This window comes from Nicotiana tomentosiformis, chromosome 11 (assembly GCF_000390325.3).
Source record: "Nicotiana tomentosiformis chromosome 11, ASM39032v3, whole genome shotgun sequence".
Taxonomy (NCBI): domain Eukaryota; kingdom Viridiplantae; phylum Streptophyta; class Magnoliopsida; order Solanales; family Solanaceae; genus Nicotiana; species Nicotiana tomentosiformis.
Genome location: NC_090822.1, coordinates 1,756,157 through 1,828,245, shown reverse-complemented (window position 1 = coordinate 1,828,245; position 72,089 = coordinate 1,756,157). Strand labels below are relative to the sequence as shown.

Below are 72,089 nucleotides of genomic sequence, written 5' to 3'. Positions count from 1 at the left end.
AAATCTAGGAATGGTGCAGAATTCCCGTTTTATGGCACTAAAACACCAAAAACGAGGAATGGTCATGGAAAAGCGATGACTATTGTTCCTTAAATTATTTTTGATGGGCCGATAAATTTTTAGGCTATTCGGGTCCGGTTGCCCGGATGCATGTAGAGGGCGTAGGTTATAGCACACGAAAATCTAGGAATAATGCAGAATTCCTAGTTTATGACCCTCAAAAGCCAAAAAGTGAGCACCGGTCATGACGAAGTGATGATTATTATTCCTTAGGTTATTTTTTATGGGATGAAAATATTTTAGGTGACTCGGGTCTGGTCGCCCCAATGCATACAGATGGCCTAGACTGTAGCACACGAAAATCTAGGAATGGTGTAGAATTACTTTTTTATGGCCCAAAAATACCAAAAACGAGAAACGGTTATGGAAATACAATGACTATTGCTTTGGTCATTTTTATGGACCGATAAAATGTTAGACGATTAGGGTCCGGTCGCTCGGATGCATGCAAATGACGTGGGATATAGCCCACAAAAATCTAGGAATCATGCGTAATTCCTGTTTTATGTCCCTTAAACGTCAAAAAATGAGAAACGATTATAACAAAGCGATGACTATTATATCTTAGGTCGTTGTTATGGGCCGACAAATCTTTAGGCGATTCAGGTCCAATCGCTCGGATGCATGCAGATGGAGTGGGCTATGGCACATGAAAATATGGGAATGATGCGGAATTTATATTTTATGGCCCTAAAACGCCAACAAATGAGGAACGGTCATGGAGAAGCAATGCTTATTTTTCCTTAGGTCGTTATTTTTGGACCAAAATAATTTTAGTCGATTCGGATCCTGTCGCTCGAATGCATGCATATTGCGTGAGCTACCACACGAAATATGGGAAAGGTACGGAATTCCGATTTTATCACCCTAAAATACCAAAAAATGAGGAAATGTCATGGCGAATCGATGATTATTGTTCCATAGATCGTGTGTCATGGACCGACACAGTTTAAGGCGACTCGATTTCGGCCGCCTGGATGTATGCAGATGGCGTGGGCATAACACACGAAAATATTGGAATGGTGCAGAATTCCTGTTTTATGGCCCTAAAATGCCAAAAATGAGGAACGGTCATGGCGAAGCAACGAATATTATTCCTCGGTTCATTTTTGATGAGCCAAAAAAATTTGAGGTGCTTCGGGTCCGGTCTCCCGGATGCATCCAGATAGCGTGAGCCATAGCACACGAAAATTTGGGAATAATGCAGAATTGTTGTTTTGACTCTAAAATGCTAAAAATGAGCAACGGTAATGGCGAAGCAATGACTATTGTTTCTTATGTTGTGTTTGATGGGTCGAAGAATTTTAGGCGGTTCGGGTCCAGTCGCTCTGATGCATGCAGATAGCGTGGGCTATAACACACGAAAATCTTGGAATTGTCACGACCCAAAACCACGTGACCGGCACCCGGCACACTACCTGACCCGAGCGAACCAAATCATGTTATGCACCCAAATCGTATGCATGAAAACCAATTTAACTGCGGAAGCTCCTTGAAAATCATAAATATTTTCAAGTTAAATGATAAAATATTTTCCAATCCAAAAGAACACATGACGTTTTTCATGATAATAACAATGAGACTAAGTAAAATAAATATACTTTCATGTATGTCGTGTACAACCCCGATACTACAACCTTTCACAACTATCTGTGGAGCCTTTATAACAAAGAATAAAACTAACGATTGGAGTAATTCCAACAAAATAAAATAAGAAATAACATGATAGCTACCACGAAATAAAAGTGGTGCTTCATAATACCTCGTAAAGAGAGTCATCCTAGCCTGACCGCATGCCACATATCATACATCATCCTGAAATATGTAAAATAATCAGGGCCCTCGAGGGGCCCCCTAAGAGCTGAGTACACCACAACGGTACTTAATAAGTGTCATAGATTCTCTCTAACTTAAGTTCTTGGGACCAACTTTATAAAAACAATGCACCAATATTTGATTCAAAACAATAATTTTTTTTTATCAATTCATGACCCTTGTTATTTTAAATAACAATTAAGTAAAATATTACCCACAATATCAACTTTTAAAATATTTACATCAATCCAAGATTTTGGATAGAAATCATGCAAAATCATTCCATTTGCTTTAAGTCATCAAAATCACTTTCGGCTCCTTAGGCCTAAACATAAGAAAACCATCCTTACCTTTCACTGGGAGTACTATACCACCATCGACATAAGAAGGTCAATTGGGTTATGTACCTAGCAGAAAGTATCATATACCCTACTTGCTCAGGTCATCTCATCATAGTGTCGTACGAATATAGACTCAGCCATGCTAATAATAGCACAAAATAGTACTCTCTCGAGGGAGAGCACTCTGTCGTATTCTATACCATAAAGTGGCCATCTACGCCTACACCAACACGTGTAGTTTCATGACAATGAACCCAATATACCCGAAGTCAATCTTGGTGAACACAAGTAACTTCCAAAATATTTGATACTTCAAAAATAGATTCATAGGATAGTAGCTTAAAATGATCTATTTTTATCAACTCATAACATTTATAGAAAATCTAAATCATTTGAACAAAAATTAAATAAACAACCTTTTATATGCTAAAGCCTTTAGCAATTTAACATCAATCTTTAAAAGATACCACAAGTACTATTCTTTTGATGCTATTCTGTTCGTCAATTTCCAAAAGAAATACTTTTCACGAAAACTTATCTTTAGCACTCAAATATGTATACTCTTGTAAATACGTAAGTTTTGATAAAAACTTATAACATTTACCTTGAGTGTCATTTTGCCAACAAGATTTAAAATAAAATTTTGTAAATCAGCATGACACTACATATACAATATAATATTTTAATACATGGAGACATCCGTACTTGTTTGTCCTCACAAGCACGAAAGTACATTTGCAAACAGCTTAAGTATTAACTCGAAACATGCTTTTATAGAAAGTCCCTCAAGAAGAGTAAGTTTTAATCAACTTACCTCACTTTCACTTTATTAACATTCACAAGTTTTCAATCCTCCTCCATCATTCCAATGTTGATTAAAATGCTCAACATCACCAACAAGTCGATATACAATTAAATATCCGAATTATATCGAAATATGACCTAAGATATTGATCAACATCTATATATGGCTCATAAGTTGGATACAAGCCTCCAACAACTCAAATCACCAAATAGCTTTACATGCTAGACCATTCAACTTCATTCTAATGTTTTAATACCCATTCGAAGTCATTAATGATACTACATCAGTTGTCCATTGCCATCAAGTTACTATTCATCATCTTCCATAATCAACACTTGCAAAATATACAATCCGGGTGATTATTTAGTTGATCACTTCCATCTTTTCCTAACAAATAATTCCATAGGTTCATTGTATTCATAAATTTCATCGCCAAGATTACCATTCATCTTCTCTCTTATTTTTTTAAAAGTATTATTCATGCCATGAATTAGAGTTTTATAATCCAATCTTTCAACCATTAAAACTTGTAACAAATGCTTCAAATACTTCTAACTACTCATAATAAATGACTTTGAAGCATTGAAATTACCTCTAGTAGCTCAATCTTGAAAAATCACAACTTTGGTGATTTTAGTGTTCTTGAGGATTTGATGATGATATCTAGCATTTGGATGCAAGAATGATGTTAGAACTCATGTATATTGAGTAAGAATCAACCCAAAACAACATTAACAACTTATCTTCGTTGGTTGGACTTGATTTGAGCTTAAAATCGCCCCTCCACCTCAAGAACCCTAACCCCCGATACTCTCTCCCCCAACTTGGTATTTATAGGCCCAGATTTCTGGGTTTCGGATGCGGCGTTGGATACTATGGCAGCACTTTACTGGAGAAGTGATGACTATTGTTCCTTAGATAATTTTTATGGGCCGGCAATATTTAAGGCGATTCAGGTCAGGCCCCCGGATGCATGGAGATGACGTGTGCTACAACACACGAAAATCTAGGAATGGTGCGGAATTCCTGTTTTATGGTCCTAAAAAGCCATAAAATGAAGAACGATCATGACAAACCGATTTCTATTGTTCTTTAGGTCATTTTTATGGGCAGGCAAAATTTTAGATGATTCGAGTCTGCCCGCCCTGATACATGCAGATGGCATGGGTTGTAGGACACGAAAATATGAAAATGGTGTAGAATTTCTATTTTATGGCCCTACAACGCCAAAAATTAAGGAACAGACATGGCAAACCAAAAATATAAGGAACGGACATGGCGAAGCGATGAATATTGTTCCTTAAGTCATTTTTTATGAGCCAACAAAATTTTAGCGATTTGAGTACGATCGCCTGGATGCATGCAGATGGCGTGGGCTATATAGCATACAGAAATCTAGGAATTGTGCGAAATCCTGTTTTATGGAGCTAAAACGCCAAGATATGAGGAACGATTATAGCGAAGCAATGACTATTGTTCCACGGGTCGTTTATTATTGGCCGACAATATTTTAGGCGATTCGAGTCTGCTCTCCCGGATGCATGCTGATAGCATGGGATATAACACACACAAATCTAGGAATGGTGTAGAATTTCTATTTTATGTCCCTAAATAACCCTATAAAGAAAGAGGAGCGGTCATTGCAAAGCGATAAATATTGTTCGTCAGGTCATTTTTGATGGGCCGACAAAATTATAGGCGATTCGGATCTGGTCACCTTAATGCATCCCGATGGCGTAAGCTATAACATACGAAAATCTAAGAATGGTGCGAAATTCCTATTTAATGGCCCTAAAATGCCAAAACGTAGAAAGGTCATGGAAAAGCAATGACTATTATTTCTTAGGTTATTTTTAATGGGCCGACAAAATTTTAGGCTATTCAGGTCTGGTTGCCTCGATGCATGCATAAGGCACGGGCTATAGCAAAGACTAAATTTTGTGAATCATGCGGAATTCCTGTTTTATGGACCTAAAATACTAAAAAAAATGATTAACGATAATAGAGAAGCGATGAGGATTATTCCTCAGGTCATTTTTTATTGGCCGGCAAAATTTTAGGCGATCCGGGTTCGGTTGCCCGAATGCATACATTTGGCGTGACTATAACACATGAAAATCTAGAAATGGTACGGAATTCCTGGTTTATGGTTTTAAAATACCAAAAAATGAGGAACGTTCATGGCAAAGCAATGACTTGTTCCTTAGGTCATTTTTGATGGGTTGACAAAATTTTAGGCGATTCGGGTCTGGTCGCCTAGATGCATGCAGATGACGTGGACATTTGCATACAAAAAATCAGAAATCGTGCTTAATTCCTATTTTATGGACTTAAAATGCCAAAAATTAAGGAACGTTCATGGAGAAATAATGACTATTATTCATTAGGTTGATTGTGATGGGAGCACAAAATATCAGGCGATTCGGGACGGTCGTCCAAATTCATGAAGATGGCGTGGACATCAGAAATTGCGTTGAATTCCTGTTTTATGGACCTAAAACGCCATAAAATGAGGAACAGTCATGAAGAAGAAATCATTATTGTCATTAGGTCATTTTTGATGGACCCACAAAATTTTAGGTGATTCAGGGACGGTTGTCCAAATTTTTTGAAAATGTTATGGATATTAGCATATGAAAAATCAGAAATCATTTTGAATTCCTGTTTCATGGCACTAAAATGCCAAAAAATGAGGAATGTTCATGGAGAAGCAATGTCTCTTTTTCATTAGGTCGTTTTTACAAAATTTAATGCGATTCTGGGCCGGTCTCTCGAATTCATAAAAAATGCGTGGACATTAGCACAAGAAAAATCAAAAGTCATGCCGAATTCCTATATTATGGCCCTAAAACGCCAAAAATCGAGGAACGGTCATGAAAAAATAATCACTATTGTTCATTAGATCATTCTTTACCGGCCCACAAAATTTTAGGCGATTCGGGGCGGTCGCCCGAATCCATGAAGATGGGCTAGACATCTGCATACAAAAAAAATCAAAAATCATGCTGAATTCCTGTTCATTTGGTCGTTTATGATGGGCCCACAAATATTTAGGTGATTTGCGGTCGGTCGCCCGAATTCATGAAGATGGAGTGAACATTAGCACAAGAAAAATCGAAAATCGTGCTGATTTCCTGTTTTATGACCCTTAAACACCAAAAAATGAGTAACAATTATGGAGAAGCAATCACTATTGTTCATTAGATCATTTTGGATAGGCCCACAAATGTTTAGGCGATTCGAGGCTGATCGCCCGAATTCATAAAGATGACGTGGACATTAGCACATGAAAAATTGAAAATCATGTTGAGCTCTTGTTTTATGGCCTTAAAACGCCAAAACACGAGGGATGGTCTTGGTGAATCAATCAGTACTATTCATTAGGTCATTTCTGATGGGTCCACAAAATATTAGGCGATTCGGGGCCAGTCGCCCGATTTCATGAAGGTGGTGTGGATGGTACACGAGAAATCGAAAATCATATTGAATTCCAGTTTTATTGCCTTAATTCGCCAAAAAACGATAAACATTCATGGAGAAGCAATGACTTTTGTTGTGTGGTAAAAATGGAGAAGCTAGGTGCTAGAGTTGTGAGGAAAGTGAAGGGGTGACAAAGAAGGTTGCAGTGAGTGAAAAAGATAAGTGTGGGGTGTACCCCAAGAAGGCTGAGACGAAGCTATCTGCATGGATGAGTGCACTAGTTCGGGCGCGAGGGATGGAGCCCAACTTCGACTCAAACCCCGACTAGATGTTCAGGGAAGTTGTCCTTACCTCTTTCTTTTTATTTGTGTGTTATAGGGGCATGACACAATTTAAAGTGTGGGGTAGGGATGTATATATGTATAGAATGTATAAATGTCTATGTGTGTTTTTGTGATTCATTTGATTGAAAATTTTAAAATTTTTGATTTTTTCTGAAAATGGATGTCATTCGATAGGTGTCTTGAGGGATTAAGTCGAAAAATAATTATATATTATTTTCTTTAAGTAGTATAATAATTCCCCCTTGGTTTTTCTTTATGCCGCGGTTCTTTTTCAAGGATGGTTTTGTTTGAACCGGGTGTGGTTAATCTTTTTTTTTTTTTAAGTAGAAAATCTTGTACTGTGATTTTAAATGAAAGCAATATCTCTTAACTTTATTATGCCTAGAGAATAATAAGTGCTTTAGTTGTGACACTTAGCCTAAGTTTTTGAGTGAATTTTGTGCTGTGTGTGTGAGGTTTTGGGTATTCCGTGCATTGCAATTGATGCTAGAACTTGCCTCGTGTGTTTGTAAAGTGAAATAGTAATTTTATTCAGTCTTGGAAGTGATATATGTATTTCTTTGTTGAGCCAGTTATATGTGTACCCACCTAATTGTTATGTATCTTAGTTAACCCCTTTAAGCTTGTAATCATATTTTTTTGGCAATCACATTACAAGCCTTACCCATTTTACCTCTTGCGAGCACTTGAAATTATTATGAACTTTGTAAAAGTTAAAGTGTGGGGTGTTGGTTGGTTTTTGAGTGGAACTAATGAAATTAGGAGAAAGGTGCACGATTTTGAAGAAAAAGGTAAGAGCCACTTAAATTGAAAGAGAAAATAAAAAAATATAGTTGTATTATTGTAAAAAAAACATATTCATTGATAGTGGTAACTCTTGATGTATTTGTGCTTAAAGAAGTTGGGAGTTGACGTATATTGATGTAAAGGTGGAGTTATGGTTTGACATAAGTGTGGGGTATTGAACGGTCAATTGTATTTATTAAAGTGCTTAGGGAGGTATAGTCATTATATCCAAATGTATCTTACCCGTCCCGCGGCCTACATTACAACCAAATAAAGTCATACTTGATCCTTGACTGAATAAGCTCAATTAGTAGAGTAGTACACTACGGGCAAGCTTATGGTACATTCTTTGTGGCGCATGAATTTCATTTCTCAGAGTGAGTTAATTCTTTCTATCTTGAGTTTCTATCTGTTCTTGAATTTTATTGTGTGTGGAACTACTCTCTATTATTTGTGTGAGGCCACATAATTTATGAAGGAAAGGTAATGTCATTGACCTCTGTGTTAGAGTAAGTGAGCAGGTTGTGAAATATGCGGGGTGTTGTTGAGTCAACTGTTGAGGCGAGGATGTTACGGTATTGTGCTTAATCTGTTCTAGTTTTCTTAGTGTGATGAGTTAGGAGAGTTGTTTAAAAAGGTCATGTCTATGTGAATTGTAATTTTATTGCTCGAGGACGAGCAATGGTTTAAGTGTGGGGTATTGATGGTAGGCTAGAAACCCGTATTTTAGTCCCTTATTGCACTCTAATTCACTACACTTTACTTATGTTGAGCTTTAATTAGTAGTGCTTTGTATTTATTATGTGTTTTATGTCGTGTAGGAGTGATTCCGAGTTATTTAGATATTGCGGAGCAAATTTGAGCTAATTGGAGCTTTGAAGTCTGAGTAGAAGCCCAAGGGATTAAATCGGGATCGCGTTCGGGGGTCGAGGACCAAGTCCGGATGTCAAAAATTGGAGAAACGAATTACTCTGAGAAAAATGCACAGCCGCGCCGCTTGGGACACTGTGGTAGTGCAAATTGTGCCCAGAATCCATTTTGCAAAGTGTTCTGGAAATTGCCACAAGCACGGAGCGGCATGCGGCGTTGTAGTACAAACTACTACAGTATCTTCCCATTTCTGCTAAAAATGGTATTTTCGTCCGGAGTTTATTGGGGACATCTTAAATACACGGAAAAAGCACAATATCTGGGACTTTTGGACGGATTTTGACTTAAGGAGGCTAAGGAGGAGTTGGAAAAACATAAGCACAAGGATTTCATCATTCCTTCCTCACTCAAGATCCGAGTTTGGATTGTATTTATGTTTTTCTATACTTTTGTTACATTTGTGAAAAATATCTCCATGTCTATGGAATAGATCTTTTTGGGCTTTGATAGATTTGGTGTATTGATGATTGTTTGTGGATTATAACTCCATTTTTATGTATTTGAATTATTTTTGGAAGATTTAATTGTGGTATCTATATTCACTTGTTCTTGTAATCGAAAGAGGCATAACTTGTGATATCTTTGCATTATATTGGTGGTTGAGTTCATAGATTCTTCGAAGTAATCGAAAGAGGCTAGTTGAATCATTGATTAAATCTAGTTAGGAGAATAATCGAAAGAGATTTTCCTAAAGACCGATCCACTACGCATTCTTGCATATCTTCACAGAGCTTAAATTGGTTCATATTGTGAGGTTGAGACTTAATCGAGAGAGGAGTTTCTACTAAATATTTATACTGATAATTAAGTGAATTCGAGAGACTCGCTTGAACATTGGAAGTGAATTATCTAGAGTTAGATCCCGAACAATTATCTTGCACTTATTCCATCAAAATCCTATCCTCTCCCACTGATAAACTTCCTTGCTTACCTTTGTTGCGATTGTCATTAGTCAATAGCTGTAGATTTTAGATTATTAATTATATAAAATCTCAATTGTTGATCCTCCTAGATAGAAATCTAGCTATAAACTACGATAATACTGTTTAAATCCAATCCCTGTGGATACGATAATTATACTATACTATCTTTGACTAGCGAGCATAATTTAAGTGTGTGTTTTGCACTCATCAATGGTCCCACAAAATTTTAGGCGATTTAGGGCCGGTCGCCCGAATTCATGAAGATGACGAGAACATTAGCATACGAAAAATCGAAAATCATGCTAAATTCCTATTTTATGGCCTTAAAACACCACAAAATGAGAAACATTTATGGAGAAGAATTTTTTTAATTAGGCTGTTTCTTATGGACTCACCAAATTTTAGGCGATTTGGTGCCGGTCGCCCGAATTAATGAGGAAATCATAGATATTAGCACACGAAAAATTAGAAATAGTGCTAAATTCGTATTTTATGGCTGTGAAACGCCAAAAAAGAGGAGTGGTCATAAAGTAGCAATGACTATTTCTCATTAGATTTCCTGATGGGCCCATTAAAATTTAGGAGATTTTGTGTCGGTCGCCCGAATTCATGAAGGTGGCATGGATATGAGCACATGAAAAATCGGAAATCATGCGAAATTTTATTTATATGACCATAAATGCCAAAATATGAGGAACGATCATGGAGAGGCAATGGATATTATTCATTAGGTCATTTCTGATGGGCACATAAAATTATTGGCGATTCGGGGCCGGTCGCCCGAATTCATGAAGATGGCATGGACATTAGCACACGAAAAATTAAAAATCGTACTGAATTCCTGTTTTATGGCCTTAATTCGCCAAAAGAATGATAATTGATCATGGAGAAATATTGGCTATTATTCTTTAGGTTGTTTCTGAAGTGTCCACAATTTTAGGCGATTCGGGGTTGGTTGCTCGAATTTATATTGGTGGAGTGGAATTAGCACACGCAAAATTAAAAATCATGCTGAATTCCTGTTTTATGACCCAAAAATACCAAAAAATGAGAAACGATCATGGAAAAATAATGATTATTATTCATTAGGATGTTTATTATGGTCCCAATATAATATAGGCGATTGGGGCTGGTCACCAGTATTCATAAAGATGGCGTGGAGATTAGCACACGAAAAATCAGAAATCGTACAAAATTCTTGTTTTGTGGCCTTAAAACGCCAAAAAACGAGGAACAGTTCATGGAAAATCATTGACTATTATTCACTAGGTCGTTTCTGATAGTCCCACAAAAGTTTAGGCAATTCGTAGCTGGTCGCCCGAATTCATGAAGATTGAGTGGACATTAACACACGAAAAACCGAAAATCGTGCGAAATTCTTATTTTATGGCTCTAACTGCCAAAATATGAGGAACAGTCATGGAGAGACAATGAATATTATTCATTAGGTAGTTTTTGATGGGCCCACAAAAGTTTAGGCAATTTGGGGCCGGTCACCCGAATTCATAAAGATAGCGTGGACAAAATTCTTGTTTATGGCCCTAAAATGCCAAAAAATGAGGAACAATTCATGGAAAAGCAATGACTATTGTTCATTAGGTTGTTTCTGATGGTCTCACATAATTTTAGGCGATGCAGGACCGGTCGCCCGAATTCATGAAGATAGCGTGAACATTAGCACACGAAAAATCAAAAATAATGTTGAATTCCTATTTTATAGGCCTAAAACACCAAAAAATGATGAACGATCATTGAGAAGCAATCACTATTGTTCATTAGGTTGTTTATGATGAGCCCACAAAATTTTAGGCGATTCGAGGCTGGTCACCCAAATTCCTGAAGATGGTGTTGATATTAGTACACGAAAAAATTGTAAATTGTGCTGAATTCTATTTTTATGGTCCTAAAACGCCAAAAAATGAGAAGCGGTCATAGAGAAGCAATGATTATTGTTCTTTAGGCCATTTCTGATGGGCCGACAAAATTTTAGGTGATTCAGGGCCGTCCACCCGAATTAATAAAGATGACGTGAACATTAGCATACGGAAAATCAAAAATCATAATGAATTCCTGTTTTTTGGCCCTGAAATGCAAAAATAAAAAATGAGGAACGGTCATTGAGAAGCAATGACTATTGTTCATTAAGTCATTTTTTATGGCTCCGCCAAAATTTAAGCGATTAGGGGTCGGTCGCCCGAATTCATCAAAAGGGCGTGGACATTAGCACATGATAAATCGAAAATCGTCATGAATTCTTATTTTATGATCCTAAAATGCCAAAAAATGAGGAACGATCATGGAGAAGCAGTGATTATTGTTCAATCATTTGTGACGGGCTCACAAAATTTTAGGTGATTCGGGGCCGGTCGTCCGAATTCATGAAGATGGCATGGATATTAGGACACGTAAAGTTCAAAATCGTGCTTAATTCTTGTTTTCTGACCCTAAAACGCCAAAAAAATGAGGAACAATCATGAAGATGTAATGACTATTGATCATTTGTCGTTTCTGATGGGCCCACAAAATTTTAGACGATTCGGAGTCGGTCTCCCAAATTCATTGTGAGGCATAATAAGTATTTCTCACAAGGCCATATCTGATAGATTAGTCAGAATCCGTCAACCAAATTTAGGAAATTTTATGTATACAAACACATAAAAAAAAAGGAAAAACTCATGAATTCCTATTTCATGGACCTGATATGGCAAAACGTAACATTAGTTATAGTGAGTATTGCTAACAAGGTCATATCTGATGGATTCACTAATATTTAGGCCAATTGGAGTCCGTCAATCAAATTCAGAAAAATCTTCATGTATATAAAGATATGAAAAAAGTGGACATAATCATTATTTTTGTTTTGTGACCCCAAAATACTAAAAAGTTATGTTAGTCATGGTAAGTATTGCTCATAAGGTCATATCCGATGTTTCATTTTAGGTCAATCGAAGTCCGTCAACCAATTTAAAAAGTCATCATGCATATAAACACACAAAAAATATACATAATCATTAATTGTTGTTTTATGATCCCAAAATATCAACAAAAAAAAAAATGTTAGTCACAAAGAAGTAATGAGTATTAGTCACTATGGACCCACCAAATTCCATGTCAATTGGAGTGCGTCAACTTTTGTTTCGATTCTTTTCCTAATAATTTAACAATTGATGAATTCAACATATTAGAGGTATCATCGAACTAATAGAATAGTGCTAATTCAAGCATAAAGGAATTATAGACCTAAGCGATAATCCACAAGTAAGAAAAATAATGTTTCTCACAAAGCCATGAAACAAAAATTACACATAAAGCGTCATCAAATTATCACGAAAACAAAAATACTGATTTTTTTAAAAGAATAATAGACCTGTCTACTGTTAATATTCTTATATATATATGATTATCTAACATAAGTAAGATTTTATTAAGATCCAATAGTAAATACGTTAGTTAATTTCAGAATTGTTTGACCAAAAAATATAACTTTCTGCTAAAACAGTTGAGTGTAAATAATAATGGATTAAACTTAGTTAAAAATAATATCTCTAGATGTGAGTTCCGAAAACATGAATAACGTTAGACAGATCTGATAGTGGGTTGACTCAACATACATTAATTGTTCTAAAACGTGTGACCAATAATGGAGGAAGAACTAACAATAAATGACATTTAAGTAAATAGGAGATGTGGTTCACCCAATAAGGGATGAACTACATGATTGTCTCTCCTGACAATGATGAGTGACAGATAAATCCTACAATGTTCGAATTATTCTCGGATCTGATGGAAAGATGTGGAATAATATGAACAATAATCTTGATGAAAGATAGTGTTTGTATCTTTATAAAAGAGAGAGAATCTTTTCTCAAAAGTATATTCTTATCAAATGAATGTCACGTGCCCCCCTCATTGTCTTTTTTGTGTATTTATATGAGACATATCCCTAACAAACCCTAATAGTACTAGAATATTCTCTTTAATAATGTCCTATTCTAAAAAGTAGCCGTTACAACTCTATCTGCGGTGCTCGACCTCGATCATTGTTGAAATCTCGACCACGAGTCTCGCTGCTTCCTGGTCGACCTCTACTGACTCTTTCTTCAATGCTACCTTTGCCTAAATATTTTGGGGCAAATTTTGATCTATACAACAATATTAGGCAAAGCAACATAGAAGGTATTATAAATGTCACATAATGAAAATTATATAAGGTAAAATCTTAATTGATTTTAAAGTCCAAAATCAAATATTAGAACTTCCTACATAGCTCAAATTAGGAAAAATTTAATTTAATTTTAAAGTCCTAAATATTAAAAAAAAATCAAATAATAATTTTGTCTAGTATAAACTTGATTTTAAAAAGTAAAAAGACAAATAATATTTTCTCTAAGAACATTCGTACTTTTAATATAATATATAGATATAAATACAGATATATAAAGTTAGACGCAAAATTCAAAAGCATATTGTATACGGTCGAAATAGATTTCGGCCTTCCTACGTTCGATCGAGTTCGAATGGTAAGCAACCGAAGTGGAATTTTAGTATGAGTTCCGAAGACAGTACAAACGAGCCCGAGTCTGAAGGCTGATCGAGGAGTCGGATCGATACTATTATCGAGCCCATAACCAAATCGACCCGCAGGGGTAACATGAGGATGGTCGAAAATGGGCTACACCCACCCCGAAGGTCGAACTCAAGCCACAGCCGAGGGCTCGACCCAATAACGAGTTCGAGCCAGTATTGAGCTCGCAGATAAGAGTCGTTACAATCGCACTAAGGGAGAGAATCTAAGCGGGAATCGAGGAAGAGACAATTCATCATGGGACCTTCACTATATGTTTTGTTTTATTATAAATAAAGTAGGATACCTCTACTATAAGATGAGGGAATCCTTGTAAGCATACAGGCAACTCATACACTGTAACAAAAAGATCACTTCTCATATTGAAAGATATCCCCTTGTGCTTGTTTTACTTTATCTTATTCATTCTTTTTGCTCACTATTCTCATTCTCATAGTCAAGAATACACATATTTCTATTTCTCTATACGATTTATATCAAATTGTATCGCATATCCTTAGAACCATACACAAATTTAACGTTATCCGATTTCTATTTCTCATAGGCGAACCAACGTTCCGAACTGGAAAGAAAGGTTCAGGGCGGAACTCGATCCGTAGCTCGAGACACCCATAACGTGGGGGAAATCGGAGTCAGCTTACGTATGATCTTCGAGATGTTACAAGCCCAACAAGTAGCAATAGCTCAGTTGCAGATCCAAACTCATATACAAAGCAGGACGGATCCCAATCCGCTTCGAGAAATCACCCCCAGAACAGAGCCCGCCATAGTGAAGTCAAACGAGCAAGAATCGGGGACCACTCCCGAGATTACTAAATTGCTCGAGGAAATCACAAAACGAGTGAAAGCCAACGGCAAGAGAGTGAAAACATACAATGCCTTGGTCGATCAGATCCCGGGAGCTCCCCCAATGATAAAAGGGCTGGATTCGAAAAAATTCATACAAAAGCCTTTCCCTCGAGTGCGGCCCCAAAATCAATCCCCAAAACATTTAGTATGCCCGAAATTCCCAAATATAATGGCACGATTGATCCTAACGAACACGTCACCTCTTACACATGTGCCATCAAGGGTAACGATTTGGAGGACGATGAGATCGAATCTGTGTTGTTGAAAAAGTTCGGGGAGACCCTCTCGAAGGGAGTGATGATTTGATATCACAATCTGCCGCCAAATTTCATCGATTCTTTTGCCATGTTAGCAGATTCGTTCATAAAGGCATATGTTGGTATCATAAAGGTTGCAACAAGGAAATCAGACCTCTTCAAAGTAAAGCAAAGGAGTAATGAAATGCTGAGGGAATTTGTATCCCGATTTCAAATAGAACGCATGGAATTACCACCGGTCACAGACGATTGGGCCGTCCAAGCTTTCACCCAAGGGTTGAACTAGCAAAGTTCGATAGCATCATATCGATTGAAGCAAAATTTGATCGAGTGACCATCAATAACTTGGGCAGATATACACAACCGATATCACTCAAAAATTAGGGTCGAAGATGACTAGTTGGGAGCTCTGTCTGGATCCATGCATCAGAACAAGACAACTACTAAAAACCAAAGGGAGATCGACAGAGAACAAATGTCGAACAGAGACCGATATCAACCATACGTCACAGATTGGATGAACAACGGTTCAACACGCAATACCTCTCGGAACAATCGAAGAAGTGATCGAGGGCATAATTCTCGGGGACTTATGAGCAAGAGTGGCTTTGATAAATATGTTGATCCTATAGAAGCACCTTGGTTATCGGAATATAACTTCAGCGTTGATGCATCCGCCATCGTATCGGCTATCGGGCGTATCAAAGACACTAAATGGCCTCGACCCATGCAGACCAATCATGTCCAAAGGAATCCCAATCAAATGTGTGAATATCATGGCACCCATGGCCACAGAACGGAAGATTGAAGGCAACTAAGAGAGGAAGTAGCCTGGTTATTTAACAAAGGCCACCTTCGGGAATTTTTGAGCGATAGGGCAAGGAACCATTTTAAAAACAAGAATTTCGGCAAGCAAAACAAGCAGGAAGAACCATAGCACGTTATTCACATGATCATCGGCGGTGCCGATACCCCTCAGGGACCAGTTCTTAAACGCACTAAAACATCGATTGTGAGAGAAAAGTGATCTCGAACTCAGGATTACACACACATAGGAACGTTGTCCTTCAATGATGAAGCTGAAGAAGAGGCCATACAACCTCATAACGATGCACTAGTAATATCCGTACTCATGAATAAAACTAAAGTTAAGCGTGTGTTGATTGATCTAGGTAGCTCGGCCAACATCATCAGATTGAAAGTCGTAGAACAGCTCGTCCTGCGGGACCTGATCGTACCCGTAACCCTGGTTTTAAACAGATTCAATATGGCATGTGAAACCACCAAAGGCGAGATAATTCTACCAATAAATATGGCCGGAACCATCCAGGAAACGAAGTTTCACGTGATCGAAGGCGACATGAGATACAACGCCCTTTTCGGAAGGCCATAGATCCACAACATGAGAGCTGTACCTTAGACCCTACACCAGGTCCTCAAATTTCCAACATCGAGAGGAGTTAAAGCAGTGTACAGAGAACAACCAGCCACAAAAGAAATGTTCGCCATCAATAAAGGGATCGGGCTCAAAAGGAGAACGAGACACCAAATAGCAATCACATACATCGGCTTTGACCCAACCAGATAACAAGATGATCGAAGAAGATGATAATCAGAGGCTCCCTCGATCCTTCGTGATTCCCGATGATTCTGAAGCCACCAAATCAACAATTGAGGAACTGGAGCAAGTCATACTAATCGAACACTGGCCCGAACGGAAGGTATACCTGGGAACAGGGTTGAGCCCCGAACTCAGGAAGAAACTTATTCAATTTCTTATCGATAACATTGATTGCTTTGCCTGGTCCCATTTAGATATAACAGGTATCCTACCAGACATAACGACGCATCGGCTAAGCTTGGACCCTAGGTTCAGACCGGTAAAACAAAAGAGAAGACCCAGTCCGAGGTAAAACATGCATTCATAAAGCACGAGGTAACCAAACTCCTCAAGATAGGATCCCAAATGGCTAGCCAATGTAGTTGTAGTGCCTAAAAAGGGGAACAAACTTAGAATGTGTGTGGACTATAAGGATTTGAACAAAGCATGCCCCAAAGATTCTTTTTCACTGCCTGACATCGGTCGCATGATCGATACCACGGCCGGCCACGAGATCCTCACTTTTATCGGTGCCTACTCTGGGTATAATCAAATCCAGATGAGCCCGGAAGACCAGGAAAAAACTTCATTTGTCACCAAACATGGAACATATTGTTATAATGTGATGCCCTTCGGGCTAAATAATGCAGGGGTTACTTAGCAACGCCTAGTGAATAAAATGTTCGAAGAATAAATAGGTAAATCAATGGAAGTTTATATTGATGACATGTTAGTTAAGTCCCTTCGCGCAGAGGACCATTTGACCCATTTGCAGGAAATGTTCGAGATTTTTAGGAAATACAACATGAAGCTCAACCCCAAAAAATGTGCTTTCGGGGTCGGTTCAGGCAAGTTCCTCGGCTTCATGGTGTCAAATCGGGGAATCAAGATTAACCCCGATAAAATCAAGGCTATCGAAGACATCACCATCGTTGAAAGCATAAAAGCTGTACAAAGGCTAACATGACGAATTGCGGCCTTAGGCCGATTCATTTCGAGATCATCAGATCGAAGTCACAAATTTTTCTCCCTACTCAAAAAGAAGAACAATTTCTATTGGGCCCTGGAATGCCAACATGCATTAAAGGAACTAAAACAATATTTGTCGAGCCCACCACTACTTCACACTCCAAAAACAGACGAAAAACCTTTCGTATACTTAGCAGTATCAGAAATCGCCATAAGAGGTGTCCTAGTTCAGGAAGATCAAGGTACACAATTTCCCATTTATTATATAAGTCGAACCTTAGGAGAAGCAGAAGCTAGATATCCGCACATAGAAAAATTGGCACTTGCACTGATAAGCGCCTCTAGAAAGTTACGACCGTACTATCAATGTCACCCCATATGCGTATTAACAACTTACCCACTTCGTAATATTTTGCACAATCCCGAACTATCAGGCCGGTTGGCCAAATGGGTCATCGAACTCAGCGGGTACGATATCGAATATCAACCCCGTACGGCCATCAAGTCTCAAATTTTAGCAGACTTCGTGGCCGATTTCACGCCAACCCTCGTACCCGAAATCGAAAAAGAAATCCTGCTGAAATCGGGTACGTCCTCGAGGGTATGGACCCTTTTTATGGACGGGGCTTCGAACGTAAAGGGGTCCGGTTTAGGCATAGTTTTAAATCCACCCATAGGTAACACTATTAGGCAATCTATTAAAACTACCAGGTTGACTAACAACGAGGCCGAGTATAAGGTCATGATTGCAGGTCTCGAGCTAGCTAAAAACTTAGGAGCAGAAGTCATTGAAGCCAATTGTGACTCTTTGCTAGTGGTAAGTCAAGTTAACAAAACCTTCGAAGTTCGAGAAGATAGAATGTAACGGTATTTGGACAAACTACATGTCACTTCAAACTACAAGCCAATTGTGACTCGTTACAGCATGTTCCACGAGAGCAAAACAGTGAGGCTGATGCACTTGCGAATTTGGGATCGTCGGTCGAGGAAGGTGACTTGACCTCGGGGACTCTCGTTCAACTCTCAAGATCCGTGATCGAAGAAGGTCATGCCGAGATAAATTCTACAAGCTTAACCTGGGATTGGAGAAATAAGTATATTGAATACTTAAAGAGCGAAAAGCTCCCATCGGACCCTAAAGATTCAAGGGCCCTACGGACTAAAGCTGCTCGATTTACGTTGGCTTCAGATGGAATGCTATACCAAAGGACATTCGATGGACCATTGGCAGTATGCTTGGGTCCGGGAGATACCGATTACATCCTACACGAAGTGCACGAGGGCACCTGTGGGAATCACTCCGGCGCCGATCCATTAGTCCGAAAAATAATCAGAGTAGGGTATTATTGGATCGATATGGACAAAGATGCAAACGAATTTGTTCGAAAATGTGACAAATGTCAAAGGTTTGCGCCAATGATCCATCAACCCGGAGAGCAACTTCACTCAGTCCTATCCCCATGGCCGTTCATGAAATGGGGAATGGATATCGTCGGCCCTCTGCCATCGATCCCAGGTAAAGCCAAATTTATTTTATTTATGACTGACTATTTCTCTAAATGGGTTGAAGCGCAGGCGTTCGAGAAAATAAGAGAGAGAAAAGTTATAGACTTTATCTGGGATCATATCGTATGTCGATTCGGGATATCCGCCGAAATAGTATGTGACAATGGGAAACAATTCGTTGGTAGCAAAGTGACAAAATTCTTCGAAGATCACAAAATAAGAAGGATATTATCAACACCGTACCACCCCAGAGGGAACAGACAGGCCGAATCAACGAACAAAACTATCATTCAAAACCTAAAGAAGAGGCTGAACGACGCTAAAGGAAAGTGGAGAGAAATCCTACCCGAAGTTCTTAGGGTATATCGAATAACGTCAAAATCTAGTACAGGGGCAACCCCGTTCTCCTTAGTATATGGGTCCGAAGTATTAATACCAGTCGAAGTCGGCGAACCCAGTGCCAGATTTCGATACACGACAGAAGAATCAAATAACGAGGCTATGAACACTAGCCTCGAATTATCGGACGAAAAACGAGAAGTTTCTCTCGTCCAATTGGCTGCCCAAAAGCAACGAATCGAAAGATACTATAATTGAAGAACCAAGCTTTGCCATTTTAAGCCCGGGGGCTTAGTACTAAGGAAAGTCACCATGAATACCCGAAATCCGAACGAAGAAAAACTAGGACCGAACTGGGAAGAACCATACTAGGTTCTCGAGAACGTCGGAAAAGGATCATACAAGCTTGGCATTATAAACGGCAAACAGCTATCAAGCAATTGGAATGTGTCACATCTAAAACGATACTACTGCTAAGGTACGACCCTTCCATATTCATTTACATTTCAAAACTGACCCCTGCAGAAGTCTGAGCAGGAGCTAAGATAGATCCTTCACCATAGATCCGAAAGCACGCGTTGCACTCTTTTTCCCTTAGACCGGTTTTATCCCAAATGGGTTTTTCGGCAAGATTTTTAACGAGGCAACCAATGATCGTGCTGCACTTACAACAGTATCCGCGACCTCTTTACAATCGACCTCGAATACTGGGGGGCATTAGCCCTCAAATATATCAAGTTCTGATGCAAGAAAGTTATTTCGCAACAACAGGGTTCCAATAGGAAAAGTTGTAAGAGCCAAATGGTCAAAACGAACCATGCTCATATAGTTGGCCCGAACCCAGGCGCGAAACATGAACACATGTATAGTGACTTGCAAAGAAAGTTTTCCTCTTTACCGACATCTTATATCCAAGAAAAATTCCTCTATTTGGAGATTTATTACACAAACAGAGTTAAGATAAATTTGATCACTAAGCCTACGGGCTACTTTCATTTCGAGTTCGAGCAAGCACTCACTCGACCATTACGCCTACAGGCCATATTATCTCGAGTTCGAATCATTCACTCGACTACTAAGCCCACAGGCTACTTTATTTCGAGTTTGAGCAAGCACTTACTCGACCATTATGCCTACGGGCTACATTACTTCGAGTTCGAATCATTCACTCGACTACTAAGCCCACAATCTACTTTATTTCGAGTTCGAGCAAGCACTCACTCGACCATTACGCCTACGAGCTACATTACTTCGAGTTCGAATCATTCACTCGACTACTAAGTCCACGGGCTACTTTATTTCGAGTTCGAGCAAGCACTCACTCGACCATTACACCTACGGGCTACATTACTTCGAGTTCGAATCATTCACTCGACTACTAAGCCCACGGGCTACTTTATTTCAAGTTCGAGCAAGCACTCACTCGACCATTACGCCTACGGGCTACATTACTTCGAGTTCGAATCATTCACTCGACTACTAAGCCCACAATCTACTTTATTTCGAGTTCGAGCAAGGACTCACTCGACCATTACACCTACAGGCTATATTACTTCGAGTTCGAATCATTCACTCGACTACTAAGCCCACGGGCTACTTTATTTCTAGTTCGAGCAAGCACTCACTCGACCATTAATCCTATGGGTTACATTACTTTGAGTTCGAATCATTCACTCGACTACTAAGCCCACGTGCTACTTTATTTCGAGTTCAAACAAGCACTCACTCGACCATTATGCCTACGGGCTATATTACTTTGAGTTCGAATCATTGACTCGACTAATAAGCCTAAGGGCTACATCACTTCAAATTTGAATAAGTACTCGCTCGATTATAGAGGCTACGAAGTCCAAAATTTGATTAAGTTGTTTAAATCCTTGTGAAAACATTTATAAGGCATGTATAAAGTCTTCACAAAACAGAAGCAAGTCGGCAAAGTTGTCTATATACAAAATTGTCTACATGGTTGATTACAAACATAATAATTGAGGACTAAGCTTCCTGGTCATCCTCAGGAGCGGTCTCTTCTCTATCGGGCTCCCCCCATTCTCTGATCCGCTCTTGCTACCATCATCATCATCATCATCGCCATCAGAAGCCAATGCTTCAGCTTCAGCTTCGAGCTCTTTAGCCTTTTTTATCTCTTCAGCAAGGTCAAAACCTCGAGCGTGTATCTCCTCGAGGGTCTCCCTCCGAGAACGACACTTAGCAAGTTCGGCGACCCAATATGCTCGAGTGTCAGCAGTATCTGCCGCTTCTCGTGCCTCCATTTGAGCAGCCTCGGCATCATCCCGATACATGTCAATGGACTTGTCCGCCATGAATTTCGATGACTCAACCTCCGCCTTGGCCTTAGAAGCCATGTTTCAAGCTCCTCGATCCTCTTAGCCTGAGCCGAACCCTTTTTCTTGATGCTTCGAAACTGAACATCGGCGGATAATAATTTGGCCAAGATGGTTTCTTTTTTCGCAGCCAGGCGGTCGATAGTCCCCTTCCACCGGTTACATTGAGCCTTGATTTGATCGACTTTTTCCCGAAGTAACCCGATCTTCTCAACCTTTTGCTGCAGCTGAGATAACGAAGGGTTAACTTCCACAGTTGGGTCAAACCCATACTCTAACAGAACGAGGCTCACCTGCTTATCTAGTTCGGCCTCTTCTTCACGAGCCTTAGACAAATCTTCTTGGAGGTCATTTATAGCCTCGTCCTTTTGGCTGCAAAGAAGCCGCAGGGCATCTCTCTCCCCCGAGACCTTCTGAAGCTCAACCTCACACTGGCTGAGATCGACTCAAAACCTGCTAATGGCCTACACAATGGGGAAAAAACACAGGTCAAGTTTGGAAAAGAACGAAGAAACCAAGTACAGTAAAAACATTACCCGAGAAATGAAATGTTGGGCCTCTTCTAGGAGAAGAGAAGCATCACCAATGTCGGAGGAATCATCGACTCCGGTAAAGCAATCCCGAAAAGGGTCCCCTACACTACAGCGTTCGCCCATATCGGGGGTCTTCAATTCTCGAGCATCCTTTAACGCCTCCTCAGAAAAGGTTGGAAGAGAAGGCAAATAACCCACTGTCATAGTCCCAAGCGAATCACTCGGGACGCTCTGATCGATACTCGGGGTATCGGAACTGACCCCGATTGGTATAGCCGCCATCGGCTCAGAAGGTCTGGCGACCTCGATAGCTTTCACAGATCAGATCACCAAAGCCAAGGCATCATCTTTTTCTTCTTCTTCTTCTTCTTCTTCTTCTTCTCTCAGTCGTTGGACCAAGTCCGTCGAAAGAGCGATTGCCTTCCTTCTCACCCTTCGAGTTTTGGGCTTGGGGTCCTCTAACCGAGAGACAACTTTTCGCTTCTTATCTTTCCTCGGTTCCGGGACCGGGGACTTGGTTCCTTCCTCACCATTCGAAGGCCTTAAAATGGCATCCTTGATTACACCTGCATGAAAGGAAATCGGTAACGAATGAAGCATAAAAAACATTTTGAAGAACAAGAGAAGTAACCCTTACCATGATTCTTGGCCACCCATCTACCTTTTGCCAAATCACGCCAAGCGCGTTCGGCATAAGAGGAAGTCGAGGCTAACTTCCAAACCCAATCCTCGAGGTCGGGTATCGCTTATGGCATCCAAGGGGCAGCTGTATATGGGAGAAAGACATTAGATAAAATCGAAAAAATACGAAAAGCAACGTCTTATGAAAACCACTTACGGTCGAAATTCCATTCCTCGGGGAACAACATCTTCTCTTCCGGAATGAGGTCATGGGTCCTCACCCGGATATAACGGCCCATCAAACCTTGATCCTTGTCTTCGTTGATGCTTGACATCAAAGCCTTCGATGCCCGACGATGAAGCCTGATTAGTCCTCGAAAGATTTGAGGTCGATACAATCGTATGAGGTGATTCAGGGAAAAATCCAGCCCCCCGGCCTTATTGGAGAAGAAGCGAAGTAAGGTTACTATACGCCATAGAGAAGGATGAATTTGACCAAGGGTGACCCAATATATTTTGCAAAAATCAATGATCACAGGGTCGACGGGACCCAACGTAAAGGGATAAGTGTAAACACTTAAAAACCCCTCCATATGAGTGATGACGCTCTCTTCGGGAGAGGAAATTTGCAACACAACCTCGGAACCCCAGTTGCAATCTTTCCTTACAGCCTCGAGATGACCCTCCGTTATCGAGTACATGTATATCGATACATGGTCACATCGACCCGGAACAAATGAAGGATTCTCAACCTTAAAATCGATCTTCAGAGTACATGGGCCGGAAACATACTCATAGGTAGGCGGCTCCACCGGCGCCTTGTCACCGGACGGCCGTGAAGAAGAAGCTTTCTCTTTCTGAGGTACAATTTTTGAAGTTTTGGCCATTGATATGAGAGAAAGAAAGGCAAAGGAAGATGAAAAGTTGATGACACCAAACGCTGGTGTAGATGGCTCTGCAAGCGGCGAAATAGAGAGAGAGGGTAAGAAAATTTGGAAGAGTGAAGACGTAAAAGTAGTAAATGTTAGATGGAGGGGTTATTTATAGGCTTGCATCGTGGCGGTTCAATATCAGAGGTGGTCGACCACCGTCTGACATGCATTTAATACCTTGAAAGACTAAATCGATGGGACAGCTATCACATACATCATGATTGAGCCCTGTGAAGACGTCAGCTTATAACCCGATCGAACCGTCGAAAATCATATCGATTCTCACCACATCCTTCCTGAGAAACGAGGGGACTATCTGTATACGGTCAAAATAGATTTTGGCCTTCCTACGTTCGATCGAGTTCGAATGGTAAGCAACTGGAGTGAAATTTTGGGATGAGTTCCGAAGATAGTACAAACGAGCCTCGAGTCCGAAGGTTGATCGAGGAGTCGGCTCGATACTATTATCGAGCCCATAACCAAATCGACCCGCAGGGTAACATGAGGATGGTCGGAAATGCGCTACACCCACCCAGAAGGTCGAACTCAAGCCAAAGCCGAGGACTCGACCCAATAACGAGTTCGAGCCAGTATCTAACTAGTAGACAAGAGCCGTTACAACCACACTAAGGGAGAGAATCTTGGCGGGAATCGAGGAAGAGACAATTCATCATGGGACCTCCACTATATGTTTTATTTTATTATAAATAAAGTAGGATCCCTCTACTATAAAAAGAGGAAATTCTTCTAAGCATACACGCAACTCATACACTGTAACATAAAGATCACTTCTTATATTGAAAGATATCCTCTTGTGCTTGTTTTACTTTATCTTATTCATTCTTTTTACTCACTATTCTCATTCTCATAGTCAAGAATACACATATTTCTATTTCTCTATATGATTTATATCAAATTGTATCGCGTATACTTAGAACCATACACAAATTTAACGTTATCCGATTTTTCGGGTAAACACATACGAAAGAGTTTATTAATGTCTTTGGCCATTTAATCTGTTGAGATTTTCAGTTGGATATGAAGAGAAGATTGAGTTACACAAAATTTCACATTGAATATACAAGAGCATTTAAAGTAACTCATAAAAAGTCGGGACATTTCTCCTATTATTTTAAGATTTTAGATTGAATATTCAAAATAATTTGTTACCTCTAATAAAAGAACATAACAAGACAAGCATTTATGTATGATTTTTAGAGAAATGATGTTCAAATTTATATCTCATGTAACATTGATAATTTTTCACCTTTAATCAGATATTTCATGTTTAAGTCTTGAAAATAAATTTTTATTGGTAGATAGCGTTTTTTTCTTTAAATATAGGCTTTATACGGTGCGAATCCAAATTAGTCAAGGCTCAAATACTGATACCAAATACCGGACGAAAAATCAAAAAAAAAAAAGTACAACATTTGACTATACGTTTGACTTAAACCAGTCCCAAACTCCCAATTAAGATAGGAATTGGTGGTTTAATCATACTACAAACGAAGGTGGTGGGTCAAGCAATTCCTCAATCAATACCTATCAAGTTCTAAAAATTATTTAATCAGGATAACTTATTTTACTTTTTTCTTTATATAATTATCTTGTTCCTTTTAACATTAATTTGACTTATCACAGTGGTGTCTACTTCATCCTCATTAGTATTTCTCTAGTGCTTTCAAGAAGAGAGTCCGCTGAATGCATACTAAAGCCAATTCTGAAAAATAATGCTATCTATCTGTTTCCTACTCCTTCCTGTCCTAATATGCGTCCGTGTTTGACTAGGTACGGAATTTTAAAAAAAATAATTTTTAAAATTTGTAAATTAAAACAAAGCATAAACATTTATGGTTAATATAATATTTCATTAGGGGTAGAATAAAAGTTTAAGTTACATTATTTTTAAACTTTGGGACAAATTAAAAAGAAATATAAGCCACATAAATTGGGATGGAGGAAGTAATATATATGTGTCTCACTTTTTTAGTGAGATATTAAAATGTTTGACCATAGTTTTCTGATAATAATATTTTGTGTCTCCTTTCTTCCATTGTTAAAAGAATCGATTTTAAATAAAAAATGTATTGTTTGACACATCATAATATTGTTCAACTATTATTTGAAAAATGATATTGTTTGAAGATATACTAATTTGACTTATTATAAAATTAGTAGTAGTAGCAGTAGCAGCAACAACTAGAATAAATGTTAAAATATTTAAAAAGATAGTTTGACAAAATATACGAAGTATTATTTTAAATTTAAGTCCTTTCCTTTTCGTAGCAAAAACAAAAAGAGGGAGAGAAAGAATGTAAGATCAGCTACTGAAATGTATAATTTTTTAAAATTTAAAATTTAAATAAATATTTGCATGTGCAAAAGTTATAAATGTTCTTTAGATTTTTCAATCATGTTTGCTTGTGCTCGTGCTCCAACTCGTTAGAAACATTTCATATATTAAATTACTTAGAAATATTCTTTTAGTTATGTGGTCCTTTTATTGGAGATTCATTTATGGCATATTATATATGTTCATAAAAATTAATATCAGATATCGATCGATATATAGAACAAATAAGATTTTTGTAGAATTTTCGTTTATTCTAATTGTAATTGATTGTAGGAAATTATTTATTGTTAAATTATGAAACTTTTAGAGTATGACAAATAATGTAAACGCGTGAACTTTAGATTGATTCGTTATCATATACATATTGTTCAATGTATTCTATTTATAATAAAATAAAGTATTAATGCTTAAGAAAGAGATAATATATTATAACATTTTGTTGTACAATGCTAATCATGTGGTCTGGTGGTATACTTACGTATCCATCATTCTAAATTAAAAAAATGTGGAAAGAAGCGAAATAATTTGATGGATATGACTTTCAAAGATTTTAGTACTTAATTTATTATACTTTTGAAATTATGGGTTTTATTTAATAATTATTGAAATTTTAGTAATTTTTATATTTATATATATTTGAATTTTGTGATAAGAATATTAGGTTCGGTTAAACCCAGTTTAGGTGCATCTGCCACTAAAAAAGAGTATTAGAAAATTTGACATATTAAAATATACAAATGGCCCAAAATGTTTTTTCCTTTTTCTTGTGGTCCTTATGTTCTCAAGGGGGTGATTGGCCCTTAAGAGCGGATTTATAAGCTTTAAGTGAAGTTTAGTGTGGAATAATAGAGCCTAATCTTTAATTTATTGAAAGAATTTTATAAAAACAAATTAATTAAATAATCAAAAGGCCTTTGATAATGATCAGCAAGTGCTCTACGGTCATTTCCATCTTTTAGGGGGAAAAAAGAGTAATAGCTAGTGTTACATACTCTATCCGTCTAAAATAAATTTGAACGTCTCGTATTGGAGTTTTGAAAATATAATCGTTAATAAGAAAAGATAAAGACTTTCTATAACTCGAATTTGAATTATCTGACCAATACAAGTTATGGACACGGAATGATTAAAATTAATAAATAAACATAATTTATCCAACTAAAAGATTAAAATGTGAACATCTACGTTTAACTAGCAAAGATCATATTAGAATCACATTTTTTGATTTAAATGGGACATTGTATATGAGAAATTGTTGCAACAAAATCTTACTATTTCCCTTAGCTATATAGAAGACTTCCAATATAACAATGGGTAAAATTTGTGAGATTGGAATAGGTGCTTAAGTACCCGTTGTGGTTTACCCAAACACTATATTTTTATATTGAAAGATATTAATAACATATAAAGTTATTGATAAAATACCCAATCTCAAAGTAGCGTTTTGATATTAAAGACAATTGAGCGCCCTTGACATAAATAATTTGGGTCCGATGTTATCTTTTATTTTTTTGATGTGGAATTTATAGTGGCAAAGCGATAACCTAAAAAGTGAAATGTCGTAATTCAAAACAAAAAATTTAATCTTTCAATCATTTGTATTTTTGAGCAATTTATACATAGTTCAATTATATATTCCTTCCTCACGCTTAAACCGAACATCTCACCATAAAAAATTTAAATTTAAAAGTCCAGCTCGATGCTCGACACCCGTTATGAAGTTCGACTAATCCTAATTTCCAAAGAAAAATTTAATTTGGTGGTAAACTGCATAGACGGATCTAAAATTTCTAAAATATTGGTGCACCACTAAAAAAAGATTATTTTCTTTTTAAGTGAGAATTGATAACTTAGTATTTCAGCCAAATGCATCATTCAGTGTTTGTGGAGCATGAATGCCAACAGATAATATTATATTATTTCTAGAAAATACATACATAAACTACCTAATTTAGCAGAAAGACCATGAGTTCAATGTCCCATAAACTACCCTATAAGTTCGCTCATATGGTAAAGTACTTCCTACCGAAAGCGATGTTATTCCCAAAGATTGATTCCGAAACTTCTGTTAATCATAAAAGGGTAATTATTACCCTATGCACTACCAAAACTCTCACCATAAAAGAATTAAATTTAAACTTCCAATGGATCAATGCATTGATCTTTGCTAACAAAACAAAATATAATTAGGCAATTTTGTCGGCAAATTGGCTAATCAACAAGACCCCACCCAAAATTAAATAAAGAAAGAAAGAATAGTGTAGTAAAAGAAACTCACAAAGTGAAAGTCCTAAAAAGCAAAGCACCCATAAAATTTCATATGTGATAACTACAAGCACTAGCAACTCCACCATCAAAAACAGAAACCATTCAATCAACTTGGCCAACATTTCTATTCTTCAAAAAACCTCCAAAATTTTCCATTAAAACCTAAAACAAAAACACAACCCCTCTTCATATTCTTTATATAATCATGTGGAGTATATTGGTAACAATGAGGCAAAACTTACAAAATATGGGAAAAAGTCCAAAAGTTGGAGATGAAAATATGATTAATATTAGAGTGGATCAAACTGCAGGAGGAAGATCAAGGCAGAATTGGCATGGTTTTTCGATCATTTGTGGCGTTTTACGCGCACCTCTTTATTTGTTTTCGTGCTTAAATCATCCGCGGATTAATGGAACAGATGGAGTTTGGGTTTCTGGAGATTTTTCGCAAGTTTCTGAAATGAATCATCTTATGGTTAGTGATAGTATGAGGTATGCAATCTTAATGTGAAAAAAAGAAATTGGTGAAGAAATGAAATGAAGACTTTTGTTATATATAGTAAGGACTATGAGTATGACCACTCTTTTTTTAATTTTATTTTTATGAGTTTTTTTTTTGTCAAAAAAAAAAGAAGAAACTTTTCTAGTATTGTATAGGGGGAGGGAGATTGGAATGGGCTGGTTATCAAAATCTTTGGTTGTTCATCAGTTCAGGCGGGAGAGTTCAGGTCATAATTTTGTCTTTTGGATTGGAAGTAAATAACGAAAGAACTAGTTAGATATTTTATTTTTGGTTTCTTTTTTGTAATTCCTGGGACAAAGTTTTGTATTGAAGTTTGTTGACATAATGAATAAAATTGCATGAATTTGGGGTCATGAACTTGAAAAGTTTTTCGTTTTTCATTTTATTTTGGTGGCTTAATGCTTGTCTTACTTCTTTTTCTTTATTCAGTATTTGGCACTTTCGTATTATGGTCAGATTAATTTGAACTCGGGGGCGCGTAGAGCCCATTAAAGAAAGCACTGCCCATCAGGATTTTCTCTGTTCTTAGAACACAAACACGAGATCTCTGATTAATGGCGGATGAATATCCTTTTTTTACTCTTATCACTACCTTAGGGATCGTTTGATAGGATATATAAGAAAAAATAATATATGTATTAGATTTAGTGTTATTAATCTCTTGTTTGATAGTAGTATTTTTCAACCTATGTATAACTATTATCCGTATTAGTTATATACCATATTCGATACTATTCTTATATATAGCAATCCATGGCATTAGCAATACCATAGTTTTTAATACATGAATAAGCATGTATAAAGACACAATTGTCATTTCAAATCCTTTTCCAAACAGATAGAGAGTATTTTTAAGCAAATAATTTTTAAAAAAAAATTATAAAATGCATGTTATTTTTAGTACATCAAACCAAACAGCATAAAAAATAATGTCAGTATAACTAATCCTAAATCCTAATATTGTTAATCTGAATATTACTAATACACCCTATTCAGTATCATTCTCATACATCACGACCCGTGGTGTGTTACCTCTTGTACAATAGCCAACTTGATTGGTATATGATGTGACATATCTATCAATTTCCTTTATTTCTTAATTAAGAAAAATCATAAGTCATTTTCAATCTCAACTAAAAAATATAATGGATATACGAGGGCAACAAAATTCTACTAGTAGTTAGTTTTATAGCAAGTACTCCTTTCGCTTTATGGTGTGTTGCTTTTCCTTTTCTATTGATCAACAATTTAACAATTCCAGAGGAGGATATAATAATTATCACTTGAAAATAATAGTTAGAGATTACAATATATGCCAAAATTACTACAAAAAAGAACTTTTTAAAATAAAATCTTACTATTTTGCACAAACCTTTTCAAACTTTAAAGAGTTGGTTTCAGAAAATCTAAAGTCTGAAAATATTTTTGGACAGATGAATTACATAAGTGCTCTCTCTAGATCATTTATATTAAACCAAGCAACTTTAATTTCCTCTAAGAAATTAGTCAATTATTAACTCTCAAAATAAAAGTTGATTGAACGGAGCAAATATTTTTCAATAGTCCAAAAGAAGAATGACTATCCCAATTGCTACAGTATTGTCCGCTTTGACTACATCCTCCTGCAATATCTTTAGACTTTTCGACCTCACGATTTTGTCCACTAAAGCTTTTTAGACTTAAATGGTACCTTAATATTTAAATTCTAAGCTCCTCATTATATTACCCTAATTTTTTTTTCTTTCATCTCAATATGAAATTTAAATAACTATGGAACACTCAGATAAGATCAAGTTGATAATAATATTTGACAAGCACTGACTCAATTTTGGAAACCCAAACAAATTGCGACATGTAATTGGCTGAAAAATGGATATATACTTCCACTTTTGGTACATGATATTATACTTCCACTAGGTTTCCATATGCATTTATGCTTTGTATAATGACTGAGTTGACCTTAACATGTGATTCATAATTTTTGGAATGAGTTGATAACGTACCACTTTCTTTAAACAGCGAAACCAAAATTTAAACTTCGTAAGTTCCACCTTTTATCGTATTGAACTAATTATATTTTTAAATTTACTAATTCAAATATAATATTTATTGCAATTTTTATGAGATTTTATATATACATAGGATGATGTAACACACGGATGCGGGTTCAACTGAAGCGAGTACTTTCGACGATAAGCATATACTTATATATAAAAATTTATTAAGATTTTAGCAATTAGTAGATCAGAACCCATAATTTTAAACATACAATGGGTTAATGTTAAAAAAAACATAAAAATTATACTCAAAAAATTTATACCTTAAATTCGCCTTTGTATACATAAACTTATATTCAGTATAAAAAATAATGTGTTCCAGATGAATCCGATACCAAAACACTACGTCCCCCTGATTTCTTGTCCTAGAGAGAGCAATCATGGCTAACATTTGGGTGGTCCTAGAATTCCTTTTTTTTCACTCAAAATGCGATGCTTTAAGTTCCACTAATGCATAGCTTTTATGAAAAAAAAAAGGGAGTGTTACTATCACACGGGAATATAGGAAATTATTTGATCATTCGTATTTGTAATCAACAAAGCACGGAGGTGTAAGGAATCAATTCTATTTTTCTCTTTGATTGTTTTTTCCCTCTAAAAACATCTTTTTAAGATAAAATATAATATTTTCAAAAGTTATTAAGCTCACTGTATACAGCCGAGACCGGTCTCATCTATTGCATGACGGGTCGGAACCAAAACATAATGGGTTGAAGATCGATATTGGATTCCATCGAACCTAGGTACAAGGTTAAAACATGCGCCTTCAATGGTTACCGAGTCCGTGACCCCGGAACTGACTCCGACCCCGAATTAGCTCGAGAGAACATCGTCGAACCAGAATAACGGAAGGCCGAAATATCCGTAACCGGTCGCGCGTCACGGCGAAAATCTCGGCACATATCAATAAAACCGCTTAATTAGCAAATCATGAGGTTTTTTACCTTATAGAGAGTTATACCTAAGTGGGACTCCCCGACTATATACAAGGGATCTGATTATTTATAAAACACATTGTAAGACGCATCCTAAAAGTATTATAATATTATTTTTCTTTCTGCAAGCTACTGTTCTTCTGTATTTGACATCATTTGGATCATATTCAGTCGAGTGAGGTCTATTTCTCAAGGCTATAATTGTTCAAGTCACACGGTTTGAATTTACTTTATTACTGTTTGTTTTACTTATAGTTCAATCTATCGCTTTATGTCAAATTAATCCACATATCCTTAAAACCACTTATAAATTTAATTGTTATTCGATTTTAAGGGTAAACAGTTTGGCGCCCACCGTGGGGCTAAGGATAATAGTGGTTATTTGATAGAAATCTCCATAACACACGCTGCTTTTCACTTGTTCTTTAAAGTGTCTTTGATTCCACGCTAAAATACAAAAATATCAAACTCTCAATCAGCACCTCTGCATGTTGATAACGAGTCTGGTCACCAAGGTGAAAACAACAACATAGTGCCCGGTAACGAGATACCGCCTGCTGATCCCGCTGGAATTCCAATCGCAGATCCGATTGACGCTAATTCGCATGTGGCTATCGATGCAAATTTTCCTACCGACCCCGAGAATAACATCTGTGGTGGAACTTGGTCGACTGCACAGAATACTCAAAACAATGTAGGGGACGGTGTAAATCTACGGATGATCTTCGAAATATTACAGGCTTAACAGGCGGCAATAGCTCAGTTACAAAACCATGGCCGAACACCGAGCAGGATCGAGCCCGGCCCGTCTCGAGAAATCACTCACAGGGAAGAACCGATTGCGAAAAGGTCGAGTGGGAATGAGTCGGGTAATAACCCCGAGATCATAAAAATGCTCGAGGAGCTGACAAAACAAATAGAATCAAGGGAGAAGAAAATCGAAGCAAACGACAAAAAGGTGGAGACCTATAATTCTAGGGTCAACCAAATCCCGGGAGTGCCACTCCGAAGCCGATCCCCAAAAAATTCTGCATGCCCACAATTCCTAAGTTCAACGGAACGACTGACCTAAACGAGCATGTCACTTCATACACATGCGCCATCAAAGAAAACGACTTGGAGGATGATGAGATCGAGTCCGTTTTACTGAAGAAATTCGGAGAAACCTTGTCAAAGGGAGCCATGATATGTATCACAATTTAGCCCTTAATTCTATTGACTCATTTGCTATGCTTGCAGACTCTTTTGTGAAAGTACACGCTAGGGCTATCAAGGTCGAAACCAGGAAATCGGACCTTTTCAAAGTGAGGCAAAAGGATAATGAAATGCTCAGAGAATTCGTATCTCGATTTCAAATGGAACGGATGGACCTGCCACCGGTCACTGATGATTGGGTTGTTCAGGCTTTTACTCAGGGACTTAATATTCGAAGCTATGTGGCTTCACAGCAGCTGAAGTAGAACTTAATAGAATATCCGACGGTTATATGTGTCGATGTGCATAACCGGTATCAGTCAAAAATCAGAGTCGAAGATGATCAACTCGGGGCCCCTTCGGGGTCTGTTTATCTAGTCAGAACCTTCGACAAAGTCAAGAGAGAAATTGATCGTGAACCGAGGCCAAATTGGGATAGGTATCAACCATATAACGGAGATCGAAAAAGCAGCGGGTCCGAGCGAAACCCCATGGGAAACGAAAGAAGGAATGACCGAGGTCAAAGCAGCCGGGGACTTATGACCAAAAATGGCCTCGATAGGTCTAAAGATGCACCAAGGCTATCAGAATACAACTTTAATGTCGATGCTGCCGCCATTGTATCGGCTATCGGGCGCATCAAAGATACCAAATGGCCTCGACCCTTACAGTCCGATGCAACCCAAAGGGATCCTAACCAGATGTGCAAATATCACGACACTCATGGTCATAGAACGGAGGATTGTCGACAGCTAAGGGAGGAAGTAACTCGCCTATTAAATAATGGGCACCTTCGGGAGTTCTTGAGTGACCGAGACAAGAATCATTTTAGGAATAGGGATTCTAACAAACAGGCAAAACAAGTAGAACCTTAACACGTCTTTAACATGATCATCGTAGGAGTTGATATCCCACAGGGGCCGATGTTGAAACGCACCAAAGTGTCCATCACTAAGGAGAAACGAACTTGGGACTACATATCGGAAGGAACTTTATCTTCAACGATGAAGATGCGGAAGGGATCGTGAAACCCCACAAAATGCACTGGTAATATTTATACTCGTAAATAAAATTCGAGTTAAGCGTGTGTTAATTGATCCAGGTAGCTCGGCCAACATCATTCGATCAAGGTTCGTGGAACAGCTCAGTTTGCAAGACCAAGTCGTGCCGGCAGTTCGAGTTCTAAATGGATTCAACATGGCTTGTGAGACCACTAAAGGCGAAATAACATTACCAGTAAACACCGCCGGGACCATCCAGGAGGCCAAATTTTATGTGATAGAAGGGGACATGAGATACAACGCTCTATTAGGAGGGCCATGGATCCACTACATGAGGGCAGTGCCTTCGACTCTGCACCAAGCATTAAAATTCCCAACACCTGACAGAGTTAAAACAGTCTATAGGGAACAACCGGCTGCAAAGGAAATGTTCGCGGTTGCAGAGGTGACACCGACATCTACAGTTTCAACATCGAAGGTCCCAAAACAGGTGGTCAAACACAGGGCAAAATAGCAATCACTGATACCATCTTCGGCATATTCGGACGAACAAGGGGAAGTCGAGGATGATGATTATGGGATTCTCAGATCTTTTATAGCCCCCGATGATTTCGACGTTAGAGGAACTGGAACAAGTCATATTGCGGGAAAACAAGCCCGATCGAAAGGTATACCCGGGCACGGGGCTAAGCTCCAAGCTCAAGGTAAAGCTCATTCAATTTCTTATAACTAATGAAGACTGTTTCGCTTGGTCCCACCTCGATATGACAGGTATCCCACCGGAGATAACCACTCACAAGTTGAGCCTGGATCTGAAGTTTCATCCTGTTAAACAAAAGAGGAGACCCAAGTCCGAGATCAAGCATGCTTTCATCAAGGATGAGGTATCTAAACTTCTTAAAATAGGGTCTATTCGGGAGGTCAAATACCCGGATTGGTTGGCAAACGTAGTGGTAGTCCCTAAAAAGGGGAATAAATTAAGAATGTGTGTAGACTATAAAGATTTGAATAAAGCATGCCCCAAAGACTCTTTTCCTATGCCCAACATCGACCGTATAATCGATGCCACTGCCGGTCACGAGATCCTCAGTTTTCTCGATGCCTATTCGGGGTACAACCAAATACGGATACACCAGGGTGATCAAGAAATAATTTCCTTCATCACTAAGTATGGCAAGTACTGTTAAAATGTAATGCCGTTTGGATTAAAAAGTGTCGGTGCCAGATACCAACGCTTAGTAAATCGGATGTTCGAGAAACAAATAGGAAAATCAATAGAGGTTTACATTGACAACATGTTAGTTAAGTCCCTCAGAGCAGAGGACCATTTAAGACATTTGCAGGAAACATTCAGTGTACTGAAGCAGTACAACATGAAGCTGAACCCAAAAAAATGTGTGTTTGGAGTAGGGTCGGGTAAGTTCCTCGAATTTATGGTATCCAATCGTGGAATCGAGATCAATCCTGATAAGATCAAAGCCATCAAAGATATCACGGTCGTGGACAATGTAAAGGCCGTGCAAAGGTTAACTGGGTGAATAGCCGCCCTGGGGCGATTTATTTCGAGGTCATCTAACAAAAGCCACCGATTCTTCGCACTATTGAAGAAGAAGAACGACTTTTCATGGACTCCGGAATGTCAACAAGCTTTGGAGGAACTCAAAAGGTACTTATCGATCCCGCCCCTACTTCACACACTGAAGGTGGACGAACAACTGTACTTGTACTTGGCGGTCTCGGAGATAGCGGTAAGTGGAGTCCTAGTTCGGGAAGAGCAAGGTATGTAATTTCTAATTTACTATGTTAATAGAACCTTAGGTGAGGCCGAAACTAGGTACCCTCACATGGAAAAACTGGCGCTCGCTTTGTTAAGCACCTCTAGGAAACTAAAATCGTACTTCCAATGTCATACCATATGTGTCGTAACTACTTACCCATTGAGGAACGTTATGCATAAGCCCGAACTCTCGGGCCGACTGGTCAAATGGGCCATAAAAATAAGTGTTTACGATATTGAGTATCGACCTCGGACCGCGATTAAGTTTCAAATTTTGGCAGACTTTGTGGCTGACATTACACTGGCCCTAGTACTCGAGGTCTAAAGAGAATTGTTGATTAACGCAGGAACTTCCTCGAGAATCTGGACCCTCTTCACGGACGGTGCCTCAAATGCAAAAGGGTCCGTACTTGGCATTGTATTAAAGCCACCAACAGGTAATATAATTAGACAATCTATTAAGACTGTGAAATTGACTAACAACGAGGCTGAATATGAGGCCATGATTGCAGGCCTTGAACTAGCCAAGAGCTTGGGGGCAAAATTGATCGAAGCAAAGTGCGACTCCCTCTTTGTGGTAAACCAAGTCAATGGAACATTCGAGGTCAGAGAGGAACGCATGCAAAGATACTTAGATAAATTGCAGGTGACATTAAATTGGTTCAAAGAATGGACTTTGCAACACGTACCTCAGGATCAAAACAGCGAGGCCGATGCTCTCGCTAACTTGGGGTCATCGGTCGAAGACGAAGAGCTTAACTCGGGAGAAGTCGTACAACTATGAGATCAGTGGTGGAAGAAGGCCACGCCGAGATCAACTCGACGAGCCTAACTTGGGACTGGAGAAATAAGTACGTAGAATATCTCAGATCCGGTAAACTGCCCTCGGATCCAAAAAAGTCGAGGGGCCTGCGTATAAAGGCGTCCCGATTTAGCATGTCTGAAGACGGAACCTTGTTCAGAAGAACATTTGATGGCCCACTTGCAATATGTCTAGGGCCGGGCGATACTGAGTATGTTTTGAGGGATTTACGAAGGCACCTGTGAAAATCACTCGGGCACCGAATCACTGGTTTGAAAAATAATCAGATCAGGTTATTATTAGATCGACATGGAAAACGACGCAAAGGAGTTCTTTCGAAAGTGTGACGAATGCCAAAGACACGCTCCAATAATCCATCGACCCGGGGAGCTGCTCCACTCTGTTTTATCACCATGGTCGTTCATGAAGTGGGGAATAGACATCGTTCCCCTTCCGTGGGCACCAAGTAAGGCCCAATTTATATTGTTTATGACTGATTATTTTTCTAACTGGGTGAAAGCCCAGACATATGAGAAGGTCGGAGAAAAGAAAGTTATCGACTTCATTTGGGACCACATCACATGTCGGTTCGGAATGCCGTCCAAAATCGTATATGACAACGGGAAATAATTTATCGGCAGCAAAGTGACCAAATTTCTCGAGGATCATAAGATCAAACGAATCCTGTCAACACCTTATCATCCTAGTGGGAACGGACAAGCCGAATCGACCAACAAAACCATACTCCAAAACCTCAAATAGAGGTTAACCGATGCCAAAGGAAAGTGGGGAAAAATCCTACCCGAAGTCCTATGGGCATACCGTACGACCTTAAAGTCCAGTACCGGGGCCACCCCATTCTCATTGGTTTACGGCGCCGAAACTTTAATACCAATCGAAGTCGGAGAGCCAAGTATTAGATTCTTATATGCAACAAAGGAATCAAATGACGAGGCAATGAATACAATCTTGGAACTGTTGGATGAAAGGCGTGAAGCCGCCCTTGTTCGGTTGGCTGCCCAAAAGCAACGGATCGAGAGATATTATAACAGAAGGGCCAACCTTCAATACTTTAACATCGGGGACTTAGTGCTAAGAAAGGTCACACCGAACACCCAAAACCCGAGCGAGGCAAAGTTGGGACCGAACTGGGAAGGACCGTATCATGTCGTTGAAATCACCGGAAAGGGATCTTACAAGCTTGGAATGATGAACGGTGAATAACTACCGAGCAATTGGAATATAACTCACCTAAAATGATATTACTGCTAAGGTATGACCCCGTTCATTTCCTTTTATTTATATTTTGGACTAACACTTGCAGGTGACCGACAAGGAGCAGTACAAAGTTTTAGGTCTGAAAGCACGAGTTGCACTCTTTTTTTCTTAAACCGGTTTTGTCCTAAATGGGTTTTTTGGCAAGGTTTTTAACGAGGCAACAATGGATCGTGATAACTTAGAATCAAAGACCGATCATGAATCGGTGTCGAATATCACATTAACAGTATCCGAAGCTTCTCTCTATGATCAACTTCGAATTCTGGGGGGGGAGGGGGGCATTACCCTCAGATATCGACTTTAGCAAGAAAATTACTTCATGGTGGAAGGGTCTCGATAGTTAGGATTTATTGTAAGGGCCAAACTGTCAAACAAAACGTGCCCGCATAGATTGCTCGAGCCCTAACATAAAGCATGTACGCATGCATGACTGTTTTACACAATAATAAAGAGACGTTTGTTCCTTGCAATCATATTATATTTTAAAATTTTCTTATTTACATTTCTTAAAGAATTCCCTACTTCCGATCCCCTAAAGGTGACAAGCCCAAGGGCCGTTTTAACCAGAGATCGAATAATTACTCTCTCACTCGGGGACTGCCGTCCGAAAACAAACTCGAACGGTCCAAGCTATTAGACCTGGGGGCATAAGACCTATTAGGCAACCCCCATATTTTAAAGGTCATGGCCATCCCCACTTGGGGACTATTATCTTAGGGAAGCCCGGATAACTCGGGAAAACAATCCCACTGGGCGACACCTGAACTAAAAGGCTACGGCCATATTAACACGGCTCAGAGACGTCCGAGACCCGTAATATGAATAAGGCCTTCGAAAAGAAAATTTTCATAACCGGTTCTAAAGGCTACCCTCGGCGAACTATAATCTCAACTACCACTACTAGAAATACAGACTTTTCCGACGGAAGAATCAGTGGGAAATCTGTGTGAAATTTCAATATTCTCACGACATTCCCAGGGGAGACGCTCAGTGGGAATATGGCCGGTGGAAAAATAGTTTCCCAGGACATTCGTGGGTAAATCCCAAGGAGTTTCCCACTGAAGGCTTCAGGAGAACTTGGTGGGGTCACATAGTGTATTTTCCCACGAACGTCATGGGAAAAGTAAGATAATATAATAATTTAATTTTCTTAAGTTTCCCACTGAATCTGTGGTATGTATTAAAAATAATTTAGATTTTTTTTATTTTACACATGGAAACAGTGGAAAATATTCGTAACCTGGAAATAAACATTTGAACATTCCCACAAAAATGAGTGGGAAATATTAAAATTTTGGAAAAACTATGCACAAAATTTCCCCAGAGTCGGTGAGAAATCCGTGGGAAATCCGAAAAATATTTTCATGGCCAAATTTATTTTTAGAACTACAGCACCTGCCAAACAGAAAGTACAACCAACAATACAAGACTAAATACAATTAAGCATTCAAATACCAAATCCAACATGCAATCCAATTCATTTCATAAACAACACCTAATTCAATCCATTTCATAAACAACATCCAACTAAATAGAAAGTAGAACAAAAACTCAAAAAATCCAGCATTCAATATTCAACATCTAGCTACCATCCAATACAAACTAATACAAGAAACTAGTCTTTAGTTATCATCAGATGCTGGAGAACGGGGCACAGAAAATGCACCAGATGCTAAGAGAGAGTTTATCTGAGACTTGAGACTTTTAACATCACTAGTGACAAGTATTCCATAGTTATCATCAATCGACTGATTTTGAATGAACTCCTCCAAGCTTTCGTTTGAAAGTATCCTGTAAAAAAAATACCATTATTATAAAAGTAAACTTTATTAAAGAAAATTTATGCAAGTATAAACACACGAGACTTAAGTAACTTCAAGTAAATGAAGCAAAAGTAGTCTCAAAACTTTAACCGAAAAAATTGAACTTATATACTACCAGCTTACTTCAGTATCTCGTTTCTTAAAGGACTTGATCAAATTTTCTAAGGCATGAATTCCACTATAATCTGTATAAGTAATAACTGTAAAGGAATATGAGATAAATTATTCTTGGTTACTTAACATAACCTGGGATGTTAAAATGTAGAAGGCTACCATTTCTTTGTAACTGCAATTGGTGTTCGATGCTGCAAATGTTCTTCCAATAACTGTAGCTTCCTGTAATCCAAGAAATTTGTTATGTAAAAATAAGCTTTCTATGAAATGAATACCTGGTCAAGAAACAAGTTAAGGAGCATAACTTAAACCTCAATGCTATCATACCAGTACAATAATTCGCAAACTTTTGTACACATTCACCAACAATTCGAGCACTTGGTGTAGCAACGTCATTGCACTGAATTTGAAAATATTAACATGAGAGATAAAGTACGAAGTAATTTTCTTGTATATGATAACAAATGAAATTTATATACAACTAGCTTACTTCAATATATCATCTATATCTTGAGGAACTTACTCAAATCTTCTAAGGTATGAATCCTGCCAGTATCTGTATGAATAACAATTGCAAGAGAATATGAAACAAATTACTCTCTGCTACTTTATGCAACTGATATTCGATGTTGCAAATGGTATTCAATTATTGTAGCTTCCTATTATTTAAGAGGCATGTTATATAAAGTTTTCTCTGAAAAATGTCTTGACAAAATGAGTTAAGAAGATAACTTACCCCTCATTGCTATCATACCAACCCACCAATCCTAAAACCTTTGTACTGGTGCAGCATTTATCCCTCAATGGATGTGCATCACCTTAACATTATAACTAAATAGAATGTAAAGCACACAAAAAATACTGACTGATAAAAATAAAAATCATGAAAATTTAGTTTATCAATAACTCATAATTTGAACACCATAAGATGCCACACACTAGACCTTCTCATTGCGACTCCAAATCACACGAACACATGCCAATCACATGTGCGCAACCTTATTTTTCAGCTAATCAACCAGCATAGCCATCAGTACATTTCAACCGAATAAATTGTAAACATGTTCAGCTGATGATTGCACAATTACCATAAGGATAAAAATATGTAACGACCCGACCGGTCGTATTGAGAATTTAAATCCCGTCCGGCGATATAAGACCCTGAGCAGCTTCGTATTATGTGTATTGACTTGCGTGCATGGTTGAATTCGGTTACCGGATGTTTCAGAGTGATTTGAGACACTTAGTCCCTAAAACGGAAGCTTAAGTCTTAGGATTTTTGGCCGTAGTCGGAACTATATGAAGACGACTCCGGAATAGAGTTTCGTCGGTTCCATTAGCTCCGATGGGTGATTTTGGACTTAGGAGCTTGTCCGGACTGTAAATCCGAGGTCTGTAGCTGATTTAGGCTTGAAATGGCGAAAGTCGAATTTTTGGAGATTTGGACCGGAAGTGAACTTTTTGATATCGGGGTCGGAATGCGATTTCGAGAGTTGGAACAGCTCCGTTATGTTATTTGGGACTTGCCTACAAACTTTGACGTCATTCTGGGTTGATTTGATAGGTTTCGGCACGGGTTTTAGAAGCTGAAAGATTTGAAAATTTATAAGTTCGATTCATGGTGAGATTCGTAGTTTCAACGTTGTTTGATGTGATTTGAGACCTCGAGCCGGTCCGTGTTAGGGTATAGAACTTGTTGGTATGTTTGGACAGGGTCCCCAAGGCCCCGGGTGTTTTTCGGACGAGTTGCGGATGATTACCATTGTTTGGGGGGAGGTCTGAGTTCTGGTGTAATCGCACCTACGGACCTTGGGCGCAGGTGCGAAGATGGAGGTGCAGGTGCAAGAAGAGTTGGACTTGGCAGTCTCCGCAGGTGCGGAAAATTTGTGCATATCAGCGGACTCGCACATGCGGAGATGGAAGCGCAGATGCGAGAATTGAGAGTTGACCTGGGGTCACAGGGGCGAGGAAGTTCCGCATCTGCGATGCCCGCGGATGCGCAGAAGGCTCGCATGTGCGGAGACTATGGGAGTTAGTGACTTCCGCAGGTGCGACTGGTTAGACCGCAGGTGCGGTAGGCGCAGGTGCGAGGATCGCTGGGCAGAAAGGGGTTGGAATCGAGGGTTAGTTCATTTTCACTCCATTTTTTATTTTTAGCTCGGGAGAAGGCGATTCTTTGAGGGATTTTCAGAGGAATCCTGTGGGTAACGATTTCTTACTCGAATTTGGTTTTATTGCATTAATCTATAGTTGTTTCTCCATTTAATTTCGAATTTTTGGGGTTAAAATTGGAAAAATTGGAAGAACTTCTTCAATAAAGATTTTGAATTTTGAAGGGAGATTTGTGGTCGGATTTGAGTAATTCTTATATGTTTGGACTCGTGAGTGAATCGGTGTTCGTATTTTGTAATTTTTATACGATTCCGAGATGTGGGCCCGGGTCGACCTTTTAGGTTGAATTTTGGAATTTTTGTTAAAATATTGATTTCATTGATTAGATGAGTCTATTATTGTTGTATTCATGTTATGCAATTGTGTTTGGCTAGATTTGGGCCATTCGGAGCCGGATATTCGTAGAAAAGGTATTGTGACCGATTGTTTGAGCTTGATTCGAGGTAAGTATCTTGCCTAACCTTGTGTGGGGGAACTACTCCTTAGGATTTGAGTCATCTATGTTGATTGTAGTCTGTGTACGCGAGGTGACGAGTGCGTGCTCGGACTTATTTGTGGAAAGTTGGCCTTTTAGGGTTCTTATGTCCTTATATTCACCGTGTATGATGTTGTTTTTGATACGTTTGAATTCCTATTTGCTAGTTTCACCTCTACATGCTTTGATTAGAGATAATTGCTTAGGATTCACTCTTACTGTCTATTTGACCCTTATTCGACTTAACCAAAGATTTTACCTCTTCTATCATCGTGCTATATTTTTCATAACTGTTTATCTTTAATTGAAATTATTATTTTCTCATCCTATAATTGTTTAGTCTTAATTGGAGTTATGATTATCTTCCGCTGCTTATCCTTATTTGAATTGTTGAATATTTCTCGTAATTGCTCAACCTCAAAAGGAGTTTAGATAACCTATATCTTAGTTGACTTGCCATTATTTGGAACTATTTGACTCGTGTTGGCTTCTTATTGTCGACTTGAATATTGTGGAATCGTTGCTATATTTTTGTTTTGTTTTCCCTTGTTAAGCTGTTCTCCGTGTGCCTAGTATTCTTTACTGTGGTTATTCCTTGAGAATGAGTTCTACCGTTCTTGTAATTTAAATTCTTGAGTTGATTTGCTTGTCGTACTTTGCATTTCTGTCATTGTTTCTTTTGTACTCGTTGTGGTGATGTATGAGGTTTCTGTTGTGTTATAGATGTTATCTCTGTTGTTTGCGCTGTATATTTAAATTGGGACTACAGACGTATTCTAGGAGATCCCATAGCACTGCATATTTATTTTGGGACTACGGACGCATGCCGGGTGATCCCCCAGCACTGTATATTTAAATTGGGACTACGGACGTATTCCGGGAGATCCCCCTGTCTTGCACATTTACTTTGGGACTACGGACGTATTCCGAGAGATCCCCCAGCACTGCATATTTATTTATGAACTATGGACGTATTCTGGGAGATCCCCCCCTCCCCGTACTGCATAATTAATTCGGGACTACGGGGCGGTATCCCGGTAGATTTTTCCTGTGGTTATATCTGTGTTCGGAGCTGCTAATCTTCCATGCTTAGGTGTCACCGGGTGACTTATACTCGAAGGATATTACTTGAAAAGTATTTATCTTGAAGGAACTATATTTAAAGATATTTATTTGAAAGGGTTATACTTGAAAAGTATTTATCTTGAAAGAACTATGTTTGAAGGCTAATTATTTGAAAGGTTTTATCTTGAAAGAACTATGTTTGAAAGATATTTATTTGAATGAAGTATATCTCAAAAATAATTTCTTAATGGAAAGGATTATATTCTAAAGACCTCAATTTAAAAACTTATGGATGAAAGTTTACACTTGAAGGATTTGACAAATTTATTGGGGTTGTTAGCTGAGACCTGATGTGAAAACTATTGCAGCTGCTGAGTTACTACTTGCCTTTACTGTATTGTGATTTTTCGATTTGGGTTGTGTTTTCGTTCATTCTTCTGTGTCTTATTCTGGTGTTCCGCTGTTACTTCCTGTTTTTCCTTCCTTATTTCAGTTACTATGTCGTTAGCCATATCGCGGGGTCCTTAGATAGATGTCATGTTCTGTTATCCCTATACTTATGCTTGTTCAGTTTATTAGACCAGTGGGTGTCTTGACTAGTCCTCGTCACTACTTCACCGAGGTTAGTCTTGATACTTACTGGGTACCGCTGTGGTGTGCTCATGCTACTCTTCTGCACAATTTATGTTTTTGTGCAGACCCAGGTATTTGTTCGTTAGCTAGCTGTGTGGACTGTCGCTGCGAAAACTCAAGATAAACCTGCCGCTGCGTTCGCAGGTTTCGGAGTCACCTTCAAGTTTTTGTTTTGCACTGTTTATTCTTATCTCTGGACAGTTGTATTTAGAAGTTTTCTTGCAAACACTCTGTAGAGCTTATGAATTGTACTACCGGTTTTAGGAATTATAAGAGATTTCCATTTATTTCGTTAGATGTTAATTAAATAATGTTATTTCAATTAATGTTAGGCTTACCTAGTCCCTAAGACTAGGTGCCATCACGATACCAAACGGAGGGAAAAATTGGGTCATGACAGTTGGTATCAGAGCTCTGGGTTCATATGTGCTACGAGTCATAAGCGAGTTTAGTAGAGTCTTCTGGATCAGTACGGAGACGTCTGTACTTATCTTCGAGAGGCTACGGAACTATTAGGACAATTTCACTTCCTTCATTCCTATCGTATGAGTTCATTGATCTTGAAGTATGAAATTTACCATTCCATTCTCTCACAAATGGTGAGGACACGAGCTGAGGTTCCTGATGATATTACCCCCGGAGTAGATGCCGCTATGGTCAGAGACAGAGGCCGATGAGGAGCACGTGCCGCAGCTAGGGCACCTACCAGAGAAGCAGTTGGGGAGCCGCCAGTAGTTCCAGTTGGGGTCAAGTACCGGAGGCACCTGCTATTACCCCCGGACGTCAGGAGACTTTAGCACAGTTCCTCAGCATGTTTGGTATATTTGCTCAAGCGGGGATATTCTGGTTGAACCAGTTACTTCACAGACCGGGGGAGGAGCCCAAACTCCCGCCGCCCACACTCCAGAGTAGCGAGTTCACGGTGGTCAGGTTCCAAGTGTCATGGTAACACAGGCCATGGTTCTAGTTTAGCTTATGGTCAGAGCAGCAGCATCCGAGGAAAGGCAGCTTAGATTTGCAAGGTTCAAGCTCCTACATTCAGCGGTTTGGCTTCAGAGAGTGCACATGGTTTTCTGGAGGAGTGCCATAACATCCTTCGCACTATGTATATTGTTGAGACGAGTGGGGTTGCTTTTACTACGTTCCATCTTAAGAGAGCGGCTTATCAGTGGTGGCGGGCATATGAGATGGGTAGCCCAGCCGAGTTAGCTTCACTTACATGGGTTCAGGTTTCAGAGATGTTCCCGAGAGAGTTTGTACCGCAGTCCCGTCGAGATGCATGGAGCGCAGAGTTGAGCAGCTGCGCCAGGGCACTATGTCAGTGTCAAAGTATGCCGTGAGATTTAGTGATTTGGCCAGGCATGCACCTATTTTTGGTCGCCACAGTTAGAGAGTTGTCCGTAGATTCAGTGAGGGACTCGGGCATGATATTCGATTCAGTATGGATCGGGAGTTAGAGTCAGATGTTTCGTTTCAGCAGGTGGTAGGGATCGCTCACCGTGTAGAGGACATGCGGGGCCATGAGAGAGAGTACATACGAGATCAGGAGAGAGAGGACAGAGAGGTGAGGAGGCCTCATAGACCGGAGAGACCTACTGGTTCTTATTTTGGAGGCAGGGTATGACATGGTAGAGGTTTTGTGGGTCATCCACTTCGGTTTGCACTTCAGGCTTCAAACAGTGTGTCAGGTGATCATGGGTCTCAGAGTACCCGTACCGCACAGTTCCCATAGCCATGTCAGCAGGGAGGTTGCTTCGAGTGTGGAGATACTAGCCACAGTGTGAGAGATTGTCCTAGACTCTGGACAGGTGTGTCACAGCGGAGTATTCAGGCGAGTAGAGGGTGCCCAAGAGGGGAAGGCCCGACCCGTTGATGTGTTTCATATAATAGGCTTGAGGCCACTGCACCCGATGATGTCATACAAATATGCTTTTGATTTGTTACAGAGGGGCACCATTCGTATTTTGATTCGGTTCTGCTTATCGGGGCGAGTTCCCCTATTTGTTGTCCCACCTATGGGTGAGTTCATGACTTAGTATTATGTTTAGGTGTTTACCCCTATTGGGAGACTCTATGAGTGGTAGCCTATGTCTATCGTTTGTTTCTATTCATTATCGAAAGTTTCGAGACTAGAAGTGAATTCATGTTGTCCATTATGGCAAGTTTGATGTGATTCCTGAGTAAATTGGTTACGATTTGTGATTTGATACTCTACTAGGGTGAGGGTTTAGTAAGTGTTGTGATTTATTGGAAGAATTGAATTAGTGGAAGATTTCCATTGGTATGATGTGTATTCGACTTATGATTTAGAGTTGAGGGTGAGACCCTCGCGATTCCATGTGATTTGATATGTTTGAACCAGGCTGAGTACCGCAGTGGAAGTTATATCAGGATGGGACCCTTGTGATTGTTCATATGCTTTAATTATTTCCTTGTTATATTGTTTTGTAGGTTAGTATTGATAGAGAGTTGTGCATGTCGGGCTTGTTTGGTAGTTTTCTTTTGTGTTTCTCTTTTCATATTCAGTCAATTTTGTTCGGTGCTTCTTGAGTTTTAGCTTACGGGGTGTGTACCTGGTGGTGTTAGTTGTGACTTGTTGATTCGGGTGTATAGTTAAGAGGTCTTCGTGTTTCTTGCATCGTTTCCAGTGTTGTGGAGATTTGAACAGGGTTCTAACATATATGAGGCTAATTACCGGTGATGGTTTTGATTACGGGCAACTATTATGATCAGAAATGTTATTATGGGCCTATGTGTGGTGTGTCTTATTGTGTGGTCGTACCTTGTGGGTGTAGGCATGAGTTGTTACAGCTGGTTAAGACTGATATCGGTTATGGATTTAGAATCGGGTCTTTTGAAGACAAATAGAAGGTGAGAATTTTGACTCTAAGGCTTATCGGTGTTGATAGAAAGGATAAATTACAGTTGGGATGATGTCGTTAGGCTTATGTGGATTGGGGTGACGTGGGGTCCCCACGCGGGTGTATATTGAATATGTGCTTTTAGTGATTGAAGACTTCGAGGCGATTCTTAGCACGTTCGAGTACGAACGTTTGTTTAAGAGGGGAAGGATGTAACGACCCGGTCGGTCGTTTTGAGAATTTAAATCCCGTCCGGCGGCATAAGGCCCTGAATAGCTTCGTATTATGTGTATTGACTTGCGTGCATGGTTGAATTCGGTTACCGGATGTTTCAGAGTGATTTGGGACACTTAGTCCCTAAAACGGAAGCTTAAGTGTTAGGATTTTTGACCGTAGTCGGAACTATGTGAAGACGACTCCGGAATGGAGTTCCATCGGTTCCATTAGCTCCGATGGGTGATTTTGGACTTAGGAGCGTGTCCGGACTGTAAATCCGAGGCGTGTAGCTGATTTAGGCTTGAAATGGCGAAAGTTGAATTTTTGGATATTTGGACCGGAAGTGGACTTTTTGATATCGGGGTCGGAATGCGATTCCGAGAGTTGGAACAGCTTCGTTATATTATTTGGGACTTTTCTGCAAAATTTGACGTCATTCCGGGTTGATTTGATAGGTTTCGGTGCGGGTTTTAGTAGTTGAAAGATTTGAAAATTTATAAGTTCGATTCATGGTGCGATTCGTAGTTTCAACATTGTTTGATGTGATTTGAGACCTCGAGCGGGTCCGTGTTAGGGTATAGAATTTGTTGGTATGTTTGGACAGGGTCCCGAGGACCCCGGGTGTTTTTCGGACGAGTTGCGGATGATTTCCATGGTTTTGGGAGAGGTCTGAGTTCTGGTGTAATCGCACCTCCGGACCTTCGGTGTAGGTGTGAAGATGGAGGCGCAGGTGCGAGAAGAGCTGGACTTGGCAGTCTCCGCAGGTGCGGAGAATTTGTGCGTATCAGCGGACTCGCACGTGCGGAGATGGAAGCACAGATGCGAGAATTGAAAGTTGGCCTGGGCTTGCAGGTGCGAGGAAGTTCCGCATTTGCGATGCCCGCGGATACGCAGAAGGCTCGCATGTGCGGAGACTGTGGGAGTTAGTGACTTCCGCTGGTGCGACTGATTAGACCGCAGGTGCGGTAGGCGCAGGTGCGAGAAATGGTCGCAGGTGCGAGAATCGCTGGGCAGAAAGGGGTTGGAATCAAGGGTTAGTTCATTTTCACTCCATTTTTTATTTTTAGCTCGGGAGAAGGCGATTCTTTGAGGTATTTTCAGAGGAATCTTGTGGGTAACGATTTTTTTACTCGAATTTGGTTTTATTGCATTAATCTATAGTTGTTTCTCCATTTAATTTCGGATTTTTGGGGTTGAAATTGGGAAAAATTGGAAGAACTTCTTCAATAAGATTTTGAGTTTTGAAGGGGAATTTGTGGTCGGATTTGAGTAATTCTTATATGCTTGGACTCGTGAGTGAATCGGTGTTCGTATTTTATGATTTTTATCCGATTCCGAGATGTGGGCCCAGGTCGACGTTTTAGGGTGAATTTCGGAATTTTTGTTAAAATATTAATTTTATTGATTAGATGAGTCTATTATTGTTGTATTCATGTTATGCAATTGTGTTTGGCTAGATTTGGGCCATTCGGAGCCGGATATTCGTGGAAAAGGCATTGTGACCGATTGTTTGAGCTTGATTCGAGGTAAGTATCTTACCTAACCTTGTGTGGGGGAACTACCCCTTAGGATTTGAGTCATCTATGTTGATTGTAGTCTGTGTACGCGAGGTGACGCGTGCTCGGACTTATTTGTGGAAAGTTGGCCTTTTAGGGTTCTTATGTCCTTATATTCACCGTGTATGATGTTGTTTTTGATACGTTTGAATTCCTATTTGCTAGTTTCACCTCTACATGCTTTGATTAGAGATAATTGCTTAGGATTCACTCTTACTGTCTATTTGACTCTTATTCGACTTAACCAAAGATTTTACCTCTTCTATCGTCGTGCTATATTTTTCATAACTGCTTATCTTTAATTGAAATTATTATTTTCTTATCCTATAATTATTTAGTCTTAATTGGAGTTATGATTATCCTCCGCTGCTTATCCTTACTTGAATTGTTGAATATTTTTCGAAATTGCTCAACCTCAAGAGGAGTTTAGATAACTTATATCTTAGTTGACTTGCCATTATTTGGAACTATTTGACTCGTGTTGGCTTCTTATTGTTGACTTGAATATTGTGGAATCGTTGCTACATTTTTATTTTGTTTTCCCCTGTTAAGCTGTTCTCCTTGTGCCTAGTATTCTTTACTGTGGTTAGTCCTTGTGAATGAGTTCTACCGTTCTTGTAATTCAAATTTTTGAGTTGATTTGATTGTCGTACTTTGCATTTCTGTCATTGTTTCTTTTGTACTCGTTGTGGTGATGTATGAGGTTTCTGTCGTGTTATAGTTGTTATCTCTGTTGTTTGCGCTGCATATTTAAATTGGGATAACATACGTATTCTAAGAGATCTCCCAGCACTGCATATTTATTTTGGGACTACGGACGCATTCCGGGTGATCCCCCAGTACTGCATATTTAAATTGGGACTACAGACGTTTTCCGAGAGATCCTCATATCTTGCACATTTACTTTGGGACTACAGACGTATTCCGGGAGATCCTCCAGCACTGCATATTTATTTTGGGACTACAGACGTATTCTAGAAGATCCCTCCCCCCCCCCCCCCCCGTATTACATAATTAATTCAGGACTACGGGACGGTATCCCGGTAGATTTTTCCTGTGGTTATATCTGTTTTTGGAGTTGCTAATCTTCCATGCTTAGGTGTCACATGGTGACTTATACACGAAGGATATTACTTGAAAAGTATTTATCTTAAAGGAACTATGTTTGAAGATATTTATTTGAAAGGGTTATACTTGAAAAGTATTTATCTTGAAAGAACTATGTTTGAAGGCTAATTATTTGAAAAGTTTATATTTGAAAGGTTTTATCTTAAAAGAACTATGTTTGAAAGATATTTATTTGAAGGAAGTATATTTCAAAACTAATTTTTTATTGGAAAGGGTTATATTCTAAAGATCTCAATTTAAAAACTTACGGGTGAAAGTTTACACTTGAAGGATTTGACAAATTTATTGGGGTTGTTGGCTGAGACCTGATGTGAAAGCTATTACAGTTGCTGAGTTACTACTTGCCTTTACTGTATTGTGATTTTTGGATTTGGGTTGTGTTTTCATTCATTCTTCTGTGTCTTATTCTGGTGTTCCGCTGTTACTTCCTGTTTTTCCTTCCTTATTTCAGTTGCTATGTCGTTAGCCATATCGCGGGGTCCTTAGATAGATGTCATGTTCTGTCATCCCTATACTTATGCATGTTCAGTTTATTAGACCAGTGGGTGCCTTGACTAGTCCTTGTCACTACTTCACCGAGGTTAGTCTTGATACTTACTGGGCACCGCTGTGGTGTGCTCATACTACTCTTCTGCATAATTTTTATTTTTGTGCAAACCCAGGCATTTGTTCGTTAGCTAGCTGTGTAGACTGTCGCTGCGGAGACTCAAGGTAAACCTGCCGCTGCGTTCGCAGGTTTCGGAGTCACCTTCAAGTTTTCGTTTTGCACTGTTTATTCTTATCTCTAGACAGTTGTATTTAGAAGTTTTCTTGCAAACACTCTGTAGAGCTTATGACTTGTACTATCGGTTTTGGGAATTGTAAGAGATTTCTATTTATTTTGTTAGATGTTAATTAAATAATGTTGTTTCAATTAATGTTAGGCTTACCTAGTCCCTAAGATTAGGTGCCATCACGATACCAAACGGAGGGAGAAATTGGATCGTGACAAATTATCAAAGTAATAGTGCCCTATAATTAGATTATTTGGACAATGACTTATTATAAAGAAAGATGGAAATCTAATAAATTAACTTTATGGTTTATCAAACACAAAATCAAAATTTACTTAATCCAAAAATATTGTTTAGCAGTGAATATCTTTAGTCGAAAAAATAATACTGAAAGAGAAAAAGAAAAAAGAAAACGAGATACAAACTCAAACAGACACACACATGTACAGGACACAAAGAACATAGAAGAAGTATGACTTCTTGATTCCAATAATATTGAAGGAAACATATTCTTCTCATTGAACAAATTACTAAGCTTAAAATTTCTCACAGATAAAGCGCAATGATACTCACAATGGATGTGTGGAAGGAAACAACAGACAATAAGCATTGTTAGCTTTCCTTCTTAATAGAGCAGCATATGAGTTGTGCAACCTTGAGATTAGAAGAAACCTTTGTTGGTGGCCTGCACATCATTGAATCATATAAGAATTCAGGAAACCTCATCAATTTAGTTCATATTCGGAAATAAATAAACAATACGGAAGGTCAAAGTATCTAAAATGCTCTCTCAAGTATTTTGTCAAACACTCGTAGTGCATAATATATAATATGTGAATGTGATATCCATATCAATATATTGTACAATAACACCCCACAACTTTTATTTTACAGATCTGTATCAAATAACCACAATATTACACTCACACAATAAAATCACAACATAGATTATGCTTCGAAATTCTAAACTTAGAATACTTCTAAACATGATTCAATTCCTCCATGAAATCAAAATACACTCTAGAAAGAGGGAACAATTCGAATCCAACCAAGAAAGAAAGAAAAATGGTGATTTCCAGTGTGTCAATGTCAGTATACAAAGAGATGGAAAGAGAAAATTAAGCAAGAAGACAGTACACTAGAATACATTCATACTGCTATTCCTGAAGGTGTTTGAGGTTCACGGTTGGGGTGGAGGGATTAGAATGAGATAGAGAAATTGGGCAGGGGAAATGAACAATGTTATGACTTCTGAGAGAGGGATATCGCTAGGAGTAAGGATTTTTTCTGGGGAGATTTTCAGAGGGAAATTTTGGGGGGAAGTTTTGCAAAAAATATTTTTCTCTCTTTTCAAAATTAGTAAGTAGTAATTTTCTTTTTACCAAGAACAAAAAAGTAGTATTTTGTTTACATTTATTATAAATGTCACTAACTAAATATTATTTTATTACTAATTATGTGACGTTTAAATCAAATGTCACAATATTTTTGTCATTTTAATTAAATTTCATATTTTTGTAACATTTTCTAACAAATGTCGATAAATTATCTTTTTCCGACATTTATTATAAAGGTCATTAAATAAAATGTAACAAAATTTTAAAATTACTAGTATCATTTATTTAAATTCAAAACTTCTAATATTATGAATATAAGGCATTCATGTGCATATTTTATGTAAATTTTTTTAAATTTTACACTTATGAATTAGAGTGTATGTAGGTTGACACAAGACATTATTAAGCCATCTCAAGCCACCTCTCATTTTATCCTCAACATGTGCTACTGACAACTTTTAGTGAATGCAATCATTTTTTTCTTATCTAATCTTGTTTGACTGTCATGCATCTTAAGATTAGTATCTCTCCAACATTCATATTGGAATATATTGGATTTTAGTGACTTAACACTCACTACCATATAATATTATCGATCTTATAACTATTATGTAGAATTTACTTTTTACTTTGATAGATATCCTTCTATCACATAATACTTCTCCATTATAACAATCCGATTTTAATTATATGAGTAACATTTTTATCTATTGTTCCATTTTCTTGAACAATGAACCCATATATAGATATTAAATTATTAGCATTTTAGCACCGCAATCTCGTCTAGTCTCACCTCAACTCCACTCTTCACATGCTGATTAAACTTATAGTGCGTATATTCACTCTTAATTATAGTAGTCCTAAAATATTTACTCTCTAAGATATTTTTCTATAATTCAAGCTTTTGTTTGACATCCTAAATTTTGGGGGTTATTAAACACCACAAATTGTATCGAACTCTAGTATTCTGGAAACCCCCACAATCTGATGCAATTCGCGAAGGTTATAAAAGACATCCACAATAAAATCGTCACAAAAAGAATTATATAGCGGGGTTAAAATAAATGCCACAAAATAATCTTATAGTGAGGGTTCTTATAACTCCCACAAATAAATCTCCACAAAATGAGATTATTTTTGTAGTGATTGTCTTTTAACAAAGTCATTGTTTCTAAGACGAAATAAATAAAGACTTAGGTTTCATTAGACTATACATACACAAGAGAACAACAATAATTTTTTCAAACCTAGGGTTTGAAATAGTAGAAAATCCCTAAGTTTTGAAAGATCAAAATCGAAAAAGGAGTGGGTGAAAGAGAGAGACTTACCTGAAAATTGAGTGAGGTAAACAATTTATCGTTGGAGTGGAGAGACAGAGGGAGAAAACACGAAATAGACTAAGATAAAAGTAAAAGGTTATGTGAATAATAATAAAACTTTCACACTACTTCCGTGGGAAAACTTTTTCATAAAGTACAAAAATTCAAAATTCAAATTTTTTCGTTCACACAGAATCTGTGGGAATATTTGAAAATATTTTTATTTTTATTTTCTCACTGTTTACCCTGGAATTTTTTTTAGTTTTATATAATTATTTTTTAAACGACTTTTCCCACCTAATCAGAGAGAACTAAATTACGCGCATTTTTGCGCAAAAGCGTTCCCACAGATAGTCAATGGAAAACGTTACTTTTTATTCGTGAAAAAGAAATTTCACTTTTCTCATTGAATTTTGGTGGGAATTGCCACTAACAATTTTTCAGTGGGAAATTTTCGTGAAAATGTTGTATTTCTAATAGTGTACTTACTTTGGGAGGGAGTTTTCGGTAACACCGAACCCCCAAAATGTCTTAAAATAAAATAATATTTGTTTGAATCTCGAACATAACCTAATTATTTCGTGCTAAGGCATTTCGATCTTTGTGAATATAAATAATAAAGCAAAGAGAAAAATTCAAAAGTTGTGAAAGGGAAAGAAAGCCTTATATATTTATACAAAATTCTTTTTACAAGGGCCAAACAGCCCGATGATAATTTTTACAAAGGCCGAACGGCCTCAACAAAAATGCATTAAACAAAAAACAAAAACATCTAAAGGCCTAAGCGGCCTGGTCCTCATCGGGGGCAACGTCTTCACCCTCGGGATCTTCCCCACCTTCGGACTCGCTTAAACCCTCGGAATCATTATCATTCTCGGGATAAGCCAAGCTTTTAGCCTCATCTTCGAGCTCCTTGGAGCTCTCGATCTCAGCTGATAGGTCGAAACCCCGAGCATGGATTTTCTCGAAGGCCTCCCTTCGAGATTGCCATTTAATATGCTCGGTGATGTCTTTTGCTCGAACCTGAGCAGCCTCGGCATCGGCCTTATAAACGGTCACCATCTCATCGGCATTGGCCTTAACTACTTTGGCCTCCGACTTGGCCCCTTCGAGCTCTATGGTAAGATTCTCTCGATCAGAGATAGCCGAATTCAACTGGGACTGGAGCTCCTCGATTTTCTTGGCCTGCACCAAGGACTTCTCCTGTATACCTCGGAGCTAGACTTCAGCCAAAGCCAGTTGGGCCCGGGAAGTCTCCTTTTCTGAGGCCAGGCGGTCCATATTCTTTTTCCATTCTTCGCCCTTAGCCTTTACCGCATCTACCTCTTACCGAAGTTGTCCAATTTTATCGATCTTCTGCTAGACCTGCGGGTTCGGACTGTTGGTCACCGTGACCGATTCGTTGTCACTAACTTAAAAAATTCTTCTTACCTGCTCCGCCAGGTCGGAATGCTCTTTCTGAGCCACCTCTAACTCAGCTCGGAGGCCCTTAGCCTCCCCTTCTCTTTACTCACTGAGAAGTTTGTAAGCATCTCTTTTCTTAGTGAGCCCTCGGATCTCGGCCTCGTACTAGTCAGTTCTTCCCGGTATCAGAGAAACGTTTCACGGTGGAGTACCAAAGCCTACAAACATAGAAGAAGAAGTTCCAATCATCTACAAAATAATCTAAGTACACACTAGAAATTATTAGAAGGTATATGAGGTTACCCGATTTAATGCATGTTGGGATTTGTTGAATAAACAAGGCACTTCCACCTCATTCGTCTTGGCCTGATCCTCCTCGGTCACCAAGCACCGAAGGTAACTGGCCACCCCCACGGGGTCAGAAAGAACCCGGGCATCCTCTGAAATGGACATAATGATTGACCTCTTCCGGTCAGGATTCAAACTCGGGGCTAAGAACCGGTTGACTAGTTTCGGGCTCGAAGCAGGTCCACTTGTCCTCGATGATGGACTCTTCTTCGGCACCGATATATCACCCAACCCGGTGATGTCCTCCGTAGCGGTAGTGTCTACGCCATCAAAGAAGGTTTGAAAGGAGTCTACCTCCCCTTGTGACTCTTCGTTGGGTCGTTCTTTTAGCGCCTGAGCATCGGCGATCATAGACTCAGTAAATAATGGCGAACCGGAGAGGTCTATCACTCCGGGTATGCCCTTCGGAGCACTATCCACTGCCCGAGAAGAACTAGCTACGATCTCTTTATCGGCCTCCCTATCTCAAGGCAAAGAAGCCTCGCCTCCTTCTGGGTCGGAAGCTTCGGCTAAAGCTCCCTCATCCACCTCCCCGAGTCGATGTAATTCAGTTTTATCTCTCACCGGTTCGGCGAGCCCTCGTACCTCGAGCCCTGACCGCACACGGGCCACCAGTTCAGAGTTCTCATCTTCTTCTTTTGATTCATCCTTGAGCCGGTGGAGTGAGTCCGAAGAGGGCACCCGAGCACTGGTGCTACCCTTAGGTTTACGCACCAGACATCTTTTTGTTTTCTTCTTTTCCGAGCTCGGGGCCCTCTTCATTTTCTTCTCATCACGCCGCCTCAGAGCTGGGGACTCGAGATGCACATCCTCGTCACCAGATGGAGGCCTCATAGCAACATCCTTTGGAAGACCAGCAAAAGAAAACATAACTAATAAGAACTCGACGGCATGAAGAAAAAATCAAATATTATTAAATCGGAAAAGGAAACTCACCATAGGAACGGGCTTCCCACCGTCCCTTCGACAGTTCACGCCACGCGCGCTCGGAATAGGATTTCTGTGACACGAGGTCCTCAACCCACTCCTTGAGTCGAGGAACTGCATTCGGCATTTGAGCAACAGCTGCACCACAAAACGTCGATAAGAAGGGAGGAAAAAGAAAAACAATAAACGAAATCTTTAACGCAAAGTTATACTTACGTTTCATGTTCCATTTCTTGAGAAATGGCATGTCCTCGGCCGAGATTAAATCTGAGGTCTTCACCCAAATGAATCGGCCCAACTAGCTTCGGTCCCGATCCTCGTCTATACTCGAGAATGAGGCCTTACTAGCCCGGGGGCAACCTTTATTAATCCCCCTCGATAGTGTCGGGGAATATACAGGCACATGAGATGATCGATGGTGAAGAGACATCCCTCGATTTTGTTTACGAAGACGCGGAGGAGAATTACTATCCTCCAGAAAGAGGGATGGATTTGACCAAGGGTCACCTCGTACATCTTACAGAAGGCGATGATGACCGGGTCCAAGGGGCCCAACGTAAAGGGATAAGTGTAAACACTTAAAAAACCCTCCACATGGGTAGTAATCGCTTCCTTAGGCGTGGGCACCACCACGTGTTTATCAACCCAGTTGCAATCCTCTTTGACCTTGCAGAGGAGACCGTCGGTGATTGAGTATATATATCTCGAGACCGGCTCGTATAGACCCGGTACCGATGAAGTCTTTTCAATCTTAAAATCAGCACCGGTCGAGCACCCACTAAGAACAAACACTTAAGGGTGAGGTTCCACCGCTATCTCCTCGCCGGCCGGCCGTGATGAAGAGGCAGTTTCTTTTTGTGGAACTGTCTTAAACGTTTTCGCCATTTTTCTGAATATAGATGTAGAAGAGGAAGTTAAGAGGTTACGCTAATATTTTGGAACGAAGACAAGCGAAGATTCTTGCAAAAACCTCAAGAAATCTGGTACAAGTGTTAGGGAATGCAAAGATTTTAAAAAAAATAAGATTAGAAGAGGCTTAAACGTAAAATTTAAATGGATGAAGGATGGAGTATATATAGTATTCAAATGACGGTTCAAAGTCTGTAGTGGCCGACCAGTGACTGACGAACATTTAATGCCATTAAGATGTGATTGACGAGACATTTCGTCTATTTTTGTCATTTCTGAAGCGAAGTATCGAGATCAGGATCAGGGGCTCATATCGTTTCTCATCGTTTACACTCCAAAAAAATAAGGGGACTATCTATATACGGTCGAGACCGGGCTCATCTATTGCATGACGGGTCCGAACAAAAATATAATGGGTTGAAGATCGACCTTGGATTCCATCGAACCTAGGTATGAGGTTAGAACATGCGCCTTCAAAGGTTACCGAGTTCGTGACCCCAGAACTGACTCCGACCCCGAATTAGCTCGAAAGAACATCGTCGAACCAGAATAACGGAAAGCCGAAATATCCGTAACCGGTCGCGCATCACGACTGGAATCTCGGCACATATCAATGAAACTGCTTAATTAGCAAATCATGAGGTTTTTTTACCTTATATAGAGTTGTACCTAAAGTGGGACTCCCTGACTATATAAATGGGGTCTGATTATTTGTAAAACACATTGTAAGACGCATCCTAAAAGTATTATAATATTATTTTTCTTTCTGCAAGCTATTGTTCTTCTGTATTTGATATCATTTGGATCATATTCAGTCGAGTGAGGTCTATTTCTCAAGGCTATAACTATTCAAGTCACACGGTTTGAATTTACTTTATTAGTGTTTGCTTTACTTATAGTTCAATCTATCGCTTTGTGTCAAATTAATCCATATATCCTTATAATCATTTATAAATTCAATTGTTATCCGAGGGTAAACACTCACAAAGTTCAAAGCAAAAATTGTTATTTTTGTCTAAAATGTCGGGAATATCACACCTTTTGTTTAACCAGGGGAAAGTATGTCTTTGAGCCATTTGAAATTAACAATCTTACCATGCATATCCATTAAATTCTTAATTTAATTTTACCCTTTCGTTACAAAAAAAAATAAAAAAAAAATGTCTCACGATCAAAAGTTGAGGGGTAAATACAAAAAGGGTATAAATGAATCAAAAGTCTAACGTGGGATAAAATTGAGTAATTTCGAATAATATTAAGACAAACTGGAACAGTTTCCCTAAAACAAATTAGACATTTATACTATGAAAACAGTAGACAAACCTTTTGGAGTATCACTTCAAACACAATATTGATATATGAGTTGATGCGGATCCAGAATTTAAACTCTATGGATTCAAATTTTTAAGGTTTTTTATCCGGCCCCTCTAAATTCGGAGACAAGTTATCTATAATATTATTTGCTTATTTTTGTTAGCTAGATCATTATTATCTTTAGTCAATATGAGTTACTAATCTCTTTATATAGAAATAATGAACTAACAATATTTTTATGCTATTTTCTAATAGTAGTTGAATAATGAGCCCTTCGTATGTTTTTATTTAATTTATTTCTTAAATATTCACATGATTCAATTTTTAATGAATATTAACTCTCCTTTTGCTTTTATGGTGTAAGCTACATTCTTTAACATTATACTAGTTCGATGTCAATAACTAGTAAATATAGTTTATGAATAGCTTTGAGAAGTGTTTTTTTAGCTTTGAGAAATCCAATTTAATAATCCATACTCCCTCCATTGCATAGATTTTACACGACTGATTCTTTATGGGATTTTTACACAAATAGCCGGCCATATTTATTGCTTACTTTGTTTTAGTCATATACATAAATTATACATTGATTATACACAACTATACACATATAATACATAAATTACACATATATTATATCTCAACCGGCTATTTTTAGTTTAAGTTGTTGGGTGGATGGCTATTTAGGTTAATTCTTCATTCATTATTTATAATTATTAAGAATATAACATCACTTTTTGTTTCAATTGAGCTGAATAAGCCCAAGATTACGCTGGCCCAATTAGATGACAAGAGGATGAGGATAGGCCTGAATACCTTCTTTTAATGGGCTTGGGCTAGATGGGCCGGCCCACTTTAGAGGGCCTCTATCGATCTCTCTTTTTGCGTCCAGCCTAGGCCCAACAAAGACTTGTGCCCCGACTTCTATAAGCATAAAAAATGCAAAAATATGACACTTTATGAGGCGATCTTTAACTTTTGACCGCCGCATGCCTCATGAGTAGAACTTCAAGGTCAAAAATTAAAAGTGTTGTCCGCTAGGTGCAACACTTGTTAAACTTGAAGTTCTGCCAATGGATCAAGCAGGGACAACACTTATTATCTATTCGAATAAGGAGATGAAACAACAACAACAACAACAACTTCATCTCAATCCCAAGCAAGTTGAGGTAAATGAATTCTCAATGTCTATGTTTCTTTTATAGAGGATTCATCATAAGTTGTCTAATTGTACGTTGTTTGTCGTGTACCATAGCTCTCCTCTCATTCGAGCTTGGGACCGCAATGTGAACAAACTCATATATATATATATATATATATATATATATATAGTTGAAATTAAAAGGCAAAAAAAAAAAAAAAGGTTAGCTAGATTGAAAAGATGTTTGTAGTTGTATAGGTTATATACCTTAGCAAGCAGAATATAGTAATCAAGAAGGAATTAATTAGAAGCAGCTTCCTTAATTTCTATTTTCACTTCAACTTGAAAAAGTTGAGCTTTCTATTAAATATTTGGGCTAAGAGGATCCAGTTCATACCAGGACTAAAGGCCCAATCAAGAAATTTAGATCGAATGTACCAGCTATAGTAGCCCCCTCTCACTCTTCCCCACGCCTATTTGTTCACCCGAGATGCAGAACTTTTATTTTTTTAATGAATAGATAGAGCCATGATACATTCGAAAATATTGTAAAGGTAAATAGACTCTTTTCGCTGTCTTTTCGATGTCTGCGTGAGGACCTATGTTAATATTTTGAAAAGGGGATATTCGCCTTTTGTAACAAATAGAACTTTTAAGCGCCTCTCACAATGGAATCGACACCAATGAGGCGGAATTGGTCTGTCTTCTAGCTTACTCTGCTAGAACTATTGTGACTTCCATGCTACTAAGCTAATATGATTGGGAGAAAAAATTCTTAAAGAATGTTCATTTTATTTGATAAGTAATCAAGTAGTTCAGTCGAACTTTGTAATTTTGGTCAAATTTATATTTGTATTTAAGAAAATAATTAAATATGTACAAATTATTAATTAACAACATAATAATTAAAACAAATAAAATTCGCAAACCTATAAGCTCCATATCCTAATTCGCCTCTGTCAAAAGCTTAGCGTCGGAGTATATCAACAGAAAAGCCCCAATTCGCGATAGTGGCGCTGGGGCTTTTTGTTTGGTGAATAATATTTTGGAGATTATAGAAAGTAACATTTGATCACACTTAAAATAAGTGAAATACATGCTGGATCATGCATTTATTTCCTCTAAACTCGAAAAATTACTCTAATAAAATATACACACACAATTCTAATTGTCTATTATTCGAATAATCCAGTAACCAAGAAATCACAGTTAAAAACAAGTAACACCTTAAATTTAAAGAAGTTATTTTAATCAGCTGACAAATAGTCAACACAAACTATTCCCTAGCTCTGTCTAGTTTATATGTAAGTGAGAGGTGACTACGAGTATTAACACCTAGTATTCGATGTGAATTTAAACATATATATTTTAATTTTTTAAATAAAATATACAAATTTGAAATTTATATGAAAAATACTATATTAATCAATGCTTAGAACTATATATTTAACAATCGTTTAAGAAGATTGCAGTCGAAGAGATATCGTTTGTCTCTTTAAATAGTAGCACTTCAGGTAGTAATATGGGATAGAGGACTAGAGGTAATACAATAAAGTAAAATCGTTAGTTTTTTGCAAAGATAGAAATAAATAAAAAAGTAGGAATACGGTTGATGGTGACGTTTATCCACTACAGATAGTTTGACAGGCATAAGTCAGCAAAGCCAAGGCGTACGAAGTGGTCAAAAGTTAAGAGTAATAAAATAGCATAGCAGCCTAAGGGAAGCACCGCAACAACGGTAAAATTGTCTTCGTATGATCTATAGGTCACGGGTTCGAACTGTAGAAGCAGCCACTAATACTTGCATTAAGGTAGACTATTTATATTATACCCCTTGGGGTCCAGTCCTTCCCCGGACCGAAGAGGAGCATTGGAGCAACGATAAAGTTGTCTCTATGTGACCTATAGGTCACCGGTTAAAACCGTGAAAGTAGCCACTAAAACTTGCATTAGGACGTGGGATATCTACATCACACCCTGCGTAAATACAAAATGTTTTATGCACCGAACTGCCCTTTAAAATAACATAAGCAACCATAAAGAATTATTACGATGGAATAGTAAAGATTTTTTCATTCTTATTCAAAAATCTAAGGTTCAGAGTTCTAAGAAAGAATCCCCCTAGAATGGGAGCACTAAAACCTCCCATAGTTGAGCTCTCTATAGAACCAATTCGGATTTGTTAGTCCCACATTAGTGTGGGATATGGAATTATTTGTCCATTTATATGATTTTAGTTTATTCTTACTTTATAAGCTAGCTTTTAGTACCATCCTAATTAATGGTTTACTTGATGTGAGGCTCGGTGCTATATTGTCTATGCTTTATATGTCTAGTCTTAAGCATGGGATCGAGGGGGGAGGGGGTTGTTAAAGCATGCTTGCATTACTGTTGCATTTGTATAGCATGTTAATTATCACGTTTATTAGGTTACAAATTTAGAAATGGAGCTTTGGTGCAACGGTAAAATTATTTCAGTATAACCTATAGGTCACAGATTCGAGCCGTGAAAGCAATACTAATTTTTACATTAGGGTAGGCTATCACATTCTTTCCTGAACCCTGCGTGAATACAGAATACTTCATGCACCGAGCTGCCCTTTATTAGGTTACAAACTACAAATTAAAGTTTATCATATAAAAATTCTTATACTAACTACATCGGTTATGCGTAGATTTTTACTGTCAGTGCATAGTTTAAGAGTCATATAAAGATATGTGTGACTGAGCACCTTGAATGAGTTCAAGGTACGCAGAGTATTATTTTTCATGTTAACTACAATAGACTCTCGTGGTACGGTATTTCTTCGGATCCTGCGCATAGCGAGAATTTAGTGCACCAAACTATCTTTTTACATGATATCTAGTACACTACTAGAAATTCGGAAAAAATCGTCCAAAAAACTCGACCAAAGTTGGTCGGTAATGGCCAATAACCGTCCAAAACGCGACCATTAACGTGTGGTCGGTATTTTGAAGGTCGGAAGTGCATACCGATCAAAGTTGGTCGGAGTCGGTCAATTAAATTAAAAATAAAAAAATATTGCCAAAAAAACCGACCAAAGTTGATCGGTATTTTAATTATGTAATTAAAAAATGCACCATCTGGTAATCGAATCGGGGTCTGTACTGTGGCAGGATACTATTCTACCACTAGACCATTGGTGCATTTTATTTTAAGACTATCTTTTATTTCATTTATACTCTTTAATTGTATTTTCGGTTGGTTTTTTTAATATTAATTTTAAATAAAAAACCGATCAAAGTTGGTCGGTTTCTTGAAAAATAAATTTCGCGGGACTCATAAATAGTTTTCCGCATTTTTGCGCCAAAGAAACGTAAAAATAAATTAAAAAATAAAATATTTTGAAAAACCGATCAAGGGTCTTTTTTAACCGATTTTTTGTCCGACCAAGTTTTTGCCGAATTTCTAGTAGTGGTACTCGCTAATCTAACAAATCTGAAATCGCGTTTGAGGCCCATTAAAAGGAAAATTGCTCCTTACTGTAAAGCAGAAAACAGAATGGCACTCATCTCCACATCCACATATAATGAGAAGATAAGATTATTAAGATTGCATGTTCGGCACTTTTTTGTCAACAATAAAAAGCTCATCACAAGTCCATAATATATTGCAGTGAAGTTATGTTTGTGGCTTTATTTTGGTGCCAAACTTAGGGCTAAATGCCAAACAAGTTGCACTAAATTCTGATGAACATGTTAAAAAAAATCAATCCATGCAAACAAACAAAGAAATAAAAAATAAATGAAGTACAAAAGCTAAAGTAATAATTCAATCATACAACCATGCACACTTGATAGTTTGATATATGTTTTAGGGTTTGACTAAATTCGAATTTATACCGAAAAGTCTCACAATGATAAATTACTTTCTAACAAAGATGACGTTGTGTATCCAGAAACTGTAAGCGAGATCACTAATTAAGAATGAAGGATTAGTTACCTCAGACCTGGTTAATTAAGCTAGGATATGAATATAAGGTGCAAGTAAAGTATTGGCTAATATCTTAAATATCAAAAGTCATTGATTAAGGTTCAGACATACAACACGATTTTTAAGGTTCATGCTCAAGTTTTACAGCTTTCAAAAGGCAACCATAGGCATGTGACAAGATTTATCATGTCACCCAATTGTATTTTCAGAAAATATATTAAAATTGTCAGAATATCATCACCTGTCATGTCTAATGTATGTATCAACACCAAAAATTGCTACGCCTCTTCGTTAGTATACCTCTTTTTCATTAAAATGCATTGCCATATGGTATTAAAAGTCTGGCTTTTGGTCAATGGAAAGGCTACGTTTTTTGTAAATTCTAGTCTTTATTTCATAAAAAATATTGTTTTAGGGCAAAAGTTACCGTTGTTTTTGAAAGTACAAGAGGGGGTGAATTGTAACTAATTAAAAAAATTTGGTCGACTTAGAAGAGACTTAATCGACTTTTTTTTATTAGCAAGTTTGTCACGACCCAAAATCCGCTAAAGGTCGTGATAGTACCTAACGCCGCCGTCAGACAAGCCAACAATGATTGATCAATTCAATTACTCATTTTACTACTTTGAAATCATAATTTCTATTACTTAAACAATATAAAATGGAATACACATGGGAAAAATGTTAATAACTACATGATATGCAATGACAAACAACAGTAGGAACCCCCAAAACCCGGTGTCACAAGTGCATGTGCATCAACTAGGAAATAAAATAAAATACAACATCTGTCTAGAATACAAATTAGATATGAAAAATATAAATAATTCTGATGGAGACTCTATAGGCTGCGGAGCATAACATGGAATGCAGCTCACGGTAAAGTCCCCACAATAGCTGCGTCGTTGCGCCCAAAAGACCATCAAACATATAAGTACCTGCACAAAAGTGCAGGAAGTGTTGCATGAGTATGTAAATCAATGCGTACCCAGTAAGTATCTAGCCTAACCCCAGAGAAGTAGTGATGAGGGTTCGACATCGACATTTACTAGAGGTCCAATAAGACAGATGCAATAGGAGTAAACACATATAAATCAGAGTATATAAATGAAAATAACATGTGTAAATACGTGGTACAACTCTCTTCTCAAGATATCTCAACCTCTCAGCTAGTAGTTACCTCATCAATCGGAGTACATATAATATGGACCTTACCAGACAGGTCGTCATAATTCAATCAGGGGAAGCTCATAGATATGCTGGCTTCTTGCCAATTATTGCACACAATTTCATAAGAGTATGTCATAGAAATGCCGAGGCATACGCCCCGATCCATCATAACATTACCAAACCATAGATACATCTATTTTATTGCTAAGGCGAACGGCCCGCTCCCATGAGAGTGTGATGCCTAAATCCTGTCGTGGCGTACGGTCCGATCTCATTAGTGTGCGTACTGCCGAGGGTCGAACGACACAAACTATAGATGTATCTATCCTGCCGAGGCGAACGAACCGATCCCATTAGAATAAGAAGCTTTGACGGGTCCTTGACCCCATTCACGAATAGACGTGTGAGTTATGAATGTTTAAGGAAAACCTTTCGGTGAGAACGCATAACGTGGAAGAAATTCATAAGAGGAGTACAATTATCTCGCGGCTAATCATGAAGCTCGTCGAATCTCTACAATAGCAAGTCTATCACTCTACACAAGTCTAGTCTCAAGTCTCAACGTAATATGAAGGAATTTAATAGGTAAGAGACAACTCAAATAGTATAGTCATAGCATGGCGGGTACCTAAGTCTACCCGGACATAACATGAATCTAAATACGAGCAGACTCTCGTCACCTGGTGCACACGTAGCCCCCACAACAAGTAACACATAACAAATATATCACCTAGGGGTAGTTTCCCCCTCACAGAGTTAGATAGGAGGCTTATCTTGCTCCGAAGTTACATAACTGCTCCAAAGCCTCTCTAACACCTCAAACCGATTCCCGTCGATCCAAAACTATTCAAATAAATGTGCAAACCAATAAAAATATATATTCTAATACCCATAATTAATCAGTTTAAACAATTCTCAACTCCGTTCGAAAAATGGATAAAATTAACCCTCGATCCCACGTGCCCAGATTCCGAAACGTTTTGAAGATAAACTTAACCCATAATACCACGAACTCAAATATATAATTTATACCTAATTCCATGTCCAATTTCGTGGTCAAAATCCAAAAATACTAATTTCTAAATTTTTCTACCAAAATCCCAAATTTTCTTCCTTAAATCCACATATAAACCTTACACTTAGCTCACAACAAGTGAGAAATTACTTACCTTGTGTTACATGAAGAAACTCTTCAAAATCCCCCAAGAACCGAGCTCCAAAAATCTCAAACAAAAAGGATGAAATGACCAAGTTCGCCCAATTTTCGCTTCTGCGGACAGAATTGCCGCATCTATGGCCTCGCTTTTGTGAGTAGAAACTCGCTTCTACGAATGTCCCTCACCTGGTCCATCTCTTCTTTTGCGTTCCAAAATGCAGTCCTGCGCATGCGCTTCCACGCACAAACTGCCGCTTCTGTGGCCTTCTCCCTCAGCCCAGTTCCTGCTTCTACGCTCCTCCGCCCGCAGGTGCGGCAACTTCCTCGCACCTACGAATCTATAAACCTTCAATCCATTCCGCATCTGCGACCCCTGGGCCACTTCTGCAGTCTCGCATTTGCTACCCTTTTCTCGCAAGTGCGATTGCACCAGACACCAGTTGCCTCAGCTTTCCCCCAAATCCAAACTTGATCCGTTAATCCCTCCGGAATCCACCTGAGGCCCTCGGGACCTTAACCAATTATATCAACGCATTCTAAAACATGTTACAAACTTAGTTGAGGCCTCAAATCATGCCAAACAACGTCAAAACTACAAATCGACGATCGAAATCCTTCTTTGACTTTCAAACTTTCAAACATTGACGAACGCGTCCGAATCATATCAAATCAAGTCCGATTGACCTCAAATTTTGCACACAAGTCACAATTGACATTAGGGACCTACTTCAATTTCCAGAATCAGAATCTGACCCTGATATCAAAAAGTCCACTCCCGGTCAAACTTCCCAAAATCATCCAAATCTCCAACTTTTGCCAAATGATGCCGAAATTACCCACGGACCTCCAAATCGACATTCGGACACGCTCCTAAGACCATAATCATCATACAAACCTGTTGAAACCTTTGAATTCTGTTCTGAGGTCGTTTACTCAAAAGTCAGATCTTAGTCAATTCTTCCAACTTAAGGCTTCCAAAATTAGAATTTCCCTTCCAAATCAACTCCGAGCTTCCCGAAGTTCCATTCCGATCACACGTACAAGTCATAATACCTGAATTAAAGATAATCAAGGCCTCAGACCACTGAACGACACACTAGAGCTCAAAACGACCAGTCGGGTCGTTACAAGGTTTGATTGACGGTGAAAAGAAAATTGCAAGAAATTTAAAAGCTGAGAACATAGGAATTTTATACTGGTTCAGTACCGGTGTCGTACCTACATCTAGTTTCCTTGGGTCACAAGGGTTCTCTTAGATCTTCAATTATTGACTACAGTAGTAGTGGTTTTATAGATCGTTTACCACAAACGATTTTCAGCAACAATGTTTTATAAGTTTGACACAACTCTTGTTTTGCTTCCTTACACTTCCTATCTTTTGAGACACTAGTAAACTTAGGAATACAATATTTGTACTAAGAACTAGGAAGACATAGAAAACAATGATGAGTTGCTGATAAGTGGGGATTTTGACTACTTATTAGCGCTTTTTAGCTCTCGTTTTAGTCCAAATTATTTAATTGTATTCCCGAAAATTGATGAAATATGCTTAATTGCAAGAGTATTGGAAAATGAGCCACTAAGATGAAATCCAACTCAAAAAGGAGTGATTTGAACTCAAGGACAAAAATAAGGCACAAAAGCTCAAGTGCGGACCGCAGATTTTCATCACAAAGGCACAAAAGGAAATTTAACACAATTATTGTGCGGCTGCAGAAGCTATGCAAGAGCTAAAGTTAAGAGAGTCTCATTTCAAACTCAAAACGAAATGCAGACCGCACAATAATTGTGCGGCCACAGAAATTAGTTACGCAGCCGCACTCAAAAATGTGTGGTCCACAGAAGAGCCCTGCGCGACAGCACCAAGAATTGTGTGGACTGTAGAATATGAGAGATGCAGCCTCAATCTAGAATTTTGCGGCCGCAGAGTCAACTCTTGTCAAAACTGAAGAGAAGTGCGGACCGCACATGGAATTGTGCGGCCGTAGAACCTCTGAAAGGACATTTTTGTACGAAAATTTTAGCTTTCTATTAATATACTAGAGTCACGAAATTAGGTCAAGTTTGGAATATTGAAAGTCCTATAACCATTTTTAATTGCCTCTTTAGGCAAATTTAGCTTACTTTGGTGATTTAACATTGGATTTTTATCTTTTAATCTTGCAATATGAGTTTTATCATCTTTTCTTCTTTATTTTCTTCTATATCCATTATGAGTAGCTAGATTTCTAACTAGGGTTGTGACCCAACCCTAGTATGTAAACCTAATGGGTGTTTGATTTATGGCTTATTTATGGTTGTGAGTTTATTATTTAGCCTTGTTCTTGCTTTTGATTGTAGAATTAATGGTTGCAAACATTAGTTCATGCCTATTTGACTTAGTCTCTTCTTAAGAAAGATAGACTTAGTCTAGAAAAACTTGGCTAACAAGAATTTGGGATAAAATCAAGAGATTGATAGTCCCAATTAAAGGGTTGAGCCTAGATATAGTAAAACCCGACTTGAGCATTTTATAAATTATTTTGTTCAATACCTATTTGGACTTGAGAAAGCCAAATTGGGCAAAATCACTCTCTTACCGAGAGGTATTGAGTGAGTACTTGAGTGTTGATAGTTATAATACACCCCAACCAATGAAACAAGATTTACAGTTTACAACCCATAAGGCAAACACCTAGGTTAAGGTCATAGCCCTAGGCCTTTTACTTTATTTGAAAACAACAACAAAAATAATTTCTTAGTTTTAATTATTTATCTTGCAATCTTAGTTTAAACTAGACCTAGAATCAACCAAACCTTGTGGAAGTGTAATTTAAGACAGTTTAAGCTCATTCACCATAATATATACATCTAAATCTGATTCATATAGTTCCATGTGAAATTCGACCCTGACTCTCTGTTGGGTATTACTATTGCATCGACCGTTTCATAACCTCAAATAGAGGTGATACTTGGACGAGATCAATTTTTGGCGCCATTGCCGAGGAGTATAAAAATGGATTTAGCTATATATTTAGTTTTGTGTGTGAATTGTCTTCTTTTCCTTCCGTGTTACTAATCTTTTTGGTGAAACAATTGCAGGTGAAACAATAGCTCTCAACAACAATGATCCTCTCGGAAACATGCCTTTGGGGGATGTAGACGTGGAAGATGACCAAGTTGAAGAGGTTCCTCTTGAACCTCAAGCAAATAGACGAGGCCGACCGCCTCAAGACAACATTCTCGTTCCACCCCCACCTCCACCAAAAGTGGCTCCACACCGGGTGTTGCCGAATGAAGGGTATGCAAGTGTCATAGTCCCGCCTCGCATTAGGGCGGGCAATTTCAAATCACAAATATTATGCTCACATTGCTAGAGCAACGTGGATTCATCACCGGGGATCCGAATCAAAATGCGTACAAACACTTGAAAGGGATTGTGGACACTTGTTGGGGGAGTAAATAGACAAACGTCTCCGAGGATGCTTTAAGGTTGAGGCTATTTCCTTTTATCTCTATAGGGAAAGCCTTGGATTGGTTAGAAAGGTTTCCAAACCATTCCATCCATATATGGGACGAATTGGTGGAGAAATTTATTTCAAAGTTCTTTTCTCCCGGGCATATGGCTACTCTTTGAGACGAGATTCTAGCATTCAAACAAGAACCCAATGAGTCATTGCATGAAATATGGGAGAGGTACTGAACTATGGTGAAAGCATGCCCAAACAATGACATGACAGAGGGTATGATTCAATAAACTTTCTACAGGGGTATCAATACTACCAATCAATGCGTGGTCAACCAACTTGTTTGTGGAAATTTCATGACAACGCCATAAGCGCAAGCTTGTCACATCTTCGATGAAATGGTGAATACTTCATCGGCATGGAAAAGTAGAGCAAATTTTCCTCAAGGTGATCCAAACGTGATTCACCTACATAAAGAATTGCATGATCATGGGCAAGAAATTGCCGAGTTGACCACCACAATGAATCAATTAGCAAAGGCTCAACTTCAACAAGTGCAAGGTCCTAATCAAGTCAATTCAATAGAGGGAGTTAATATGATGGTAAACAAGAGAAGGCAAAAGGGTCCTCAAGTGCAAAGCAGTGCGAAACATTATGTGCAAGAAGATAGTGGGTTTGATCAAGATGAATCTTACAATGAACAAGAGGAGGAAGTACAATATGTGAACAACTTTCAAGGGCAAAGAAACAACTCTCAAGGCCCGAATCAACAACAATGGTGACCTCATGGTAATCAAGGAAATTGGAATTCTTCCAACCAAGGTAATTGGAATGGTGGTAACAACCAAGGGAATTGGAACAATCAAAACAATCAAGGAAATTGGAATGGTCAAAATAACCAAGGTAATTGGAGTGGCAATAGTCAAGTATATTGGGGAGGCAACAGCCAAGGGGGCTGGAACAATAACCAAGGAAATCGGGGGTCGGGCTTTCAAAGGCCCCCCGATGTATCAACAACCGAGCAACCCGTCTCCTTATCATTCCCATGGTCCAAGCTCTTCCAACAATGAGATGGGACGAATTGAGAACATGTTCAAACAAATGATGGAGAAGAATGCCGACTCTGATACCCAACTAGCCTTTCACAACACTTCAATTCGCAATTTGGAAGTTCAATTGGGGCAAATATCGCAATCTTTAAACACTCGTCCTAAGGGAACTACCAAGTAACACGGTGGTGAACCCAAAGGGTGGGAACAACACGGGACATGCCATGGCTGTTACTACAAGGAGTGGAAAAGGTGGGGATGCGCCCACCTCAAGTCAAAGGAAAATTGTGGATGATAAGAAAGTGGTACAAGAAGATGAGGTCTCGAACAATGTGGTGCAAGCAAATGATGAAGTAAGAATTGATATTGATGACAATGTGGAGGAGACTCAAGAGGAAGTGAACCCGTCTAAGGAGAACATTATTGACATACCGGAATCGGTAGTGCTAAAGGCTAAGGCACCAATGCCAAGGCCTCTTTCTCCATATCCTCAAAGTCTTGCCAAGAAAAATGGCAAGAATTAATTTAAAAAGTTCATTGACATGATGAAGAGTCTATCTATTAATGTGCCATTGGTTTAGGCTTTGGAGCAAATGCCCGGTTATACAAAGTTCATGTAGGACTTGGTGACAAAGAAGCGGTCGATGAATTATGAAACTATAAAGATGACTCATCAAGTGAGTGCAATTATGCATTCAATGACTCCTAAATTGGAATATCCTGGTGCTTTCGCAATCCCTTGTATCATTGGAAGTGCCGACTTTGCTAAAGCTCTTTATGATCTTGGGGCATGTATCAATTTAATGCCCTATTTGATTTTTAAGACTTTGGGAATTGGGCAACCAAGACCCACATCTATGAGATTACAAATGGCGGATCGTACCATGAAGAGACCGTTGGGTATGATTGATGATGTGTTGGTTTGTGTTGATAAATTCATTCTCCCGGCGAATTTTGTTATTCTTGATTGTGAAGTGGACTATGAGGTGCCGATTATTCTTGGTAGATATTTTCTTTCTACATGAAAGGTTCTTGTTGATGTGAAAGCCGGTGAACTCACTTTCCGGGTGGGTGATGAAAAGACGGTGTTCCACGTGTGCAAATCTCTATGAGGCAACTGAATAGCAATGAACTATGTTCGTTCGTGGACTTGGTGACCGATGCTATTATTGATGATACAAGTGCCATGATTAATGTGGGTGACATGTTGGAGGTCGTTTTGCTAAATTTTGATGATGAGGAAATGGATGGCTTCATGGAATGTGTAAATTCTTTGCAGGGGATGGGGTCATAAAATTATGCACCTCGAAAACTTTTCTTGGATCTCGAAAATAGGAAAACTCCTTCTACAAAGTCTTCAATTGAAGAGCCTTCTATATTGGAGTTGAAGCCATTGCCTCCATATCTCAGGTATGAATTTCTTGGCCCTTGTTCTACTTTACCGGTTATTCTTTCCTCTTGTTTGACTAACGTGTAGGTTGACCCTACATTGGCGGTGCTCAATAAGAGAAAGAAAGCTATTGGGTGGACTTTGGCGGATATTCGGGGAATAATCCCAGCATTTTACATGCACAAGATTAATTTGGATGAAGATGCTAAACTCTCCATTGAACATCAAAGGAGACTCAATGAAGCAATGCAAGAGGTGGT

General features: G+C 38.6%; 2 protein-coding genes across 4 annotated transcripts; one reads left to right on the top strand and one right to left on the bottom strand.

The window, feature by feature from the left end:
- Positions 1–28,617: 28,617 nt before the first annotated feature.
- On the top strand, positions 28,618–29,457 carry LOC104108572 (uncharacterized). The gene has a single exon (XM_009617645.4). The coding sequence runs from the start codon at positions 28,787–28,789 to the stop codon at positions 29,090–29,092; it is 306 nt and encodes a 101-aa protein (XP_009615940.1). The 5' UTR covers positions 28,618–28,786; the 3' UTR covers positions 29,093–29,457.
- Positions 29,458–39,600: 10,143 nt separating this feature from the next.
- On the bottom strand, positions 39,601–52,301 carry LOC104108571 (uncharacterized). Of its 3 annotated transcripts, none has more exons than XM_009617641.4 (7): positions 52,102–52,301; positions 51,538–51,649; positions 40,822–40,903; positions 40,609–40,641; positions 40,413–40,485; positions 40,218–40,307; positions 39,601–39,939 (listed from the first exon to the last, which is right to left on the bottom strand). In XM_009617641.4, the coding sequence occupies exons 2-7, from the start codon at positions 51,572–51,574 to the stop codon at positions 39,889–39,891; spliced, it is 366 nt and encodes a 121-aa protein (XP_009615936.1). In that variant the 5' UTR covers positions 51,575–51,649; positions 52,102–52,301; the 3' UTR covers positions 39,601–39,888. The 3 variants fall into 3 exon arrangements, 2 of the variants coding, with proteins under 2 accessions (XP_009615936.1, XP_009615939.1); XM_009617644.4 differs by having other exon boundaries at positions 40,245–40,307; positions 52,102–52,300; XR_001971705.3 differs by lacking the exon at positions 39,601–39,939 and having other exon boundaries at positions 39,948–40,485; positions 40,576–40,641; positions 52,102–52,300.
- Between the last annotated feature and the right edge of the window lie 19,788 nt (positions 52,302–72,089).

Excerpts from the sequence above, each read along its gene's own strand:
- LOC104108571 (XM_009617641.4), bottom strand. The coding sequence starts at position 51,574 with ATGCTTATTGTCTGTTGTTTCCTTCCACACATCCATT. Across the intron at positions 40,486-40,608 it reads TCATACCTTAGAAGATTTGA|TGCAATGACGTTGCTACACC; the intron begins GTAAGTTCCTCA and ends TTTCAAATTCAG. Across the intron at positions 40,308-40,412 it reads GTTTGCGAATTATTGTACTG|GAAGCTACAGTTATTGGAAG; the intron begins GTATGATAGCAT and ends CTTGGATTACAG.
- LOC104108572 (XM_009617645.4), top strand. The coding sequence starts at position 28,787 with ATGTGGAGTATATTGGTAACAATGAGGCAAAACTTACAAAATATGGGA.